The following is a 72,089-nucleotide window of genomic DNA, read 5'->3' on the forward strand; positions in this document are numbered from 1 at the left end:
CCTGCATGTTCTGCACACGTATCCCAGAACTTAAAGTATAATAAAAAATAATAACAAAATTTATATTAGACTCAATTTAACTGTTTTGACATCAGGTGGAGAAAATCTTTTTGAAGCAGCCATGTATGCCTCATGCTCCATTTGCCTTTAAATGTGAGAAGTTCACTCTTTCCTAGAATAGTGGTCAGCAAACAACAGCCTATAGTCTAAATTCTGCTTACTTGCTGGCCAGTTTTTTGTTTGCTTTTTGTTTTGTTTTGTTTTTAAAAACAGAGTCTCACTGTGTTGCCCAGGCTGGAGTGCAGTGGTGCAATCTCTGCTCACTGTAGTGTCAACTTCCCGGGCTCAAGAAATCCTCTCACCTCAGTCTCCCAAGTAGCTGGGAACACAGGTGTGCACCACCACACCCAGCTAATTTTATTTGTATTTTTTGTAGAGATAGAGTTTTACCCTGTCACCCAGGCTGGTCTCAAACACCTGGGCTCAAGCAATCCTTCCGCCTCAGCCTCCCAAAGTGCTGGAATTCCAGGCATGAGCCACCAAACCTGGCTTGCTTCTTTTGTAAATAAAGTTTTATTGGAACTCGTTGTGCCCATCTGCTTACACATTGTCTGTGGCTGCTTCTGTGCTACAACATAGCTGAGTCGTTCTGACAGAGTCCATGTGGCCCACAAAGCCTAAATAATTTACTGTCTCTCTTTTTACAGAGTGTGCCCACCTTTGTGAAATTGAAATCCAAACTCCTCAGCAAAGTATCTGAGGCCCTCCATGACCTTGCCGTGCCTCTGATTCAGGCTTTCAGCTTCATCTCTCCACAAACACCCACTTTGAACACTTTTCTCATTCCAAGCACCTGCCAACATTTTAAACAGTTCTTTGCATCCCCTTCTCCCTTTACTTAGAGTGCTCAGATTCCCACCTACTCCTTCTGAAGAGCTCTCTTCCAGGCTGTGGTGAGGTAAGTATTGTGAAGATTGAGTACTTAGAAAGATGTCTGACACACAGGAAGCACTCAGTCAGTGTTAAATACTATCATTATTACTGTCGTTACTGTTATTGTTATGTTACATGCAATATAAACAAGCTAGTCACCCACTTTTCCCATTTTTCATGTTATCATCCATGAAACAATAAAGATAAATCTAATATTGCATCATACAGAAAGACTGTGTTAGTAAACATTAACACTAACTCAACACATAAAGTACCGAACACGTGAAGTTTTAATATTAAAAGATTTAGCTGTGCAAGATCTTCCCTCATTGTTGGTTCACCCAACCCAAGCCCTAACTACCCATATAAAAGAAGATAAATCAGCTGAAACCAGTGTGAAGACCAATTTGGGATCATTTCTGATGGTGGTATTGACAGTCTGAAATAGAGTACAGCTGAGTGCAATAGTAGCATAAAAGATGGTACCTTGAAACACCAGAGCAAGCTTTATAAACTGTTGCAGGATCTTCATTGTTTATTGAATCTATAGATTTATGAATGATTTTTTACCATCTTGTTTTACACCAATTTCAACTTTTCCTTCTATATTTGTACCATTGAACAGAATATTAGTCGTGGAGTTTACTGATAGCAGGGGAAGAAAACACATGTTAAAAATACACACACCATGCACACCAAACGGATCTTTAATTTTAGGCTGTCATTTCTTTCAGTGAGTTCGTCCCAGGGTTTCCTGCAGTGTGAATAATAACAGAGTGCCTGGCCTGCTTTTTTCTTATAGATGCACTGACACTGCAAACATTCATCAGAGGGAAAGTTTCTCCCAAAGGTCTCACTGAGTAAAGAGCTATGAAAATCTGCACAGGAAGTCATATCACACAAATGTTTATGCCAAACTTGTCTTAGGCATCAAACACCTAATGCTTAATTTTGTAATTGATGACACTAAGACCTAATTATAAACAGATATTTGTTCAAAACCAGAATCAAAATTTGATGCTGAGATTAGTTGTTCAATTGCAAATCCGACTCTGCTGATCAATACGTGTTTTGGAGTTGATAGGGAAGGAAACACCTTCTCACTCCCCAAATTCCAGAATGTTGGAAAAAGTGTTTTAAAAGAAAATAAATTTTATGAGATATTGTGGAACTGAAAATGAGGAAAAGGAAATCCCCTAGTGCCAGAAGGAAGGAAGGAATTGCAAGACAAATGGAAAACTAATGCACAGATGCCTCTCTGGGGCATCAAATGAGGTATAGTGCCTAACAGCCTGAGTTGGGGTTCTAATATCTCTACCAGGAGGAACTGGCTGCCAAGATCACAAATTCTACTGGAGTGAAAGTACCAGTAGTAATAATATCTCTGAAACAAGATCCAGAAAAACAGTCCCTAACAGCCCACAACAGGCAGGGAAGTTGCTACATATATACTTATTATTGTTATTCCTATTTTGCAAATGAAGGAAGTAAATTTTTCCCTAAAAGATTAACTGTGCAACACAGCTCAGGAATTGAGAAAGCACTGGGTCTTCATCAAAGAAGCAAATAAAGAATATATCTCAAGAAATAAGAGAAGCCTCTGCAATGGACAGAGAGAGGACTGCTAATGCAAAACGGAGCAAATAGCCTAAGAAGGAAAGGTAACAATAATAGAAGTGGTAATAATAGCTAGTATCTGTGCTTACCAAGAACCAATTTCTACATTAGATGTTTAGATACATTATCAGATCATCCTTTTAAAAGCTCTGTGAAGTTATGTTCCTATTTAAAGGTTTGACAAATCAAAATATAGAGGCTTAGAGACGTTAACTGGTTACAAATTTCTATGGTTAGGAAGTGGTAGAGTCAAGATTAGAATCCAGATGAGTCTGGTTCCAGAGCTTGAGCATGTAACTATCATGCAATACTGCCACAAACAGTAACAAACTCTCATGTCACCAGAGAACCATCAAGGGACATTCCTATGTTCCAGAGTTAAGCAGAAAGAGAGATGTATCAGAATATATAATATGCTTGTCTTCACTAGTTTTGAAGTCAGGCTGATTAACCATTCCTGTTTGTTAAATGCATTGATTGGAGTACTCACAGTCAAGCCTTACTTGGGCTGATTCAAAGCAACTCTGCTATTTGAGAGGGTCAAAATTCCAGGGATTGCTTTCGCTTATGACAGTTTCAATCTTATGGTCACTGGATGGGGCATTATTGTCTTTTTATAGCTGACAATACAGAGATTCAGAGAAATTGGATAATTCATTCAAAATTACAAAGTTGACCGGTATTTAAACTCAGGTCTTTTATAAGATATATGTATTCTGGATTAGCAAGCACCCACCCAGAGGTACATGACCACCATGAAAGGTCAAAACAAGCAACCCTTACCTTGCTTAACTTCAAAAATACAACATAAACTTGTCACTTATCTGTTTAAAAACGGAATTCTTTTTTGTTATCTTGACATGATGAACTGGTTGTTGACCAAATTAACATAAAGCCAAATTAAAACCAAAAGCAGTTAAATTAAATGTCTGGAGATCATACCAGCAAACCAGGCTTTCTAACTCAAGCCCAGTATTCTCCCACCCAGATCACACACCCTCGTGTTGTAGCATCTATTCTTCTTGGCATTCAGAGACAGAGATAAGTAGATGGTCTCATTTGTTTAATTGTACTGGTTTCATCTTGTATTTTCCAGCTTAGTATATTTCAAGAATTAGAGCCTCTAGGATTACATAAATCTCAGCAGGGAGAGGAAGGTCATCTTGCTGATGAGTAGTTATGATTTCTCCCCTTTTTTTTATAATGTGCCTCATGATCTTTTGCAAAAGCCACAGTTTGAATCACATTTATAAAAATACCACTGAATTACACCCTCTAGGCAGGAAAATTGGTTTAGTGATTCATGATCTCAGTCTCTCTTTTCAGTATCCCGTTAATTCTATAATTTCATCATTTTTTCTTTTCCCTGCATTAGGAGGAGATAAGGAAAGAAACAAGCAGAGAAAGAAAACACAAACCATATCATGATTTCCTGAGTGAATCAAACAAAAGCGATGTCACAAAACTGGGTTATATTCCATTCAAGAGACTATCCAGAACAATAGCATAGCCCATGAAGAAGCTTAACAGCTACTCCATCGTTGGCAAAGGAGAAAAAAAAATGGTGTTGAGCCTAATGGGATTTTATCTCTGTAGTGGATGCACAGCTACAAGCAGCCAAAGAGTGGCGGAACAATGTAAGTGCTGATTCTTGAGATGCGGAAAACATAAGACCATCCTTCCATTTCTGAGTGGCAAGCTTTATATCTATAGTCCAGACCTCTCGCACACACACATGTGCACACACACGTGCCCACACACACAAGCAAACCCAAATGGAAATGTTACATCATCAACTTCCAGAGTCATCTGGTTACTATTTTGTTGATTGCTTTACAATATTGAAAAGTATGTAGAAATCAGTTTGGAGTATCATATTTACCACTCTTGATGAATGACTGGAAAAGGAACCTGGAAGGTAACAACACAAGCCCTATCATTCTTTTTGTACTCTGGGTTTACTCCATCCCCCAAATCAATTTGCTTTAGTCAAAAATTGAAGACAATTTGTGCTCACCCTTATTATAAATAGCACACAATATAATGAATTTTGCTGAACATTACTGGGCTATATCACACTTCTCTAGCTTAGGAAAGGGAATCATGAGTAGGAAAGTGAGAAAGAGAGGAATTGTGAGCCTCTTTTAATCAACAACTAAAAGTGGATACACAGGGGAAAAGCCTCCACTACAGAAATACCAGAGTTTTTTCTCAAATTGTGTTCTGCCAATAGGGTTTTTACATTTCTAAGCTAATGGACTACCCCCACAACCGACCACCTCTACAATTTACTCACGTTTATTCTGAATCCTCTGTCTATTAGCCATATATAAAATCTCTTCACAGCAGGACTACTCTGGAAGGTCTCAGGTGATTATCAGTCTGTTGTAATCCACTCATTAATTTATTTAACAAGTATTTCTTGACCATGTGCTTTATTCCAGGAACTCTAAGATGCACTGGAAATACAAAAACCTGTAAATATTCTATTTTAGGAACACATGCAGTTAACTAGACAAAATTCCATATGGTTCAATATTTTAAAATTAGACGTTATCCTACTTTGGAGAGATTGAAATTTGCATTTTCAGGAATATTCTTAACATCTAATAAAATTGAAGCAAGTGATATTTATATAGACTAAATTAGAAAAACAATCTCAAACACAATGTAACTGTTTCCTCCTCTTTGGCAGGGTCTGGTCTGTTCTGTTTAAAACATAAACCTCAAGTTTTATGTTTTGGGGTATATAGCAAGCATCAAAAATTAGCATCCTCTTTGAATAAGGTCATCATTTAAAAATTAACAAACCTACCTTTATTCCTTTCTTCCCAAAATGTTTCCTAAAATGAAAGGAACACACACTTTATATATTTTTTCTATTGTTTTTCAGATTATTTCACAGCTTGAACAATGGGCCATTATTTTAATTATGCCTAGTATAGAAAAATGCTAAGAAAAACAGACAAGAGATGTCTGTTCTCTACTCCTTCTGGCCTCTCTTCCCCTTTCTTATAAAATCAAGTGTCCCATCTTAATGTAGGGAATGAGATTAGAAGGTGGTCCTTGACACCTATCCTGTGCCCATTTTGTTATCTATTAATTAGCCCTAAATCACAATGGTTGATAAGGTTTGACAACTCTTAGGAGTGTAAACATTTTAGCTGGAGGTGAAGAAATATTGCCCCACCCAAATAAACCACCAGACACTCTAATGTATGAGCACTGAAAAACTAAGTGAAAATCTCCAATGGGTTGAGTTCTTTCTCTTTTCCTTTCCTTCTTTCCTTCTTTTCTCTCTCTCTTTTGCTTATCTTTCTTTTTATCTTTCTCACTTTCTTTCAGCATGTATTTATTAATCTTTTAGTGCCTACACACTGCTGGGCATTGAGTATATAAAGTTGAAGAAATCAACATTGAAGAACTTCTGGAAGGCATCACTGGAGGATTTTTGTTTAAGTGAGATAGCTCCCCTACTCAAATGGCTAGTCATTCTGATACCCTCAAACTGATATTAAAAATAAACTATTAAGTTTTATCAACCAACTCTTGAAAACAACTGACTAATATCCACTGGCTAGAAAAATTGGCTGCTTGGTTTTGAAAATAAATTTATTTGAAACTCTTCTGTTTTTCCCCTGGAAATTTTGTGTTACAGGTTACAGATTTATCATCCTAACAATATACCATTTTTATCAGCAGGTATCTAATTTTCTTCCTTTTTGTTGGCAAAAAAAAGGCAGTTTGTGGTCCTATTATTCTTTTTGAATGATGTGGCAAGCAAAGCCCTTCAAATATGTCTCCAACTTCCATTCCAGCCTCATCTCTCATCACCTCCTGTTTCCCCAGGCCTCCCCACTTTGCCACTCCACTCTCAATTATGTGTGTTAAAGTCATCAAAGATTAAATGTGCAAACAGTTCAAGCATTTTAATGCCTTCATAATTTTGATCCAGGAAACTTTTGCTTTAAAGGGGTTTCCCTGCCACTTTCTTGTTTACTCTGAAAACACCCAGCTTACCCTAATTTAAGTATGAAGTCAAACGTTACCTTCTGTGTGAGACCCAGGGTTCTCTGATAACCCCACCATGCACACTCACACCCACTAGCAGAGTTTATCACACAGTTAGGGTGGTACAGTGTTCCATACAGCATCAGCCTTAACTGGCATACATAGGTTTCTGGTTATTTCTAATGAACTGGTAGGCAAGATATAGCGAATCTGATTTACCCATGGGTTTCGAACTAGAGAAATTTCTTTAATTATTGTTGTTATCTGCTTTGTTATGCTTTGATTGTAAATTTTGGTGTGATTTCTTTGTCTGAAGATTATAAAGGAAGTGAGTTTGTACATATTTCTGAAAGGAGATGATGGAGAAAGCAAATGCAACATTTAGAATTTCAGTAATCTCTCTAGTTTTATAAACAGAGTTCAAGAAAATTATATCAGAGCCTACAGTAAGAGGAACTACAGGTTAAATCCAAAGGATCAACATTAATGAGGAACATAGTTAAGATTGCTGGCTCTGAAAATCCAAGGTAATCACAGCTGCCTGGATAGAAATCTCACCACGTTCTCCAAAACACTATACAGATCAACAAGTACAAATAAACTCACACAAATAGCATACTTTCAGCCTAAACTACAATTTTTAATTACTTGTATCTGGAAAAGTAAATACTGATTTCCAGCAAAGCTTTCTCTAAAACTCCCACCACAAGTCTATTCAGAAAGCTGGGGTTGGAGAAGTGGGAGAAGGGGAGAAAGGGCAGGGGGTAGGGGATCCAGAAAAATTGTGCAGAAGACAGAAGGGAGGTTAATGAAGCTGAAATCATCCTAAGTGATGAAATGCATACAGAGTCCTGGAAGATCCGAGAACTGACTCCAGGGAAAAGACTTTAAATTGGGTACAATACTTAAGGAGATGGTCATGAAAAGAAAAATCTTGGAGGAAAAAAGGGAAGGAAGGAGACGCCCATTAGAGATTGGTCAAAGAAAAAAGTGAAAAAGGTTACTACAGAATCCTTCCATACAATATTTTTAAAATATGAAAAATGAAAGACAATCGACCCTATGACCAATCGCCCCTCCCTGCCCCACTCCCATGTCGTCTATTAAAGAAATTGCAATCTTCTACTCTGACAGAAGATGACAACCTTGGAGAACAGAGCTGGAAAACCACTGGCGATGGCTTGGCTGTGTCCCCACCCAAATCTTATTTTGAATTGTAGCTCCTATAATTCCCACGTGTTGTGGGAGGGACCCAGTGGGAGATCACTGAATCATGGGGGTGGTTTCCCCCACACTGTTCTCATGGTAGTGAATAAGTCTCACCAGATCTGATGGTTTTATCAGGGGTTTCTGCTTTTGCATCTTCTTATTCTCTCTTTGCTTGCTGCCATCCATGTAAGACAAGAATTGCTCCTGCTTGCGTTCTGCCATGATTGTGAGGCTTCCCAGGCCCATGGAACTATAAGTCCAATTAAACCTCTTTCTTCTGTAAATTGTGCAGTCTCGGGTATGTCTTTATCAGCAGTGTGAAAACCGACTAATAACACCACCCCAATCTGCCAAGCCAGTCAATCAAATATATAGGTATGAGCAACTTTCTTCTATACAAAGCTACTATAAAAAAATGAAAAATTCTCCCAAATGAATAGTTAATAAAACAAATAATTATGAAGTCAATGAAAATTGTAACACAATTGAAACCACTATTTATTGTCAATCTATTGGAGACATAAAAAGACACATAAAAGTAAAACTTCAAAGTTTAAGAACCCAAATGAGGGCTAAAACAAGAATTGATTTAAAAAAAAAGAGTTAGTTGATCTCAAGGAAGAAATATAGGGTGATAGCATATCCTAAAATCCAATTATATGGTGCCTATATCACGTTCAAAATATGAATATTTAATGAGAAGCATTGAAGAAGAGTAGAAAAACAGTAAATATACCCAGCAAGGTGGCTCATGCCTGTAATCCCAGCACTTTGGGAGGCCAAGGCGGGCGGATCACCTGAGGTCAAGAGTTCCAGACCAGCCTGGCCAACATGATGAAACCCTGTCTCTACTAAAAATACAGAAAATTAACCAGGCATGGTGGTGGATGCCTGTAATTCCAGCTACTCAGGAGGCTGAGGCAGGAGAATCGCTTGAACCCCAGAGGCAGAGGTTGCCTCTGTCACTGCACTCCAGCCTGGGTAACAAGAGTGAAACTCCATCTTTAAATAAATAAATAAATAAAACTTAAAGAAGTAAAAAGTATCAGAGAGAAATTGGTTGAAAGGAGAAATAGGCAAAGAACAGTCAACATAGGAATAAGTAGAGTCCCTGAAGAATAAATCAATGCAATAAAATAAAACTAATATTTCAAACTGTAATTCAGGAAAGCTTTCCAGAAATACAAGATAATCTGAATCTACATATTAATATAGCCAACCAAGTACCAGGGAAAATTGATCTGGAAAAGAGAACTTAACTAATATTTCTCAAAAGCAACATGCAAAGTAAGGCAAGAATGAAATAGCATTTCTACAAAAATCAAGAAAAGGTATAAATCAATTTTATATTCAACCATGCTTTAAGTATCACGACTATAGAATTAGAGTTTTAAAAATACAAGAATAGGCTAGGTGTGGTGGCTCATGCCTGCAATCCCAACACTTTGGGAGGCTGAGAAGGACAGATCACTTGAGGTCAGGAGTTCGAGACTGCCTGGTGAAATCCCATCTCTACTGAAAATACAAAAATTAGCCAGGCATGGTGGTGCTTGTAATCCCAGCTACTTGGGAAGCTGAGGTGGGAAGATCGCTTGAACCCAGGAGGCAGAGTTTGCAGTGAGCCGAGATCGCACCACTACACTCCAGCCTGGAGAGAGCAAGACTCTGTCTCAAAATAAATAAATAAATAAAAATACAAGAGATCAGGGGATACCATATCCATGAGCTCCACTTACAGATAAGTTTCATTTAACCAATAAATGACTGACGAGACCTTGCCTGATATTTCTAAATTTCTAAAAATAATAATAATAAATATACTACATATTAGGATCTGACTACATTTAAAGCAGTGATCAAAGGAAAATTAATAGCCTACAATACTTTCAGTAAAAGTGATAGAATGAATATAAGTTAATTATGTTGGTTAATTATGTGGATTTAATAGTAGATGTAATAATAAAGTTAGAAACAAGGATGCAAGAGTCATATATACATAACACATGTTCTGATAAAATAGAAGTAATGCAATTTTTATAAAGTAAAAGTAGAGGGACATGGAAAAGTAAAATAAACTCATTGATCTCATCAATAAGTGGGAGTCAAAGGATACCACTAAAAACTGACACACTGTACAGTAAAAGAGTAAATTAAAAAGTGGACTGGGGCACAGGGGCTGTTTTCAAAAGTATGACTACAAAGATAACCACTAGAGATAGGTACAAAGTTTACTACAAAAAAAAATGTTTTAATGAGTGCAGAAATAGGCCTAAGAACATTAGGAAATTCAGCATATGATATAGATACCATTGCAAATGGACTTTTTAAAATGATGCTAGCATGACTGAACAGCCATTTAGAAAAAGAATAGTAAATTTGTGGCCCCACCATACAAAAGAATAAACTCCAAATGGATCTGAGATATTATTATGAAGATATAAAAAGTAAGTCTAAACTACTAGAAGTCACAGGTGAATTCTTTTACAGCAGGAGGGCAACGAAAGACTTTGTGATTTAAAACATCACATGATAAAATGGAAAGAATCCAGCCTAGAGCTCCCTACCTTGATGGAGAGTTAAGAATGTTCTTCTGTTGTGTCAATGTGAGCTATTTTCTACACAAACATACTAGCATGACTTCATCTATTTCAAGAGAAACTTCAATGTTGTAAATTTTCTTACATGTAAAGTAACTCTTGATCTTATTGAACTTATACAACTACTAATTAGAGACTAATTCATACTCATATAAAGCCTAATAAGTATTCATACGAATATGTAATAAGGGGTTCCCAGAATCCCCAGATTAAAAAGTTATTTTAATTTATAAGGCTTTTAAGAGCATTGGCCCGTTAAGAAAGGGCCTGGTTGGGGAGGAACAGGTGGGATGCTTAATTATGAACCAATTAATAGCATAGTTTGATAACCTACAAGATCAAATAGCTAAGAAATGGAAGCCAATCTCACGCTAGCAAAAAGGAATGAGTAAATACCAAGGGAACGTATGTACTTTTCAAATATGAAAAATTTTAAAGAGTTGCTATATAGACATAATTATAAAATAAAACATCTGATCACATTCTAAATCAAGGTAAATTAACCTTCCTAATCAATGTGAATCTTGAATAAATTAGACTGGTATAATAATTGTGTTTAAAAACAGCCACACATTTTCTCCCTGATTTTATCCCAGTGTGGATAAAACAAATTGTTCAGGCAGTTGTCTCCCCTCTCCCTATTTCCTGCTCCTTCCCTTTCCCTCAGGCTGCTTTTGCCCACTGCTAGCCTGCCTCTCACCCACTCTTTCTTCCTCCCTCTCTCGGGGTTCTTCACTCTCCTGATGGGTCTCTTTTTCCACTCACCCTCAGACACCTTGCACGAGCCTCTCCCAAGATAGCCAGGACTCAGGGAACATGCAGGCTCGTAGGGACCCTTCACTCCCTCCCTGCCTGCTACCTGCTCTTCCTCTGTCCTCTACCTCCTCTGGCCTCCTATTCCTTCTCAGCCCCTCCGGTTCCTCTTCCTGCTGCCACTCAAACAGCTTGGCCCCAGCATGATGCCAAAGAAGAGATCCAGATTCTACTAAAAATAGTGGTAGCAAAATTTTGTCAGAGAGGATCAATCGGTGACCGAATCTCACTTCATCTATTATTAGTATTATAACCCGAGAAAAACTATAAAGTTATGACAAGGATCAAAACCTCTACCTCTAGGACTATTTGAACATTTACAAATGGGTTTCATTCATTTGCTGAAATCACAAAGCTTTAAATATGTTTTAGTAGTAGCTTAAAATAATCTGGTGAGATTAGCTAACATTCCACTGCCAAATGATTATAAATTATGTTTTTATCAACTGGGAAAACTTCCAATATTAACCAGTGATAGAGAAAGTCAACTTATAAGTAAAATACGTAAGAAGTTAAGAAAAGAATATTAAAATAAATTAAATTCCCATATAACTGGAAGGAAAGAATAAACTAATGGTATTTTAAATCAAAATAATCAAAATCAACAGATGTTTAATTTACTTAGCCTAAATTCTACCCATAGCCCTAAAGACATACAATCTATATTTCAAAAATTCTCATAAATTCTCATATGAGTTCTCATAAAATTGTTGCAAGAAGACATATGGGCTTGAATTGACTCCTCCACTGATGGACTGGAGCTTGTCCCATTGTGGTTGTAGCAGGTATTGCCAAAATTAATGTCATATACACAGATACATAATCAGCAGGTACAAATTACATCTCCAAAAAACATAAGTTTAAACGAACATCTACATGATGTACACCTGTTTTGGAAAAGACATCTATAAAGAGAAGTCTTAGCATCATTTAAGAAAAGACCATATAAAGTACTTCTAAACACAAATGCTGCTCTTGAATTCCAGGGCATACACCCACAGAATCATGTTTTCCTGGGTAAATGTGCTCAGAATCCCTCAACCTGGAAATACAAGTATACCTATGTTCTAACACTGTAATTCAATGGGAGGCCAACAGAAACAAATGACTTCTGGTGGTAGACATCTGACCAAAGAACAGAGAGACCTTGAAGATGCTATCAAGTTTAGATTGCTTCCTTCTAACACTTTTGGACCAAGAGCCATGAAAGGACAATGAACATACTTTCTAATATTTGTCTCCTCTTTCTTTCACTCATTGCCATGATTTTTTCATTGGGTTTCTTCAAGGTACCAAACTATTAAAATGGTTAAACCTTTTGCTCGTCCTTAGACAGAATTTTTTTTCTGTAAACTTTTCAAACTCCTTAATTTGCCATTACCAAACAATTGCAATGGCTGACATTTTTTCCAAGTGTTGAGTTTGTCATTTAGTTATAGATCCCACTGTTGGAATGAACCTCAATACATCAATCTGTCTTCATTGGACCTAGGCCTCAACAATTATCTGCTTCTGTTTGTTTGTCAGGGCTTCAAAGAAACACAAAGGACATCAAGAACAGAAAGGGACATGATACAGGACTAATAACACAAACTATAGTCCAATTATTTTATCTTAAAGCTAAATGTACAAAAACAATTGTATTATGTGTTTAATTACACTAGAGTGAAAACAATTAAATTTTAATAGCAATTCCTAACAACATTTGTGTCTGCTCAATGTACGCCCTTATTGACTATTCTTGTATAATCAGAAGGCCTTTCCACACTTACCTATATCAAAATAGGGCCAAGTTTTGATATATTTATCCAGCCTTTCCAACCATTCAAAGTGAATTATTAGAAGTCTGATGTACTCAACTCAGGATCCAAGACACTAAATATTATCAGTTCATATTAGGATTTCTACCCTACACTAAAATATATACTCTGCAATTAATCCCTGACTATGCCCAAATAACAGTTCAAATTTTAGAATCAAAAAATATCCAGTATAAACTCATGAGCTAGAATATTTTTAGATAATAAAATTGCCTTCAACTATGTAGTCATTAACCAAAATAGAGTCTGGAAGATAAATGATACCTGGAAAAACACTTCAGGGGAAGTGGAATCATCAAATAATCAGGTTACTTGTTTGCCCAAATTGAACCATGAGGCTTATTCTTTTAATGAGATGTACCCCATCCTTGGCCTCCAGAGCTCAAAGGATCCTCCTGCCTCAGCCTCATAAGTAGCTAAGATTACAGGCATGCACCACCATGCCTGGCTGTTTTTTTCTTCTTCTTCTTCTTCTTCTTCTTCTTCTTCTTCTTCTTCTTCTTGTTCTTTTTGGAGAGATGGAATCTCAGTTTGTTGCCCAGGGTAGTCTCAAACTCCTGGCCTCAAGCGATCCTCCCACCTTGGTATCCCAAAATGCTGGGATTACAGGCTCAGCCACCACATCAGCCTTTCTTTCCTATCTTACATCTTGGTGTTTATATATCACTACACTGCCATTATCCTAAACCACCCTAGGAGCAAAACTGTGGGGTTGAAATACCAGAAACTCATCCAAAGTGACTTTCCCAGTTTGTTCTCCCACCTGCATTGATGAGCCTGACACTTGCTCCACATTTTTTCCCATATTTGGAAGTCGCAGTATTAAATTTTAGCCATTCTGGTGGCTCCTGCATACCACATAGTGGTATTGCACTGTGGCTTGAATTCACATTCCCTTGATGAAAAACATAGTTCAACACAAATGATTGCTGCCCTTCAGATAGCCTATTTTGTAAAGTGCCTGTTCAAATCCCTAAACATATTTTTCCTTATCTTTTCTTATAGATTTGTAGGAATTCTTGATGTATTCTGATATAAGCCCACTGCAGTTGTTTGTATCATAAATATCTTCTCCAAGTCTATAACTTGCCTTTTCTCTCCCTCCATGATGTCTTTTGGTGAATTGAAGCTCTTAATTTTAATGGATCTTTCTCTTGGCAATTTTGTGTTCCACTTAAGAAATCCTCATCTATCCCAAAGTAATCAAGATGATTTCCTATGCTTTCTTCTAAGTGATTTATCATTTCATATTTTGCATTTAGATATACCTTCTGGGTGGTATTAAATTTTTATAGGATATAAGTGAAAGTCAAGTTTCATTTCTTTTCCTTGTGAATTTTCAAATGGACCCAGCACCATTCATTGAAGAGCTCATCTTCTAGCCACTTCTCTGAAGGGCTGCTTTTAGAATAAATCAAGTGTCCACTATGTATGAGTCTCTCTGTAAAAACACCATACAATAATAAATATTTTAATCTTGTCATACATTTTGCTGTCTGGTAAAAGTGTCCTCCAAAATTTTCCTGGCTACTCATGGCCTTTTCCATTTCCATAAACATTTTAAAACTAGCTTGTCAATTTCCACAAAGAAAACCTCCTAAGATTTAGATTGAATATATCCTACATTTCACTAATCTTGTCTTCTGTGGTTGCCAGTCTGTTCTTATACCCATCAGATGAATTCTTAATTACAAATATTGTATTTTTCATTTCCAGGATATTCATTGGTATCTTTTAAATTATTCCCCATTCTCATTTAAATTCTCCATACTTTTATCTATTTTTTCTATCTTTTTCTCTATTTTTTAAACATGTAACTCACTTGTTTTTAGCTGTGATACCTCCAATAACAAAATCACCCATGTGTCTTTTCTGCTAGCTGAGTTTTTACTTTCTGCTTTTTTTCCCTGTTCCTTTAGCATGCCTCAGAAATTTGCATTGGCTGCCTGGCACTTTGAATAAAATAGTGTGCAGGCTGTGTAAGATGTTATAGATTCCTCCAAAGAGGTTTAAGATTTCGTTTTTGTTTGTTGGGGTTTTGTTCATTAATTTTTTGGTTGTCATTTTGCTTTAGTTGTTTGTTTCATTTTGTTTTACAGGCAGGCAGAGGACCAGCAGATCACTTGATCCTGCCAAGCCTTTGTTTTAGGTTTTATTAGAGCTGGGCTTCTTTAGTTTCCCTTTACAATTGGAGTGTATCACTCACTCCTAAAAGATACCCTTTACTTTTAGAGTGTGGCCATTATTCCTAGAGCCTCTGGGGTCCCAACATAAAGCCCAGAGTATTTACAAAGGTTTTGATCTTGGGAGACATAAACTTGAATTTATTTCTTCCCAGAATCTCATTATTGCTGAAATCTCTACTCAGCTCTTTTGCTTCCCAGCTGCTGTTTTCTGCTGAGTTTCTAAAGACTTAACTTGCGCATGAGCAGCCAAGGAATTGGTCAACAACTTGAGAGGAAGCCATATGTGAATTTTGGAACTCTGAATTAGTCCGTTTTCATACTGCTATAAAGAACTGCCTGAGATTAGGTAATTCATAAAGGAAAGAGTTTTAATTGACTCACGGTTCAGCATGGCTGGGAGTCCTCAGGAAACTTACAATCATGGTGGAAGACAAAGGGGAAGCAAGGCAACTTCTTCATAAGATGGCAGGAAGGAGAAGTGCTGAGCAAAGAGGGAAGAGCCCCTTGTAAAACCATCAGCTCTCATGAGAACTCACTCACTATCATGAGAGCAGCATGGGGGAAACCGCCTCCATGATTCAATTTTCTCCATCAGGTCACTCCCTTGACACGTGGGGATTATGGGGATTACAATTCAAGATGAAACTTGGGTGGGGACACAACACCTAACCATATCTGGCTCCTTTTCTGTAATTCCCTACTCACGGAGATTTTTCCTCTCTCTAGGATATTGTCCAGTTGCTTTGTGGCGGACCTGAACTCTGACCTCTGTGCCAACATAGTAAACCTGCCACACTCTGATTCATTTCCAAAGAGAGGGTTTGCAGATGTAGCAAGTTATCATCCTCAATCATAAAGCCTTAATAAAGAAACACTGACACCCCATGTTATTTTGCGCTTCCAGTCACTTTATTAACTAGAATATTGACCTATGCTAAAATAAAATAACACCTAGAATCACTGAGTGATAAAACTAAAAAGAATCACATATATTTTCCATTTCAACACCTTAATTTCAAATATAAGAAAAATAAACCACATCCTAAGGTTAAATGATGGGTCCAAAATCCCGAGTACATTTTTTTTTTATTTTTTTTTTTTTTGAGACGGAGTCTCGCTCTGTCTCCCAGGCTGGAGTGCAGTGGCGCGATCTCGGCTCACCGCAAGCCCCGCCTCCTGGGTTCACGCCATTCTCCTGCCTCAGCCTCCCGCGTAGCTGGGACTACAGGCGCCCGCCACCATGCCCGGCTAATTTTTTGTATTTTTTAGTAGAGACGGGGTTTCACTGTGTTAGCCAGGATGGTCTCGATCTCCTGACCTCGTGATCCGCCCGCCTCGGCCTCCCAAAGTGCTGGGATTACAGGCGTGAGCCACCACGCCCGGCCCCGAGTACATTATTAAACAAACAGATCTCTACTTCCAAAGCTTTAGATGAATCCTCTTTCATTGTGCTACATCTTACTATTTTCTTCTTTCTTCTCCATCCTAATAAAGCTTTTTAAATTGCTCATGAATTGTTTTAGTTATTACCACAAAGTGGTAATTCTACATTCTTATTGCTCAATGTGGTTATTTTTGAAAAACTTATCTCCATAACTACGATGGTTGCTTCAGCAAATTTTGATAATGTTATCCTCACTGCTCTCCCTACCCTTGAAGTGACAGTAATAAGGATTTCTCCTCCAGCTGAATCCAAGAGAATGTTTGCCTCATTAGCTCAGGAAACACTATCACAAGCTAATTAATTCAATAGTAAAGGCAAGAATAGATAGCATATGGCTTCACTCTGCAAATGTGGTCTCAATCCATTAAAAAAACAAAAGAAACACAGCAACACATTTATCTGTGTGTTTGCCACTGTGGAATTAATGTCCAACAAACAAAATCTATACACGATAAATACCACACAGGGGTAGCTTTCACCTCTTTCTGAAATAGACAGCGTAGCTAACATATTCATTCTCCTCCTCATGAAAACTTAGCTATTGTTAGAATGGGAACCATAATTCTTCTTATAAAGCTAAAGGAAAGTTTCTATTTCTTCTAAACTTAAAGAATAATCATTTTCCCCCTGATATCCACAGTGAATTCATCTCATGAAGAAATTTTAAACAGAAGTTATAGTAAAAACTGCTGTGTGTAGATAAAACCCAATTCCATTTTCTCCTGGCCAAACAACAAGGCAAAATTCACCAGACTGTCTTACAGTTGGGTGTCACTGTGCTCTAGTGGGTGGAATGTGACCAATCCAGGCCTGGCCCATAAATACCTCTCTCCCACTCATGACCCTGCATTCTTTCGTCCCCAGCTGTCAGTTGCACGCTGAGAGAGAAAAGGCCCTGCAAAGTAATGGATCCCTGTGCTGGAAGATGCCGACAACTCAAGGTAATTTGTGGAGAAGAGTTCCCCAGCCTCTGCCATTGCCAACCCCCATGGACTATGCTATTTTAAATGTTTTATGTAATATTTGATTTGTTTGTTATATAGAAATGGAATTGAATTTTACTGTTCTTGAATCTTTAACAACTTGCTAAATTATTAATTCTAATGATTTATCTGTAGAGTAGGGTTTTCTGTTCACAATTATATTTACAAATAATGACAGTTGTATTTCTTTCTAAATCTGGTGACTTTTTTTTCTTGATTCATACACTGGTAATGTTCTCCAGTAAGATGTTCAATAGATGTGGTGATAGCTGGCATCTTTTTTTTTTTTTTTTTTTTTTTTTTTTGAGATGGAGTCTCACTCTGTCTCCAGGCTGCAGTGCAGTGGCGCCATCTCAGCTCACTGCAACCTCTACCTCACCGGTTCAAGCGATTCTCCTGCCTCAGCCTCCCGAGTAGCTGGGACTACAGGCACTCACCACCACGCCCAGATAAGTTTTTGTATTTTTAACGGAGACGGGGTTTCACCATGTTAGCCAGGATGGTCTCCTCCTGACCTCATGATCCGCCCACCTCGGCCTCCCAAAGTGCAGGGAGTACAGGCGTGAGCCATGGTGCCCGGCTGATAGCTGGCATCTTTCTTATGCTCAATATCCAAAGGAAAGTTTTCAACAGCTTGCCACTAAGTATGATGTTTGCTATAGGCCTTTTAAGGAGTGCTTCATTAGATTAAGAAAGTTTCTCTTTATTCATACCTTGATATGAGTTTTTTTAATCAGGAAGAGATGCTGGATTTAGTCATACACTTATCTGTATCTATTTAGTTGACTATTATTTTCTTCATTTTACTAATGTGGTGAATTACATTGACTGAGCTTATAATATTAAATGAGCCTTATATTCCTGAAATAAAACAAGCTTAGTCTAGTGTATTATCATTTTTATTTTGTTATAGTATATTTCTTATTTATATTTTATTTTTAATTGACAAATTAATAAGTGTATATATTTATGGGTGCAATATGTTTTGATAAATGTTTACATTGTGGAATGAATAAATCAAGCTAATTAACAAATATATCACGTCACATATAATTTTTTATGGTGAAAACATTAAAATTTACTCTTTTAGCAATTTTTATGTTAAGTTCACGACTATGCCAATGGCCTGCTTGAGGTCAGGTTCCAGCCCCAGCCAAGGTCCGAGGGGAGTGAGTGGATGGGCGGATAGCTGAAAGAACACTCAGGGCGCTGTAGGCAGGTGAAATGTAGTTTTATTCACCAGCTGTCTCTTACTAGCTCCCTCACACCGTCCGCTATATATATATATATATATATATATATTTTTTTTTTTTTTTTTTTTTTTTTTTTTTGGTGGAGGGGACGGAGTTTCGCTCTTGTTGCCCAGGCTGGAGTGCAATGGCGAGATCTTGGCTCACTGCAACCTCTGCCTCCCGGGTTCAAGCGATTCTCCTGCCTCAGCCTTCCTAAGTAGCTGGGATTACAAGCATCACCGTCCGCCTTTATCTCGGCTGTTTGCTCCGGCTTTGCGGCTCCTCTCAGCAGCCAGCTCCTACGCACAGCTGCGCGGCCAGCCTGCAAGGCCAGCTCTCCCTTACAGTGTTAGCAGCTTAACTGTTTCCCTCTGGGCACAAGCCAGTTCCTGACTTCCCCCTGCCTGCCTTCAAGGAGACCAGATCTTCCTTACAGTGGTCAGTACCATTACTCTCTCTCTGGGCACCAGCACACATACCATGTCAAGCCATGCTGAAGAGCGCCTGTACAGCGTCAGCAGGGCAGTTATACCTTCTACAGACAACGGTGGCGTACAGCCAAGTATGAGCTTACACAAACAGGTTATATAACAAGTGGAGGTGTAAGCACCAATCCCACTGAGTCATGCAGGCCTGGATGTCTGCCTTGGCCTATTCTGGACCAAAGCACATCCATGTACTTTACATTTTAAATATGCAATACATTATTATTTATTATAGTCAACATTCTGTATAACATACCACTAAAACTTATTCTAACTGAAATTTTGTACATTTTGATCAACATCTCTTTTCCCCATCCATTCCCCTCCCCTAGCCTCTGGTAACCACCATTCTACTCTTTACTTCTACAAGTTTGACTTTGATACCACATGTAATTGAGATCCCACAGTGACTGTTTTTCTGTGCCTGCCATATTTCTTTTAGCGTAATGTCCTCCAAGTTTATCCATGTTGTTGCAAATAACAAAATTTCCTTCTTTTTAAAGGCTAAATAGTATTCCATTGTGTATGTATACCACATTTTCTTTATCCATTCATCCAGTGAGGAACACTTCCATATCTTAGCTATTGTGAATAATGCTGCAATGAACATGAGAGTGCAGATATCTCTTTGGCATACCATATGATCCATCAGTCCTACTTCTGATTATATATCCAAAGGAACCGATTTCAATTGATTCCAATTCCTTCGCATATGTATCCAGAAGTAGGATTGCTGGATCATATGGTAATTCTATTTTTAGTTTTCTGAGGACCCACTATACTGTTTTCCATAACAGCTGTATTAATTGACATTTCTATCAACAGTGCACAAAGATTCCCCTTCATCTACACCCTCACCAATACTTGTTCTCTTTCATCTTTTTGATAGAAGCCATCCTAACAGGTGTGAGGTAGTTTATCCTTGTGATTTTAATTTGCATGTCCCTGATGATTAGTAATGATGAACGTTTTTCATGTATCTATTTGTGTGTCTTCTTTTGAATTTGCATGTCTTCATTTGTATGTCTTCTTTTGAAGACATATCTTTCGTATGTTTTCTTTTGAAAAGTATCTATTTAGGTTCTTTGTCCATTTTTTAATTGAGTCCTATGTTTTCTTGAAATGTTTGAGTTCCTTCTATATTTTGGATATTAATCCTTTATTAGGTGTATGACTATAAATATTTTCTTCCTTTCCATGGGTTGTCTCTTCACTCTATTGATTTTCCTTTGCTGTGCAGAAGCTTTTTAGTTCAATCCAATCCCATTTGTTAATTTTTGCTTTTGTTGCCTGTTCTTTTGAAGTCATATCCAGCAAATCTTTGCCCATATCACTATTGTGGAGAATTTTTTAGTTTTATCATTTCAGGTCTTATGTGTAAGTTTTTACTCCATTTCAAGTTGATTTTTGTATATGGCATGAGACAAAAGGTCCAATTTAATTCTTCCGCATGTGGATAACCAGTTTTCTCAACTGTATTTATTAAAAAGATTGTCTTTTTCTCATTCTGTGTTCTTGGCACCTTCATTGAAAGTCAGTTCACCATAAATGCATGAGTTTATTTCTGGGTTCTCTGTCCTATTCCATTGGTCAATTTGTCTGTTTTGATTACTATAGCTTTATATTCAATTTTAAAGTCAGGTAATGTGATATCTTAGCTTTGTTCTTTTTGCTCAACATTGTTTTGGCTATTCAGTGTCTTTTGTGGCTCCATACAAATTTTAGGATTGTTTTTTCTATTTCTGTGAAAAATAATATTGGAGTTTTGATAGCATGTATCCATGCTGTTTTGATTATCATAGCTTTCTGTAAGATTTTGAAGTCAGGTAGTGTGATGCCTCCAGCTTTGTTCTTTTTGCTCAACATTTCTTTGGCTATTCAGTGTGTTTTATGGTTCCATACACATTTTAGGATTACATTTTCTTTATTCACTCATTGCTCATTGGTCGATGGGCATTTAGGCTGGTTCCATATTTTTGCAATTGCAAATTGTGTTGCTGTAAACATGTGTGTGCAAGTGTCTTTTTCATATAATGACTTATTTTCCTTGAGTAGATACCCAGTAGTGGGATTGCTAGATCAAATAATAGTTCTACTTTTTTTTAAGAAATCTCCATATTGTTTTCCATAGCGGTTGTACTAGTTTACATTCCCAGCAGCAGTGTAAAAGTGTTCCCTTTTCACCACATCCATGCCAACATCTATTATTTTTTTGTTTTTAAATTATGGCCATTCTTGCAGGAGTAAGGTGACATCTCATTGTGGTTTTAATTTGCATTTTCCTGATAATTAGCAATGTTGAGTATTTTTTCATGTTTGTTGGCCATTTGTATGTCTTCTTTTGAGAGTTGTCTATTCATGTCCCTTGCCCACTTTTTGAAGGGATTATTTGTTTTTCTCTTGCTGATTTGTTTGAGCTCCTTGTAAATGCTGGCTATCAGTCCTTCGTCAGATGCACAGTTTGTGAGTATTTCCTCTCACTCTGGGGGCTGTCTGTTTACTCTGCTGATTATTTCTTTTGCTGAGCAGAGGATTTTTTGGTTTAATTAGGTCCCATCTATTTATTTTGGGTTTTGTGGCGTTTGCTTTTGGGTTCTTGGACATCAACTCTTTGTCAAAGCGAATGTATAGAAGAGTTTTTTTCATGTTATCTTCTAGAAATTTTATGGGCTCAGGTCTTAGATTTAAGTCTTTAGTCCATCTTGAGTTGATTTCTGTATAAGGTGAGAGAAGAAGATCCAGTTTCATTCTTCTGCAAGTGGCTTGGCAATTATCCAGCACCATTTATTGGATAGGGCATCCTTTCCCTTATTTTATGTTTTAGTTTGCTTTGTCGAAGATCAGTTGGCTGTAAGTATTTGGGTTTATTTCTGTGTTCTCTATTCTGTTCCATTGGTCTACATGTCTATTTTTATACCAATACCATGCTGTTTTGATTACTATAGACTTGTGGTATAGTTTGAAGTCAGGTAATGTGATGCCTCCAGATTTGTTCTTTTTGCTTAGTCTTGCTTTGGCTATGTGGGTTCTTTTTTGGTTTCATATAAATTTTAGGATTGTTTTTTCTAGTTCTGTGAAGAATGATGATGGTACTTTGATGGAAATTGCATTGAATCTGCAAATTGCTTTTGGCAGTATGGTCATTTCCACAATATTGATTCTACCCATCCATGAGAATGGCATATGTTTTCATTTGTTTGTGTCACTGATTATTTCTTTCAGCAGTGATTTGTAGTTTTTCTTGTAGAGATTTTTCACCTCCTTGATTAGGTATATTCTTAAGTATTTTATTTTTTTGTAGCTGTTGTAAAAGGAATTGAGTTCTTGATTTGATTCTCAGCTTGGTTGTTGTTGGTGTATAGCAGTGCACCCTGAAACTTTACTGAATTCATCAATCAGATCTAGGAGATTTTTAGACTAGTCTTTAGGGTTTTCTGGTATACAATCATATTATTGGTGAACAGCCACAGTTTGACACCCTTTTTACCAATTTGGATGCATTTTATTGCTTGCTCTTATCTGATTGCTCTGGCTAGTATTTCCAGTACTATGTTGAATAGAAGTGGTGAAGGTTGGCATCCTTTTCTTGTTCCAGTTCTTAGAGATAATGCTTTCAACTTTTCTCTGTTCAGTATAATGTTAACTGTGGGTTTGTCATAGATAGCTTTTATGACTTTGAGGTATGTTTCTTCTATGTCAATTTTGCTAAGGATTTTAATCATACAGGGATGCTGGATTTGGTCAAATGCTTTTCTGCATCTATTGAGATGATCATATGATTTTTGTTTTTAATTCTGTTTATGTGGCATATCACATTTATTGACTTGCATATGTTAAACCATCCCTACATCCCTGGGATGAAACCCACTTGATCATGGTGAATTATCTTCTTGATATGTTGTTGGATTCAAGGTTAGCTAGCATTTTGATGAGGATTTTTGCATCTGTATTCATCAGGGATATTGGTCTGTAGTTTTCTTTTTTTGTTGTGTCCTTTCTTGGTGTGGGAATTAGGGAAACACTGGTTTCATAGAATAGTTTAGGGAGGAGTCCCTCTTTCTCTATCTTTTGGAATAGTAGTAAGATTCATACCACTACTTATTTGAATGTCTGATAGATGTGAATCCATCCGGTCCTGGACATTTTTGTCGGCGCTTTTTTTATTATTATTATTATTACTTTTTCAATCTCACTATTTGTTGTTGGTCTGTTCAGTTTCTATTTCATCCTGATTTAATCTAGGAGAGTTGCATATTTCCAGGAATTTATCCGTCTCCTCTAGATTTCCTAGTTTATGGACATAAAAATGTTTATAGTAGCCTTGAATGATCTTTTGTATTTCTGTAGTATCAGTTGTAATATCTCTTATTTCATTTATAATTAAGTTTACTTGGATCTTCTCTCTTTTTTTCTTGGTTAAGCTTGCTAATGGTCTATCATTTTTGCTTATTTTTTCAAATAAACAGCTTTTCATTTCATTTATCTTTTGTATTTTTTGTTTGTTTGTTTCAATTCCATTTATTTATACTCTGATATTTCTTATTTCTTTTCTTCTGCTGCGTTTGGGTTTGGTTTGTTCTTAGTTATCTAGTTCCTTGAGGTGTGAGCTTAGATTGTCTATTTGTGCTCTTTCAGACTTTTTGCCGTAGGCATTTAATGCTATGGACTTTCCTCTTAGCACCACTTTCTCTGTATCCCAAAGGATTGATAGGTTATGTCATTACCATTCTTCAGTTCAAAGAATATTTTAATTTCCTTGTTGACTTCATTGTTAACCCAAAGATCATTCAAGAGAAGATTATTTAATTTCCATGTATTTGTATAGTTTTGAGGGTTCCTTTTGGAGTTAATTTTCAGCTTTACTTCACTGGGGCCTGAGAGGATATTTGATATAATTTTGATTTTCTTAAATTTATTGGAACTTGTTTTGTGGCCTATTATATGATCTATCTTGGAGAATGTTCCCTGTGCTGAAAAGAATGTATATTCTGCAGTTGTTGGGTGGAATGTTCTGTAAATATCTGTTAAGTCCATTTGTTCTAGGGTATAGTTTAAGTCCATTGTTTCTTTGTTGACTTTCTGTCTCAATGACCTGTCTAGTGCTGTCAGTAGAGTATTGAAGTCCCCCACTGTTATTGTGTTGCTGTCTATCTCATTTCTTAGGTCTAATAGTAATTGTTTTCTAAATCTGGGAGCTACAGCATTAAAGACATATATATTTAGGATTGTGATATTTTCCTATTGGACTAATCTTTTTATCATTATATAATGTCCCTCTTTGTCTTTTTTTTTTTTTTTTTTTACTGGTGTTGCTTTAAAGTCTAATTTGTCTGCTATAAAAATGGCTACTCCTGCTCACTTTTGGTGTCTATTTGTATGTAATATCTTTTTCCATTCCTTTATCTTAAGTTTATATGAGTCATTAGGTGAGTCTCTTGAAACCAGTAGATACTTGGTTGGTGGATTTTTATGCATTTTGACATTCTGTATCTTTTAAGTGGAGCATTTAGGCCATTTACATTCAACATTAGTATTGGGATGTGAGGTACTGTTCTGTTCATCATGCTAGTTGTTACCCTAATATCCTGGTTTTTTTCATGGTGTTATTGTTTTTTAGGCCCTGTGAAATTCATGCTTTAAGGAGGTTCTATTTTGACATACTTCAAGTTCTTGTTTCAAGATTTAGAACTCCTTTCAGCATTTCTTGTAGTGCTGGCTTGGTAGTGGCAAATTCTCTCAGCATTTGTTTGTCTGAAAAAGACTTTATCTCTCCTTGATTTACGAAGCTCAATTTTGCTGGATACAAAATTCATGGCTGATAATTACTTTGCTTCAGGTGGCTAAAAATAGGACCCCAATCCCTTCTAGCTTGTAGTGTTTCTGCTGAGAAATCTGCTGTTAATCTGACAGGTTTTCCTTTATAGTTACCCAATGCTTTTGCCTTATAGCTTGTAAGATTCTTTCCTTTCTCTTGACTTTACATAACCTGATCACTCTGTGCCTAGGTGATGATCTTTTTGCAATGAAATTCCCAGGTGTTCTTTGAGCTTCTTGTATTTGGATGTCTAGATCTCTACCAGGGTTGGGGAAGTTTTCCTCAATTATTCCCTCAAGTATGTTTTCCAAACTTTTAGCCATTTCTTTCTTGGGAACACAAATTATTCTTAGATTTGGACATTTAATATAGTCCCAAACTTCTCGGAGGCTTTATTCATTTTTTTTTATTCTTTTTTCTTTGTCTTTGTCAGATTGGGTTATTTTGAAAGCCTTGTTTTTGTTCTCTGAAGTTCTTTTTTCTACTTATTCTATCGTTGAAACTTTCCCATGCATTTTGTATTTCTCTAAGTGTGTCTTTCATTTCCAGAAGCTGTAATTGTTTTTTATTTATGATATCTATTTCTCTGGAGAATTATTCATCCATATCCTGTATTTTTTAATTTCTTCAAGCTGGTTTTCACTTTTCTCAGATATTGCCTTGAGTAGTTTAATAATCAACATTCTAAACTCTTTATCTGGCAATTCAGAGATTTATTCTTCGTTTGGATTCATCATTGGGGAGCTATTATGATCTTCTGGGGGTGTTATAGAACCGTGTTTTGTCATATTACCAAAATTACTTTCCTGGTTCCTTCTCATTTGGGTAGATTATTTCAGCGGAAAGGTCTGGAACTCAAGGCCTGCTGTTCAGATTCTTTTGTCCCACAGGGTGATCCCTTGATGTGGTGCTCTCCCACTTCCCCTAAAGATGGGGCTTCCTGAAAGCTGGACTGCAGTGATTGTTGTGAACAATTGTGAAGCTAGCAGGCCTCAGGTTGGTACTGAGGAATGTCTGCAGAGTCCTGTGATGTGATTTGTCTTCAGGTCTCCCAGCTGTGGATACCAGCACCTGCTCTGGTGGTGGTGGAAGGGGAGTGAAGTAGACTCTGTGAGAGTCCTTGGTTGTAGATAGGTTTAGCTTGCTGGCTTTCTTGAATGCTGATTATGCTAGCAGTGAGGTTATCACATGGACAGACTCAGGACCTCTGGTTAGCTAGGATGTTGCAGGCAGTGGAATTAGCTTCTTCCCGGAAGCAGGGTTATTCTGGAAGCAGGGTTATTCTGTCATGAGTTGCTGTAATAGCCTGAGTTAGTTGGTCTCCAGCCAGGAGGTGGTGCATTCAAGAGAGCACCAGCTACAGTAGCAGTAGTGGGATTTGAGTTTGTCCTAAATTGGCCAGGGGAAGTATTCTGATTTCTCAGGTGGCGGGCAGAGCCATAAAGCTCCAAAGGGTTTCCATCTTTTGCAGGAAGAGAAATACCATCAGATTAGGGCAGGGTTCGGTGGGTCTGGGCTCAGACTCTCCTTGGTCAGGGCTTGCTGCAGCCACTGTGGGGGCTGGGAGTTTGGTTCTCAGGCCGATGAGTTATATTCCAGAGGGGATTATGGCTGCCTCTGCTGTGTCATATAGTTCACCAGGAAAATGGGGGGATAGTTGATAGTGAAAGGCTTCATCTAGCTCCCACATACTTGGTGAGGCCATTCTTGGTTAGGCCATTCTTGCTCCCACAGTGCCCTGCTCAGACCTTGCCCCAGGCTGTAAGCTGCCCTGCTGAGAAAGCAAGCATGGCCTTCAGGCCTCACCCCTCCCTATCTGCCCACACTGTTGGCAGTGGTTCCTGTGCTTATATCTGCAGCAGTTACCGTTCACTCCCTAGATTCTATTCAAGCAAATTTGTACCCAGTCAAAATTCTTACAAATTTCAGGTGGGAGCTTCTTTCACCCTGTGACCCCTCTCTAATTCCACTGGCTGCCTTCCCTGAGGGTGAGATATCGTCAGGGATGGCTTCCCTGGGCCTGAGCTGGAGAATGGGAGTGCCTACAAGACTCTACCCACTGCTGCTTCTACTTTTATATTTTGAACAGCTCCCTAATCCATTTCAGCTCTAGGTGAGGTTAAACCCTTCTTCTGTGATCTGTATTTTCATATTCCCCAGTGGGGATGTGTATTTGGAGGCAGCTTTTTCCCCTTCACACTTTGGGAACTCACAATTTTTTCCTGTCTCACAGAGTTTGCAGTGGTATGCCACTTCTTTCAAAGGATCTGTGAATTCTTTCAGTTTTCCTGGTACATTCCTCCAGTGGTTCTTGGACAAAAAGTTCATGGTGTGAATCTCCACACGCTCTTCTGTCCATCCAACTGGGAACTGCACATTAGCCCTATCTCCTATCCGCCATCTTCCTTGACTCCCACCTCACATACTTATTTCTGGAGGGTGGAAAACATTTAAAATCTACTCTTTTCACAATTTAAAGTTATTTTTTGTTTTATAAATGAGTTGAAGAGTGTTCTCCGTTTCTTTTTCTGAAAGATTTTCTGTTAATGTTTGATAGAATTCATATTTAAAGCCATAAGGACCTAGAGTTTTTCTTATAGGAATTTTTTAAATTACAGAGTCAATATCTTTAATAGATAGAAGACTATTCAAATTTTCTATTTCTTCTTGTATCCATTTCATAAACTTAAATCTCCCTAGGTATTTGTCCATTTCATCTAAATTGGCACAAATAATGTGTTTCTCATTATTTTCTTGCATTATCATTTCTGCAAGAGTCATAGTAATGTCTCCTTGCTATTTGTATTATATTTTCAGCCTTCTCTCTTCTTTTTTCAGTCAGTCTCACCAGAAGTTTTTCAATTTTGTTAATGTCATCAAAAAACCGATGTTTGTTTTTGGTGATTGTTATTGTTTGTTCCTTTATATTCTAATGTTACCAATTTTATTTCTTTCCCTCAACTTTTATTGGATTTTTCTATATTTTCTAACTTTTTGAAAAAATGCTTAGCTCACCAATTCTTAGCCCTTTATCTTTTCTCATATATATTTATACTAAAAGTATCTACCTAAAAATTGCCTTAATTTTATCTCACAGGTTTGACATATATTTTCTTAAATGTAAATATGACAATACAAATATTTGCAACATCTCTGTGTCTGCTTCTTTAGTTTTTTGTTTCTGCAAAGGACTTAGAAATAAGACAACTTAATTAAGTTGTCTTATTTCCTTACGGATCTATTTATTTTTTATCGAGTGCTGGTCATTTTGATTTAAAATTTACCTGTAGAAACAACTTTGGCTTGGGGTAATTAGGATGATATAAAATTTTTCCCAAAGAAGCTTTACATCTCTTACCAGATTCCCTTATTCAAATTAGAGCCTATGTTTTTTTCTTATGTCATTTATACAACCCTTAGTTTGCAAAACTCAAAGAGCAGAAGGTGCAAAGGCTGTTTACCTCTGTGTGTGTTTGTTTAATCCTAGGAACAGCCCATCAGGCTTCCAGTCTATGGGAACTTTATTAAGGTGACATTTGTGAGCCCTAATCTACAACTTAGGTTGTAGTAGCACCATGAAACTGTGAAAGCCTTTCTCAGCCTTTCAGCTGAGTCTTCTAATTTAATAAATATCCCCGAAGTAAAAAAAAAAAAAAAAAAAGCCTCAAATGTTAGGATCCCTTCTCTAAATTTCTGTCTTCTGCAAGACATTGCCTTGATATCTCTCTGCCTCTGTTCATCCTTTTCAGCAGACATTGTTTTACATCTTACCCAGCTTTTCTAATTGTTGCCAATAAAAGCATTATTCTTATTTACCTGGCCTACTCCAGCTAACATTATTTACCTTCCTGATCAAAAAAACCGTACATTTAAAATTAAGGAGTTACTCACATGTATACAAATTTAAGACTTCTCAAATAAGTTCTATTTTCCCCCCAACTAAACAGTATACTAAGTTGAAGAATACAGTAATTTGAAGAGATCTTCAAAATCAATGTAAAGAAATCAAATAGCAAATGGCAGTAGATTAGGTTTTTGGGGTATCTCTTGTTTCTCAAGCTAGATGATAAAAATAGTCTAAGTAAGAAAATAAAGCCTGGTGGTTCTGCATCCCAATGTTCCATTTATCCTTTTGGTAAGAACATTCTACATGCTTGTTGCTTTTAGCATTTAAGCTGTATTATGGATAACTTAGGATCTTGAATGTCTTATTCTCTTTGTATAGTTAAAATACATGTTCTTCTATGGGCAGCCAGTAAGTTCATCTGACCCTTTGCAGGAGTAGAGACAAAGGGTTACTCAGCTGGTGGCTGTAGTTTACGCTTCTAATAGCTATCAGCTCTCCACGTGTCACCCTCAGTCATCCTAAAGATGACTGCAAAAGATCTCAGTGCAAAAATATTATGCTTTCTATGTAAATGTAACTTTAAAACAAGTCCCCTAGCCCTCAATTTTACCACATTATTATTCCAAATTCTCTTAATGATAAAATTCCAGAGTCATAGCTATTATGTGGGAACATTTCTGTTGTCCATTTATACTAAATGCATTCAGAACAGATATCTCCTGTCATTAAATTTATGTCTGACTGAAGTGGAACTTTTCATGAGAAAAACAAAATTTCTGCAAATCTTGTGAAACACCTAAACCTGGTCTGGATATAGTAAAGGGAATAGCATAAGAAATGTGTTGACTACAGTACTCCAAGATCCTATCATCTACTCCTGGCCCCAATGTCAAGGGATATTTTCATGTAACTTTCTTTTTTAAATTGCATCATAAAAATAAACATATAAGTCATCTACAACCCTGTAGATAAAAATTTACAGACAAGGTCATCTTTATCCAACTAGTTTGTGTCCAAGGAGAAATAAAGGAAAAAGAGTTTGTAGCAATAGCTGATATTAGCACTGTGCTAAACATCTCATATATGCTATCTCTATCCTGGAAACAACCTCTCAAAGTAACCATCATCATCCTCAGATATGGAAGCTGGGGTTCAAAAGTTCAAAGCAATGTCAAGGTAAAATTCACACCAGGTCTGTGATGGAACTACCTTCTCTAAAGTCTGTGAGGTCAGAAAAGTGCTCCTTTCAGAACACAGCTCCTATTCTTTCTAAATTCTTGATTTCATTCATTTAAAAAAAAATAGTTTTTAGTCCTCTACTATGTATCCGATATATTTTATTTTATTTTTGGGTAGAAGTTTTCTGTTTTATTATATTTTATTATAAAACATTTCAAATACACAAATAAACAGCATACAATGACAAATACCCATATACTCCTTATCAAGGCTGACCAATTGTCATATTTACCTTATTTTCTTCTTAAAGCATTTGAAAGTGAATTCCATGTTTATTCACCCTTACATTCTTTAGTATACATCTAGAATATAAGGATTTTTTTCTTAACTAAGTACAATACTTTTGTCATTAACACATCTGAAAAATTAATAATAATTCTCTGATAGTTTCTAATATCCAGTATACATTTAGATGCCCTCAGCTGCCCCCAACGAGTGTCTTCCAGCTAAGTTGCTCAAAGCAGAATCTAATCAATGACCTGCATGAGAGTCTAGCATATTTTAAGCACTGGAAAAACCTTCAGTAAATGAGACAGACAAGGTTCCTGTATTCACAAAGCTTACATAATAGCATAGAAGGAAGACAGTGGTCAAGTAAACAAATAAGATTATTTTAGAGGTAAATGCCACGAAGAAAATAAAATAGGAAGTGAGAGCTAATCGAGATAAAACTTTTCTAAAGAAGTAATTTTTAAGCTGGGTCTAAAATAATGAACAACAACACAAGCAAGCAAAGATTTCAGGGAAACATATTCCCAGCAGATGGAACAACTGCCAAGGCCCTGAGGCAATAGGTCTTCTGCCTCAGATGTCCAGCTCCTTCCCAATTTCTCTCTCTTTTAAAAACTTCAGGTAAAAATAACTAAAACAACCTGAAAATATCACCCTTTAGAGAGGTCCTTATTGTTTACCAGGATAAAATAATTTAATACAAAAGGGAAAACTCCAAAAGTAAAATTCCTCCAGGGGACACATTCAAGAAGTAGTGGGCATCTCTCTGTGTCCAAGAAGAACATTCTGATGTAGGCAATGGCTAGCCAGTTCCACCCAGTCCTCCTCAAGATTCTCAGTGAAAGATGTACTTTGGTGCCAGTTTTTCACATTGAAGTAGGAACTGAAGAACTGAGTAAGACACCATATCTTTTTCCAGCACAAAAATTTCCCATTGCACCAATTTGCCATTCTCCAATGTTTTGAGAGTTGGATTTTTGGAACTGAGACTACATTTCCCTGTGGTAACAATAATATAATTGTAAAGTAGAGCCCTAAGCGAGTCTACAAAAGCCTACCGACTTAAAATGCTGCTCATCTTCTGTAAATTAGCAATGGAAAATAGAATTTTGTCACACTACTGGGAAATCAATAAAAAAAATTGAGTGAAGAAGAATTTATCTTGAATGGCATTGCATAAAGAAAGTCGGATTTAAGAAGAATTCTTAAGAAGGAAGATTTTGAAGAGAGTTTTTTCACAACTTCTTAAAATTCTGATGTATGACAGGATTTGTTGATGGGTTATGCCTAATTTTACTTCATAAACTTTGGCTTGCTTTATTCTTGGTATAGTTGCAATACTGGGTTTTTTTCTGATGCATAATCACCTATGATTAGAGACAAATGACTTAAGTCTCTTCTTAAGGTTGTGATCATATTAAGAACTCATGCAAGGTGGAGAGAGAGTGGGGATGAGAGAAATGAGGAAGCTCTAAGTCAGTAGTCTTCAAAGTTTTGCATGCATCAGAATCACCTGAAGGACTTGTTGAAACAGAATGCTGAGCTTCATGCCACGCCATCTCATCAATGAGGCTGGGGTGAGGCAGATAATTTGCATTTCTAACAAATTCTCAGGTAATGGTGATGCTGTTAATCCAGGGATGGCACTGTGAAAACCACTGTTTTAAACACAAACAAAGCCAGAAACAAAATTGAAATCTTGCAGCAGGCACTGCTGTTGTCCCTGCAAGGTTGCACATTGCCCTGATGTTTAGGGATGCTGTGTTATTGACTGATCACTAATAACAATTGTGGTTGTGTTGGGAAGGACCAATTTGTCAGAAAGCAGACTTTTCCAATGTTTTGAGGTGTCAGAAAGCAGGTGCAAGGATTAATAATTCTTCCTGGTTTTGTAAGATTCTTCTTCTTCTAGTATAAAAAATAATTTCTGGGACCACCTGAAGAAATGTTAGAAGCTGAGACCACAAACACACTGCCTGAACGGTGTTGTTTTGTAGCTTACTCAGCAAATAATATTCAGTGTCTACTAGTTGCAAAACACTGAGATAAATAGGACATATGGGAGGAAAGAAAATGATTTAATCTAAAGGGACACACAGTCATGCACCTGAATAGCTAATATAAAAGTATCCTAAACATATCCTAAGAGTATTACAAATAAAATGCAATGAGAGTTTGAAGGTGGGAAGGATACTACTACCTGGAGAAACAGGTCAAGATTTGGGCATGACCTTGAGCAATAGATAAGATTAGGGGTTTGGGAAATTGTGGGTAATAACATAAGGAAGGAATGACAGAAGGAAAACAAATGTCCAGGAAGAGAGAACTATGTGAATAAAAGTTATACAGATGAAGGTGGGACTTGGATCTGGGGGCAATGAGAAATTCAGAAAGCTGGAGCACAGACCACAAGAAAATGGGCAAGGAAGACAGGAGAGACAGGCCAGCACTAGATCATAGTGGTCCTCAAATAGCAGGCAAAAACGATTGGACATTGACCAGGTATTGGGGAACTTTGAATGCTTTTGACAAGACTGATCATTTGGAGCTATAGATTAGGATATTTGATTGGGCAGCAGAAAATTGGGATGCTACTCTTGTAGCCCTGGTCTAAGGAAAGACGCCAGGGTAGGGGAGCAATGAGAAAAAGGAGGAGAGAGTTGATGGATAAAGTAAGGAAAAATCATCATTACCCCATAACACAGGGGTCCTGCGAAGGACTGGTACTGGTCTGTGGCCATGAAGAACCCAGCCACACAGCAGGAGGTAAGCAGCAGGTGAGTGAGCAAAGCTTCATCTGTATTTACAGCCGCTCCCCATCACACATTACTGCCCAAGCTCTGCCTCCTGTCGGATCAGCTGCGGCATTAGATTCTCATAGGAGCATGAATCCTATTGTGAGCTGCACATAAAAGGGATCTAGGTTGTATGCTCCTTATGAGAATCTAACGCCTGATAGATCTGTCACTGTCTCCCATCATCCGCATATGGGACCGTCTAGTTGCAGGAAAATGAGCTCAGGGCTCCACTGATTCTACATTATGGTGGGTTATATAATTATTTCATTATATATTACAATGTAATAATAATAGAAATAAAGTGCACAGTAAATGTAATGTTCTTGAATGATCCTGAAACCATCCCCACCTACCTCCACCCCTTCCATGGAAAAACTGTCTTCCACGAAACTAGTCCCTGGTGCCAAAGATGTTGGGGACCACTGCTGTAACATATTTGAGGTCAAGAATAAAAATGAAAGAGAGCCAGGCGCGGTGGCTCACGCCTGTAATCCCAGCACTTTGGGAGGCTGAGGCGGGTGGATCACGAGGTCAGGAGATCAAGACCATCCTGGCCAACATGGTGAAACCCCATCTCTACTAAAAAATACAAAAAATTAGCCAGGCATGGTGGCAGGCACCTGTAGTCCCAGCTACTTGGGAGGCTGAGGCAGGAAAATGGCGTGAACCCAGGAGGTGCAGCTTGCAGTGAGCCGAGACTGCGCCACTGCACTCCAGCCTGGGTGACAGAGCCAGACTCCATCTCAATTAAAAAAAAAAATGAAAGAGAAAGAAGATAAAGATAACTCTGAACCTTAGTGACTGGACAAACAGTAGCGTCTCTAAGGGATGTGGAAAGTTCTAAGGAATAATCTAATATTAAGAGAATGACTATACTTTATAGGTATCACAGATTCTTACACCATGAGTAAGGTGGAAACTTTGTTATAAAATCCCAACTTTGCCTAGCCTCATTAATAAGTCCCCTTTGCCTTTGGCCAACAACCCTTGGCATTAATGGTCACCATTTTTGTAAGCACAATTCTTAAATACACATGTGAAAGTGTAAACATAAAGCTGAAGCAGTGTCAAGAAGCGGTACTTAGCCTTACGACGTATAACACAATCTGATATTTCGTATTCTATTCTGTTTCACTTTTTAAAAATACTCATTACAACCACCAAATTGATTTCATGGCCCACAGATAGGTTGTATCCCAAAGTCCAAAAAACACTCTCCTAACCTAAACTATAAGACTTAGCAATTATGTAGGCGATATAGAAAAGGGAAGAGCTACTTTTAACAGATGTAAGGGGCAAAAATGTGGAACCAATACATTCTTCTTATTCTCAAGGATATTTTAGACTACTTTTCCAAAAATGCAAGATATCTATAAACATAAAGCTTTAAAATAATGGCTAACTACTCCATTGAAGAGAAAGAGAGTGCTTCTGTATCTATTTTAACAAGATACTTAAAGTATTGGACACAGTTCATTTGTGGACATTATGAAAATTTAGTTCTATATATGAAAACCCATATTTATAACCTAATAAATTAAGGTGGAGGAGGCTAAGGATTCACATTTCAAAGGCAACCTTAACTCTATGAAAGGATCTTTTCAATAAGTTTAAATATAAATAATTCTCTTAATGCACTTAAGTCACTAATCAAATTAACTAGCCACTAGACAGAACCAGCTAAAGAAGAACTAGGTTAAATACCACTGCCATTTCTTTTCATCAGAAATAGAGAGCATTGAAACAGGAAAGACGTTCAAAGGAAAGATGTGTCAATTTGTAGAACTGTTATTTATACCCAACTTTTGAAAGTATCTCTTGTCTATCAGAGTAAGGGAAGCAGATGGCAGCCAGCAAAGATAGGATGTGCCTTGTCCTTCAATTAAGCCTGACTTGAGGGGCAAGTGCTGCCATGGACGAGCTGGAGGTACTGCTTTTCCACTCACCAGCTTTTGTTAGCCATAATTCATCACTTTAATGAAACAGACTCTACATGTGCATTTCCCTGGAGGAGGACAGAAAAACACAGTGGACTGGCTTGTCACAACCAACTCATACGCTATTTATAAGAAAGAATAAAAACTGACCTAAAGTGGGCATTACTATGCATCCTACAGTGCTAAGTACTTTCACAAATGTGATCCTCTAACAACCCAAACAGGCGATCATATTATCCCCAGGCGGATAAATTGGAACTCCAAGAAGTTAAATAACGTCCCCAAAGCCAAACAGCTGGGAAATACAGAGCTGAGATTTGAGGTAAGATTCCTGTTGAGCAAGTGACACCTGTTGTCTACTATCGGAAGCAGCAATCCTAGGATGTCAATCTACTGCATGGTTTCCAGGTGTCAGGGTTACCAAAAAAAAAAACATGACTTACACAGGCACTGGATAGAACGACTTTATCCACAGAGAAAAGAGATAGAGCTAGATCAGCTTCAATAATGAGCCTGTCTCTCCCACGGCCAGTGGGTCTTGCCCGGCAACCAACACAGGGAGGTGGTCTATATGCATCCCTCCTGTACTGCAGCAAAAGACCCCCTTCCCTCCCCACCAGAACAGATCTGGCCATGGGGTTGGCCAGATGCCATATGACACACACGCTTAAGCAGAACAAAGAAGTATTCACTGAGCATGAACAGGGAAAAATATTTCCAAGCAAAAAGATATGCGTAGCACAGGCTGTGAGGCCTCTTTATCTCTGCAGGGAAATGCTGTAGGCCCACAGCTACTGTCATGCAGCCATGCTAGGGGCCACAAGCTGTGCACGACTGCTTTCCGTAACAGTAACAAACTTTCTTAACTTGCCCCAATAAGAAATAAGAGGAAACTCGCAAAAGAGCAGGACAATCGGTCTCCAGTGTAGTTCTTTTATGTAGCTTTATTCAAACAGGTAATCAGCTTCAGAGTGTATGTTTGAATATACAATATATACAGCAGGAGAGGCAATCAAGACTTTCAACAATAAATCATCCCAGATGCTGGGCTATTGAGATTGTTTTCCCCATTTCTTCCACCCCTGAATCTGTCTACCTCCCTGCACCTTTTGGTTTTCATTTCTTTCCATCAGTAGCCATGGTAACACCCAAAGATAAAACACAAGCAGGAGATTCTTGCAAGTATCTTGAAACGTGGAATCTTGCCTGCGTTTTTCATCAGGATAATATTGTGTACCACACAAACAAAGCAGCTCCCTTCTCATCCTTTCTCATTCATTTCCCACCCACTCAGTGGCAGCCAAGACCATTCATGAAGCTTATGAGATGACTGTCTGGTACATTTGTATTCATAAACTTGCAGATCAGTCTTTCAATGTGCAAAAAATGGTTGAGCTGGAAGCTGTTGGTTTTATCTCACCACTCCCAATTAACCTTTACCTAAGAACTAGGCATTAGCCAGAAATGAACTTTTCTGTGAGATATTCTATTTATTATTCATCTTAATCAGAGGTGACTTTTTAAATTGTGACACTCCCTCTGGCTTCCCATAGACGTTGAATATTCAATGAAATTTCACCACAATGGGGCTCTTCTGAATTTCTCTGCTAGATTGTGAGTACTGAGGGATATAAGAGTGGAATCTAAAAACGGGCTTGGTTTTTTACCTAAAATCAGTCTTGATTAGATTCACAAATACCTGGGTTCACCCAGCCAGAGTACCTAATTATTGATTGCACGGATATAAATCAGAGGCAATTACAAAACAATGATCATCTGTCTGGAGCGCATTAAAACATGAAAGGTTTGCAGAGACGAATACAGTGTGGATGGGTGTATATATATATATATATATATATATATATATATATATATATATTTGAGAATGTGCATAAAAACGGCACAGTCTTTTAAAACTTTTATTATATTTTAAATTGCCTGATTGGGTGCTGATGGTTATTATTTAAAATTATTGATTTTTTCTTGCTTTTTCTTTAAAAATACTAGTGACTTTCTAGTGGACTGTAAACCCTAAGCAGAATTTACATCATCAAGACCTGAAAACACACTGAACTTATAGCTCCTTGACCTCCTCAATTTTAACAACAGATATTTTGTGAGTGCCTATTATGTTACAGCCCACAGATGCTTTCCATGTAATATCTCCTTCATTCTTCCCACAATCTTCTGTGTTGTGGATTTTTAGTCCCATTTTATGATAGCAGAAATTGAGGGTCAGAGAAATTAAATAACTTACCTGAAGTCACACAGCTTATAGGTAGCAAAGCAGGAGGGTGCCCAGGCTTGTGACTGCCCCACACCGCCTCCTTGTGACTTCGTGTCAATTACTCAGAGCTTCAATCACCTGTCAACCCATGAGCATTGGAAGACATTCTACTACGAGCCTGCCTTCTGACCACCACTCTTATCTTTGCATTTCTTCTATTAAGTCTTCTGGCTCCTTATCTCCTCTTTTTTATAATCCATCATCATCTTTAGCATAAATTCCTTCCTAGCTCAGCCATTTCAGCCTTTTGCTCAGGCCACACTTTGATTCCTGCAAATTTGCTTTCAATTCTTCATCTCTACCCATCTTGTGACTCATCTAAACCCTATACATAGAGTCATTAACGAGCCACGAAGAAAGCCAAGAACGCAAGTGGATTATTTGTCCACAGGGCAATGCTAATCAACCTCAGTTAAGTTTTCATTATTTCTTGGTGAGCCTTTAATACATCCCAATTTGATTCTCTATCACATTCCTGAAGCTCTATTCCAAACCTTTGACCCTCAAACTCCTAAACACAGTCTGTCGAATCTTTATCTCAAAATTTTCTCACATTCCTTTGTTCTAGAGGGACTGAGGCCCTTTAGCATCAAACCCACAGCTCGCTCTTCTTCCATCCCAATCATTTCTTTCTCTTGCTTTCATCTTAGGGGGAGAGAATCCCTTCATCTCAGAATCTGTACCATCATGCGTCACTTTTGGTCAAAAGGAAATAATTATTTTGATCCTGATTCAAACAAACTATATGTAAAAAGACATCTGGAGATAACTGAGGAAAATTAAACGATGTCTGGATACTGTATTACAGTGAGAAATGGACGTTAACTTGTTAGGTCTGATAATAGCATTGTGGTTATGAAAACCAAGGATCTTATTAGTTAAGAGGTGCATACCAAATTATTACCAGTGAAAAGGCACACAGCATCTGGAATTTGTTCCAAATGCTTTGGTGACTTTTTGTTCCAATGTAGGGAATAGATGAAACAAGCTTTAGGAAATGTTGGTAATTGTCAGAACTGTGTGATGGGTAGCTAGAAAATAATAGATTCTCTCTAATCTTGTGTATATTGGAAAATATCATTCTAAAAATTTGAAAAGCCAAAGCAATTGAAAGTCTTTTTAAAATCATTATTAAAAAATTATTCTTTCTCTAAAATCTTAAATCACCTTCTATTGGATTATTACCCCTCCTGCTGCTTTGAAACAAGCTCTGGCCTCTTCTGTCCTAACCTTCCCTGAATAGCACTGTTTCTGGAAACTATAACTATCTTTTTATCTTTTCCAAAATCCTGAAATGCCAAGAAAATAGTTCAGATCATTCTGCCTTTCCAGAATTACATCCAATCCTTATCTCCTCCTGCTCTCACCCCCAGCAATCTGGCTTCAACTGTCGTCACCACCTAGCCAGTTTCAAAATTCTCAGGTGCCATACCACTCATCTCTACATGAACAAGGCTGTTTCTCTGATCTCTCTTTTTTGCAGCCAACCATCTCTCTTCTTATGGATAATTCAAAACTATTTACATTTATTAACTCACATAATCATCCCAACAATGCTATGAGGTAGGTACTACTGTTGTCCCCATTTTAGGTAAGGGGAATATTGATGCAGAGAAAGGTCAAATAATTTGTTCGTGGTCACACGGCTAATGACTGGCAGAGCTGGGAACCTAGGCAGCCCAGCTCCTTTGTCCATGCTCTTAACTATTGTGATGGTTAATTGTAGGTGTCAACTTAACTGGATTAAGGAATACCTAGAGAACTGGTAAAGCCTGGGCGTGTCTGTGAGAGTGCTGTTCTTCCAGAGGACATTGGTGTGTGCATTGGTTGGCTGAGTGGGAATGATCCACCCTCAGTGGGCATCATCCAATCAGCTTGAGGTCCAGAAAGAACAAAAACACAGAAAGAAGGAAAGAAAGAAAGAAAGAAAGAAGGAAAGAAGGAAAGAAAGGAGGGAGGGAGGAAGGAAGGAAGGAAGGGACAGTTTATTATTTTTTTTCTCTCTCTCTCACTCCCCTGGAGATGAGATACTCTTCTCCTCTTGGATATCAGAACTCCAGGCTCTTTGGCCTTTGGTCTCCAGGACTTACATCACCAGCCCCTGGGCTCTCAGGCCTTCAGCATTTGACTGAGAGTTATACCGTCTGCTTCCTGGTTCTGAGGCTTCTGAACTTGAACTGAGCCATCGCACCAACATGCCAGGGTGTCCAGCTTATAGACAGTCTGTCATGGGACTACTCAGCCTCCATAATTGCATGAGCAAATTCCCCTAACAAATGCCCTCATATACCAATCTATTCATCTATTTCCTATTCATTCTGTCTCTCTGGAAAACTTTAATGTAACAATCATACCAAACTGCCTTATTGACATCCAGTGTAGGACTGCTCCTTCTGTTCCATGAGTACAGCCATTGTACAGCCCCTGTGAGTGTACAACGCCACAAGGAGGTGAGCACATTTGGGATTTTAAAGTTCTGTCATAATGTTCTGCTTGCCCAGAAGAATAACCTTTTCACCGTGTTAATGAGACCATCTAATATTCAGCATAGTCAGTGAAATCATTACAACGTGAATTTTATTTTTAATCAATTAGTTGGCAAAATAATCCAAACATGACTAGCTAAGAAACTAAATAGACAAAACAGCTAGTGAATGGACAGGGACTTTATTTCCTGGTGTTTCCTAAAGTCTGGATAAATAGTATCTTTTAGAAATCCTTTGGGAGGCCAAGGCAGGCAGATGGCCTGAGGTCAGGAGTCCGAGACCAGCCTGGCTAACATGGTGAAACCCCATCTCTACTAAAAATACAAAAATTAGCCGGGCAAGGTGGCAGGCACCTGTAATCCCAGCTACTTGGAAGGCTGAGGCAGGAGAATCACTTGAACCTGGGAGGCGGAGGTTGCAGCGAGCCGAGATCACGCCATTGCACTCCAGCCTGGGCAACAAGAGCAAGACTTTGTCTCAAAAAAAAAAAAAAGGAAAGTAAAAGAAAAAGAAATACAGGACAAGTGAAGTATTTTAGGTAATGCTAATGTAGACTATATGAATAATATGTTTGTAAATCTTGTCAATGAAAATATAAATAGATTTTCAATCATCACTTTCATCTAACAATCAGTTTTTCTTTTATTTTCAGCAGCTACTCATGGGCATAAAGTCCAAATTCATTAAGATGGTATAAAAAGCCTTTCATCCTCAAGCCCCACCTACCTGTCCCCACTCAGCCTCTGTCACTGCCAATTCCCAATGTATTCTACACTCTATTTGTGATTTCCTAATGAGCTTTGTAGTTTAAGTCCCTAGGTATTTGCATAGGCTATATATATATATTTTTTTAGAATACATTACCTCCTCCCTATAGACATCTAGAATGCCCCACTGGCCCCAAGTCAGACCAACCCCTTACCCTGGCTCCAGTAGCTCAATCTGCTCTACAGGGATGATTTTACCAAAGCCAGGTGAAACACATTGCCCATTCCTTCTGAATATTTGCAGCCCAGCCTTGGAAAGGCTGGGTATGTGTATGTATATGGTGTATAATCTTTTAGAACTCTCTGTTGTCTCCATCCTCTGGACTCCTAAAGCTCCTCAATATACCCTCATTTGTCCCTATCTCACTTTTCTTGCAATTATTTATGTACACATGCATCTATCTGCCCTACTGTATTTAAAACTTTATGAAGGCATCTGTTATGACTTATTTTTGTTTCTTCATACAAAGTAGACACTCAACTACTCACAAGATCTTGTTGATTGAATTAATAAATCTGTTTCACCTGAGGATTTTCACTCAGCTTCAGTGGGAAAACCGTAGGAATACGATATTCTTTGCCTGTGGTGGTCTTATCTATCAAATCATTAAGAGACCAAATTTAATAAACTGTAACAATGTCATACCAAGATCCACTTGATTCAAATCTGTTTAAAATGTCAATTACAACATACCTTTTGCCAATTCGAAAAAACATTGTCTGGTTTAGTAGATCCAAAAATAAACACAAAAATTTGCTACTTACATTATCAAGTTTATATGGTGTTGATTAATTCAGGTGCTTCTGAAAAGGGTTTCAAAAGTAGATGAATACATCTGATTCAGACTCAGAATGATAAACGTTATGATGAGCATTGTTCTTTAACTTCCCTTCATTCATTTTTAATATCAGTTCATCTCAGGAATATCTGATTTTGTTTATTCTTGCTGTTTGATAATTCTTAAAATTTTATATTTCGAATGCTTGTAACTTCAGTACCATGCCCTCAAGATATTTTTCCAGGCAATCTAAAGGAAAGCGGTTTGTCTCAATATACCTAGAGGGAGACCTGCATCTTATGCCTCTTTATACACCCAGTATACGCCATAGATCCTGGCATCTACTAAGTCCTCAATATGCATTTGTCAAATTGAATTGACCTACACTTCATCTGGAAAGTCCGATGTTTAAATCATTGTCAGTGTTGCTTGGTTTTATTTGGAAGGGGATGGGCTTATGTTTAGGGAACATAATCTCTAGGTCATAACTTTTTAATTTCTCTATTTATTCACATATATTATTACATTAATAGGGTTTCAGCAAACCACAAGAACTTTTCAGATTTTATCATCTAATGCCATCAGTCTTTCTTTTGACAAAGTTAGACATTCACTTCTGATCACACATATTTAGAGAATATTAAATTTCAATAAAGTTGGAGACAAATACTATCAGGTTTTATTAATCATTTCCAAGCTGATACCCCAGGTACTCTGAAAAGACTGTTATTTCTGCCTCCTTTGCTTATTAACTTTAAATCATAGTTTCTTCATTTACATCTGTCTCTTTTTCATTTGTACATGCTGCCAAGTATTAATTATCATTTTTAAAGATTGGAAAAAGAGGAAGTTTTCTTGCACAGAATGATGACCCACGCTTGAAAAGTCATATAGATACAAACACACGGCACAAGCAATAAAAAACTATACCTTATGAAAGTCCTCAGCCAAACCATAAGCATAGAAAGAAGACATTTAATACCAAGTATACTATGAAAAAGAGCCAATGCACAGCTTTCAGAACTTTAATTATGGCCTGTGTCAGGAAAAAATAACTGTTTCCAGGACATTGTGTACCTACTAAAGATTCTAGATGAAATCAGATATATAGGCATTTCTCTGGTAGTTAAAAGAGGTTAGTAACCAAGTACTATGTAATGACATTAATTAAATCCCAATTTCAATCTGCACTAAAACACTGTTCTCCTGAAGCTGTAAATAATGAGAATTGTTCTAAATAGATTAAGTGCACTACACTCCAAGGAAAAACAGAAGTTTGGGCATGTAGTTAGATGCATTGTAAATTAGCTCTTTCAGGAGAAAGAAAAAAGGGAAAAACAAAATAAAGTATTATTAACATCACTAAAATTCACAGATGACAGTACTAATTTCAGTGGATCTCTCATTCATAAATATTTATTAAGCCCTTACTATTTGTATAATGTGGAAACATACAATGCCCAAAGGCCTCAAAGACCTCAGAATCCAATAAAGAAAAAAACACATATATTCAAAAAAGCCATTGTCATGATTATCTACATAGAAAACTTCAAGAAATCTACAAAATAAAAAACTCCAGAACTAATAAGTGAATTTAGCAAGGTCACAAGATATAAGATTCATGCACAAAGCAATTGCATTTCTATACTTATTACAGCCATGGAGAAATCAAAATTTAAAAACACAATACCATTTAAAGTCTCTTCAAAGAAGATGAAATACTCAGGTATAAACCTAACAAGACAAACACAGGATATGTTTGAAGAAAATTACAAAATGCTGATGAAAGAAGTCAAAGAACACCTACATAAATGGAACACATACTGTTCATCGATTGGAAGATTCAACACAGTACTGATGTCAGTTTTTCCTAAATTGATCTGCAATTAATGCCATTTCTATCTAAATTCTAGTAAGATCTTTTGTAGATACAGACAAGCTTATCTGAAACATACACGGGAAGACATAGGCCCTAGAAGAGCTAAAAGAATCTTGAGAAAGAATAAAGCAGGAGGTATCACTTCACCTGATGTGAAGACTTAATATATGGCTACAGTAATCAAGAGAGTTCATATTGGCAAAAGGATACACACATAAATCAATGGAATAGAGAACCCAGAATGAGACCCACGCATATATGAATTACTTTTCTAGGAATCAGTCTCATCCTGTATTTTGGAACTTTCACCTTTTAGAAGTCTTTCCTTATTGTTCATTTTAAATTCCTGATTTTATAAGGTAATGCTTTTACTTCATATTCCAACCTCAATAGAAATCTTAAAAGCTGATTCTTCTACTGTGATATCCCTACTTTGCTTTGAATGTTTTCACTATAATGGGGCCTTATCTAGTTCAACCTCCTCTTCTGAAAGAAAAGAAACCGGAACGTTGACAGGCAATGGGACTTTCCTGAGACCACACAGCTGGACAGAGAAACTGACAGCAGGTCAGAAATGACTGACTGACTGACTGACTGACTGACTGGTGGGTGAAATGGAAGGATTCTAACTTAGAGAGAAACCACTCATATCACATTTGAGTCACTGGTGTGCAGAGGGGAATTCTTTTTTTACATATGATTTTAATTGACACCTAATAATTATACACATTTATGGGATGCAGTGTAATATTCTGATACATGCATATAGTGTGTAATGATCAAATCAGGGTCATTAGCATATCCAGCAGCTCAAATATTTGTCATTTCTTCACATTGGAAACATTCAAAATCCTCTCTTCTAGCTATTTGAACATATACAATAAATTATTGCTAACTATAGTCATCCTACTGTGCTATCACACTAAAACCGTCCTCTTATCTGTGATTTTGTAACTATTAACCAAACCCTCTCTCTGTACTCTCCCTTTACTCCCCTTCCTGGCCTCTAGTAACCACTATTCTACTCCTTACTTCTAAGAGATCAACATTTTTAGCTTCCACATATGAATGAAAACATGTGGTATTTATTTTTCTGTGCCTAACTCATTTAACAACATAATGCCCTCCAGGCTCATCTGTGTTGTTGCAAATGGCAGAATTGTATTCTTTTTAACAGCTGAATAGTATTCCCTCATGTATCTATACCACATTTTCTTTTTCCATTCATCTATTGATAGATACAGGTTGATTCTCTATCTTAACTATTGTGAATAGTGCCATAGTAAACATGGGAGGGCAGATGCTCTTCAACATAACTGATTTTATTTTCTTTGGATATATACCTAGCAGTGGGGTTGCTAAATCATATGGTAGTTCTACTTCTAGTTTTTTTTGAGGAACCTCCATACTGTTTTCCATAATGGCTGTACTAATTTATGTTCCCACTCACAGTATATAAAACTTCCTCTTTCAGAGAGGAGACTTTTGAGCCATGTTGAGGTGGTCTTAAGATTTTAGAAAAGTTGGCGAAAGACACCAGAGGTGCTCTCCAAATGAAAAGCCGTTCAATGTTGCTGAAAGGAAGAAAAGGACAATATTGGGTTGGGATGGTTACATAGATTTCTGGAGGAATTTTTTTTAAACTACATGTAGTGAGAAAGACTTCATCAATATTAAATGCCAAATGAATTGCGTAAGACCTATAAAGTAAAAAAAAGCCAGAAGGACTGAACCCCAGAACCAACTACGGCTTGCAAAAAAAAAAAAAAAAAAAAAAAAAGCAATAACTTTTTCTTTTTTTCTTTTTTTATTTATTTTTCATTTTACTTTAAGTTCTGGGATACATGTGCAGAACATGCAGGTTCGTTACATAGGTATACATGTGCCATGGTGGTTTGCTGCACCTATCAGCCCATCTAGGTTTTAAGCCCCACACGCGTTAGGTATTCGTCCTAATGTTCTCCCTCTCCTTGACTCCCACCCACCAACAGGCCCCGGTGTGCGATGTTCCCCTCCCTGTGTCCGTGTGTTCTCATTATTCAACTTCCACTTATGAGGGAAAACATGCAGTGTTTGTTTTTCTGTTCCTGTGTTAGTTTGCTGAGAATGATGGCTTCCAGCTGCATCCGTGTCCCTACAGAGGACATTAACTCATTCTTTTTTATGGCTGCATAGTGTTCCATGGTGTGTATGTGCCACATTTTCTTTATCCAGTCTATCATTCATGGGCATTTGGGTTGGTTCCAAGTCTTTGCTGTTGTAAATAGTGCTGCAGTAAACATACATGCGCATGTATCTTTATACTAGAATGATTTATAATCCTTTGGGTATATACCGAGTAATGGGATTGCTGGGTCAAATGGTATTTCTGGTTCTAGATCCTTGAGGAATTGCCACACTGTCTTCCACAATGGTTGAACTAATTTACACTCCCACCAACAGTGTAAAAGCGTTCTTATTTCTCCACATCCTCTCCAGCATCTGTTGTTTCCTGACTTTTTAATAATCGCCATTCTAACTGGCACGAGATGGTATCTCATTGTAGTTTTGATTTGTATTTCTCTTTTAAAAAAAACAGCAATAACAATACTTTTTAAAATAAGACATACCTAATAAAAGAAATGGTTTTTTTGAATTATGGGAAAAAAGAATGATAGTTTTATCCATTTCTAAATGCAGATGGTTTTATATTAATTTGACCAGAGGAAGCAAAATCAGCTAGGGCTTCATTTCTGTAGTCTCTGTTGGAGAAATCCATCTTTAGTCTTAAAAGGATAGACAAATATTTTACCAGAAAATAGGACCCAATATGCGCCCATTCTTTCACCCATTCATCCAAAAAAAAAAAATTAGGCTCATACAACACACTAGGTACTTGGCAGGGGTTAGGAAAGTGACATGAACATGGCATGGAAGATTAAAAAATGTGCCAAGGATCTAAAGTTGAACAAAATCAAGTGGCATCTGTTTCCTCAAGAAGGTCAGTTATTTAGCATAAGAGACACATTAATTCAATTGTCACTCAAACAAATGTAAAATTATATTTGTCATGTGTTGCAAAGAAGTATGTGGTGCTATGACAGCATAGATTAGGGAGATTTGATTTAGGGGAGCAAAGGAATGTGAGAAAGTGGTTGGGAAAGACACCCTTGGAGAGGGATGGTTGAGCTGAGACCTGGAATGAGAAGGAGTTAAATTAGGATACAAGCATGGCAGAGAAGAACCTGCCTGGCAGACAGAATTATGAGTGTAGGAGCCTCGTGACAGTGTGAGCAAGGTGTGCCCAAGTACTGAAGGAAGGCCAGCATGGCTGGGCACACAGACGAAGGCAGTGAGATATAACTGCAAAGGAAGGCAAGATAGTTTAGGCAGGGCTTTCTAAGCCATGATCAAGATTTAACTTTTTTCCAGGAACAAAGAGAATTTATCGAAGGAATAGCAGAATCAGATTTGTATCTCAAAAGACCAATATGCCTACCTGACATAGGCTTGGGATACCCACTGAGGAAGTTTTCATTAGTCCAGGTGAGACAGCTGTACCTTAAACTGGTGCAGGAGAGTGGACCTAACAAGAAGGGGAAAATGTGAAGGTATTTTTAGGAAGCATAATCCATTGAACTTTTTGATGAATTGGATAAGAGGGAAGAAGGTGAGTGACTATTTTCTATGGTTCCGGTTTGCAGAAGTGACCAGATGGTGGTGCCCTTTACCAAGCTAAGATACAGCAAAGGTGACCACAGTTGGGGTTGAAAACCATGAGTTCAAGAAAATCATGAATTATGTTTGAGACATCCAAGTGGAGTTGTCAAATTGGCAGTTGGATATGTAATTCTGGCATCCAGAAGCAAGGTTTCAATCAAGGAAGAGATTCTAAGAAAGATTTTGCTGATGATAAGATGTTAATATACACATATGTATATATTCTACACTGGAGACAATTGCATATGTTGTTTTTTCTGTATCCTCAAGTGCAAAAAGAAATTACAAGTATAATCATGTATCTATTGTTTTTTGTATTATAGAAATCAGGCATTAAAGGCCGGGCGCGGTGGCTCACGCCTGTAATCCCAACACTTTGGGAGGCCAAGGTGGGCAGATCACGAGGTCAAGAGATCGAGATCATTATGGTCAACATGGTGAAACCCCGTCTCTACTAAAAATACAAAAATTAGCCGGGTGTGGTGGCGCGACTGTAGTCCCAGCTTCTCAGGAGGCTGAGGCACGAGAATCACTTGAACCGGGGAGGCAGAGTTTGCAGTGAGCAGAAATTGAGCCACTGCACTCCAGCCTGGCAACAGAGCAAGACTCTGTCTAAAAAAAAAAAAAATAAAAAAAAAAAGAAGAAAGAAAGAAATCAGGCATTAAAAAATAAGTACTAAAAGAATGAGAATGGAGAAATATTTTGAAGGGAAAAAGGCTGATCCCACAAACATATGCTGGTGAGGTCAACATTAATCACCAAAAGACTCTAGAACAGATGTGGAATAGTATGATTTGTGAGCTCTTCAAAAAGGAAAACATAATTACTGGGCCAAAATTCAGTTAAACTCATTCTATCCCTTTTTTAAAGAATTATTATTAAAAAGTGGTAGACTTAGGATCTAGACTTCAGCCAGGCATTTGATAAACATTCTAAAATACTGTTATGAACAATATAATAAGCTAGATGATAATATTGTTAGGTGGGTTGACAGCTGGCTCCAAAAAACATGTTTATGGTCCAAGAGGAAGAAAGTAATGGTGATCTGTAGCATTTGTCTACAGTCCTGTCCTTTTTGGCAACACCTGGAGACATTTTTTGTTGTCATGGCTGAGAGTGGGGTTTGAGGGGTGGGAGGAAGAGCAGTACTACTGACATCTACTGGGTAAAAGCCAGAGATCCTGATAAACAGTCCACAGTGCAGAGGACAGGCCACTACTTTGTCCCTCACTGACCAAGAAAGAATTATTCAATTCAAATGTCATTAGGGCCACTGTTCAGAAAACATATTCTAAGTGTTTAAGCGAAGAGATTAGAATAAAGGGTCAAATATAGCATAACTTAATAAAGATAATTATAATATCCTATATTTACTTCCCTCCAGTTACCAACTGTGTAGTAACGGGCAAGGAGCTAGAGGACCTCACTTCTGGTCACTTCCTTCCACTACAGTAAGTGCTGGAAACAATCTTCTTGCTCCAGCTATTCATTCTAAGAATGCAAACTCGTTCCCAGAGACTCACTTACCTTCTTTAAGCTTCTGTTTCTTTCTTTGTGTAAAAAGGAGATTGAACATGATGATATTTATGGAAGGCTGAAAATGACTCCCCAAAAGATACTCACATTCTAATTTCCGGAATCTTATTTGGAAAAAGAGTCATTGCAGATGTGATTGTGATGAATATTGGTGTAGAGATCACCCTAGATCATCTGTATGAGTCTTAAATGTCATCTCACATATCCTATTAAGAGAGAGGCAGAGAGCAATTACACACAGGGAGAAGAGAAGGCAATGTAAACATACAGGCAGAGATTGGAGTGACTTGCTCTCACAAGTCAAAGAATGCTAACAGCCACCAGAAGCAAGAAACAGATTCTTCCCTGGAACCTCTGGAAGGATCGCAGTTATGTCGATGCCTTGCTTTCAGCCCAGTAATATTAAATTCAGACTTCTGGCCTTCAGAACTGTGAGGAAAAACATTTATGTTATTTTAATCCTCCAAGTCTGTGGTAATTTGTTGTAGCAGCCATAGAAGACTAACACAGATTTTGGTGCCAGAAGTGGGATGTTGCTATAACAAATACCTAAAAATAAGGAAATGGTTTTGGAATTAGATACTGCATAGTAACTGGAAGCATTCTGAGGCATGTAATAAGCTGAAGAAAATGGCCTTCCAAAAATATATTCACTTTCAAATTTTTAGGACATGCAAATATTACCTTACATGAAAATCATTGTGATTAAATTAAATATCTGGAAAGGAAGTGTTATTTAGGATTACCTGGGTGGATTGTAAATGCAATCACATGTATCCTTATAAGAGAGAGACAGAGTTTTAGGTCAGACAAACACACAAGAAAGCAATGTAAGGACAGAATAGAGAGATAGATAGCACCAGCCAAGTTTACAGCCACTAGAAGCTGGAAGAGGCAAACAATAAATTCTTCACTGGAGCTTCTGGAGGGAGTGTGGCCCTGCCTACCACCTTGATTTTTGATTTCTGACATATGGAACTGTGAAAGAATAAATTTCTGTTGTTTTAAGTTACCAAATTTATAGTAGTTTTTAGTACAGCCACAGGAAACTAACACTGATTTTGGTACAAGGAGTGAGATGCTGTTACAACAAACACCTAGAAATGTGAAAGTGGCTTTGGGACTGAATAACGGGTGAAGACTGGAAAATTCTTGAGTTGCATGATAGCCAAAGCCTAGATTGCCTTGAACAGACTATTGGTAGAAATACAGATAGAGATATTCCTGGTGAGGGCTCAGAAGGAAATAAGCACAGTATAGAAAGCATTTATCATCTTAGAAAATACATGTGTTATCATAAACAAAGTGTTTGTGGAAATATGAATTTAAAGGTGATTCTGATGAGGGCTCAGAAAGAATGAGAAATATATCCTTGGAAATGGGAAGGGGGTGATCCTTGTTGTATAGGGGCACACGTTTGGCTGTATTGTGTGCTACAGTTATGTAGAAAGCAGAACACGTAGGTGATGAACTTCTCTATTTAGCAGACTAGATTTCCAAAGTGTTAAAGGTGTGGCCTGATATTTTTTTCTTGCTGCCTATAGCAAAATTCAAGAGAAAAGAGATAAATCAAGGACCTGTTATTCAAAACAGAGTCAAGATTCAGTGATTTGGGAAATTCTCAGTCTATCCAGATTGCAAAGGATGCAATAATTAGTAGATTGGCTGTTAGGAAAGCATGCTCTGGCGATAAGGCCAAGGGTGAGAGTGGACAACACGTAATAAAGAGATTCAGCAAGTGATTCATACATCTACTCAACCATCTCAGCAGAAGTCAAGAATAGAGATAGAATTATCCAGGAAAGATCTGCAGGAAACCCTCTGGTCTAATAGTGGGACTCCACATGGCATATATGGGAGAAGGTTTTGGAAATGTTACACCAGCAGAAGCACTGTTAGCATGAACTGAAGGAGACAGAGACAAGATAAAATGAAAGAAGGTTATCAGACTCCCAGAATTTTACAGGCAGGAAATAAGCAGATAAAACCACTGCAAACATGTGCTCTCAGTTAATAAAAAGGAATGATTTCCCCCAAGGACAGAGCTAGACCTGGAGCTTCAGAGCCAGAGGCTGGAGCCACAGGCACAAAGGCAGAGGATGGAGCCGTGGTCCTACAGGGCAGAGCCTCAAGTTGCAGAGGATTGTTCTCATGCCTTATTTTGAATTATCTTGGGATGGTGGTCCCTTTATTCCTTCTATTTTCTCCATTTTGGAATGGAAATATCTGTAACTGTTATCCTATACCTGTCTCATCTTCATATTTTGGAAGCAGATAACTTACTTTCTAATTTCACAGGTAGGTCCACAAACGGAGAGGAAATTTTTCCTGGAATCTTGAGAGGAGAAACTTACCCTAAATTATCCAGGTGGCCTCTAAATGCAATTACGTGTATCCTTATAAGAGAGAGGCAGAGGAAGATTGGGGACAGACCCACACACACAGAGGTGAAAGCCATGTGAAGATGCAGCAGAAAGAGATGCAGCCACAAGCCAGGAAACGCCAACAGCCACCAGAAGCTAGAAGAGGCCAGGAACAGATTCTCCTCTAGAGCCTGGAGAGGGAGTACGTCCCTGAGATTGTTGGCCTCCAGAACTGTAATGGAATAAATTTCTATTCTTTTAAGTCACTGAGTTTGTGTCAGTTTGTTACAGCAGCTACAGGAAACTAATATGGTATTCTACAATTCTAAAAATAAATTCAGGAGCTGTGATGTAATGACAGCAGGCACATAAATAACCTAGGTCTTCAAGTGATGGCAAATTCAGAGTAATATGGCTGTAACACGTACAATGTCACCTTAGACTTCCTTAATAGAAGATGAGAGTACAGAATAAGGAAGCCAGTGTCCTGTTTTTCTCTACAGTGTTCAGACAATATTATGCCCAGCTCTCTGTACTACAGCTTTAAAAGGCATTGACATATTGAAATATGTTTAAAGAAAGGAAAGTATCACAAGGAGAGTGAAATCATGCATATGACAAAGAATTGAAGAAAAGAAGTAGAGGGGTCTAGTGCTTATTCTGAAAAAAGTCCTTGAAGCACAGAATATGGCAGCTGCCCTCAAACTACTCAGAAACCCGTCTTGTGGAAGAGGGAAAAGATGATCTCATTCTCTTTGGCTCTAAGATCAGGACCTAAATTTAAGGAGAAGTTATAAGGAGGCCAATTTAGACTCCAAAGCCTCAAATTTTGATAGATCTGCTTCAGTGGTGCTAGATTATCCGGAATCTGAGGGGTCCACAAGCTGAAATGATTGCCTACTGGGGGATATTGTCTGAAAGATTCACGCATAAGTTGGACGAGGATGCCCCAGGGGTCCATTCAAATATGATTCTGTAATTCTACTGTTATTGGTAGGAGAGGAGTAGGTCAAGTTTCTATCCCACAACATTTGAAGATGTGTTCCTTTATTGCTTAGCCTCTTCTTTTCCAGAACCACAACCCCTCCCCAAAAAAATACACAGCTTCTTTTACCCTTACTGATAGTGTTATTATCCAACATTAAAGCACTCTTGACTTTCTGTGAACCGTGAAAATTCTTCATGACTTCCCCTGTTGCAGTCTAGTATAAAAAACAAGCCCTGAATCTAGGCTTGACTAATTATAAGCAGAACTACATAATGGCAGCCTACATTCTCTTCCTACTGAAGTATCCACTGACACAAACCCACACTCCCTTTTCTAAAATGGTGAACTGCTCAACCTATCCGTCTTTCCTAAGTATTTTTGAACTTCATTTTGTAAGGCTTGCTGATCCTCTCCATATGAATAAGATAAAGTTGGCAGGAATTGAACTTAGTCCTATTTGTTTCTAAGCTCTAATTAAATGCTAATCCTACCCTCCAGAGAGTGGTGTCCTCAGCCAACTTACAGTGTACTTTCTCTTCCCTTTCTCATGTTCTCTAACCAACTAGATAAACAAGACAGGACCCGGGGGAGAACTCCAAACCCTCCTCTTTGGCTGTGCTTATCAAAGAGGAAAGCAACGTGGAATTCAAAGAATCAATTATTTGAGAGCTGCAATATCAAACTACTATTTTTTTCTAACATTGTAACTGCTTCTGAAATTGCAGAGTGGTCCTTATCTCCTCTCAAAGGCATGCTTTCAAAGGCATGCGTTTAAAAGCATGACCAGCCAGACATGGTGGCTCACACCTGTAATCCCAACACTTCGGAAGGTGGATGTGAGCAGACCCCTTGAGCCCAGGAGTTCAAGACCAGCCAGGGCAACATGGCAAAACTCTGTCTCTATAATAAATACAAAAAAAGCAGGAAGTGCTTCATCAATTACCATCTTCTGGGCATGATACATTATGCCCAAGGCTCTAAACCATGATAGGATAAATCAAATCAAATCAAATCTTGTCAGTGGTTTGTAAGTATTCCACAGGAGGCCCCAATTCTAAGATGGGTTCCCCTTTTTAGAAAGAGAGCCTTGGAAGGTATCATTAATATGTATCATCATTACCTTTTGGGTGTTTTGGTGAAATGATGGTACATTATCATTATTAATATGTATCAAATTAGCATGTTGGTTAAAACTGGCTTTTGTGACATTTTTTCCAGGACAATTGAAGTCAAAATTGGTGTTTTGGTACCCAAAGGGTAGGGGCTAAAAGACACACTACCAGAAAATTATATCCATGGTTCCATAGACTGGCATCCATTGACTCTAAAAACCTTGTCTGAGCTATTTGTGTATGCAATTTTGACTTCAATTGTCCTGGAAAAAAAGGTCACAAAATCCAATTTTAACCAGCGTGCTAATTTTATTACTGAACATGCAAACAAATCAGCAAAGGTTTATTTGAGTCCATTCATAGTAATATGCAAGTGAATTCTGAAGTCAGGGCCAGATGCAGTGGCTCATGCCTGTAATCCCAGCACTTTGAGAGGCCAAGATGGATGGATCACTTAAGGTCATGAGTTTGAGACCAACCTGGCCAACATGATGAAACCCATCTCTACTAAAAATGCAAAAAAAATTAGCTGGGTGTGGTGGTGTGCACCTGTAGTCCCAGCTACTAACGAGGTTGAGGCATGAAAATTGCTTGAACCCAGGAGGCGGAGGTTGCAGTGAGCCGAGATCACATCACTGCACTCCAGTCTGGCAACAGAGTGAGACTCTATCTAAAAAAAAAAAAAAAAGAAGAAGTCAGGATCTTCAAGTTAAATCTAAGCTTGCATCTAAAAATTGGAAAATAGAATTTTGTATTCTAAGGTTGTTTCTGGTTATTTTTTAATGCAGAAAAAGCAATCCACTCATTAACCAACACAAATTTACTGAAATCCCCAAAGGTACGCGATCATCACTAATAAAAATAATTGAGATGCATTTTATTCATATAAAAATACCATGTAAATGCTGAATAATTACAAGTCATCATTTCAAATCTGATTTGAGAGACAAAGCATTTATATTTGGCAAGAGTTGTTCCTCTGCTCCTGATCACTGAGCAAGCATGAAATTGACTACAAACAATAACTGACACCTAATTTACAAAAGACTTCAGGTTTTCATGTTATAAAGTTTTATGCTAGCATCAACAGTTCTTATTTTGTCCACTGCATAGAGGAGCCACAAGAGGAGACATGAATCCACATAGAGGAGACATGGACAGTGAATGGCAAAAATATGGAAACAGAAAAACCAACTTGATATCCATCTGCATGATAAATGGCATGCTTTTAAAAGCATGACCAGCCAGGCACGGTGGCACACACCTGTAATCCCAACACTTTGGAAGGTGGAGGTGGGCAGACCCCTTGAGCCCAGGAGTTCAAGACCAGCCAGGGCAACATGGCGAAACTCTGTCTCTATAAAAAATACAAGAATTAGCCAGGCGTGGTGGTGTGCACCTGTAGTCCCAGCTACTCAGGAAGCAGAGGAGGGAGGATTGCTTGAGCCTGGGAGGTCAAAGCTGCAGTGAGCCATGCGCACACCACTGCACACCAGCCTGGGTGACACAGCGAGACACTGCCTCTCAAAAAAAAGAAAAAGAATAAAAAGATGACCAACCAGTGTATTAAAGTGAGTTTACTATGCTAATGAGGTATAAACTATTTATTAGCACAGACTTTATTAAACTCCAGTCTCCCTAACAGCCAAATGACTACATCTTTCCTTCAGAAAGCAATCCTACATTTTATCAAGCATTATGATAGTTTTCAAACTATTCTCAAAGAATCTTGAGGAGTCAGACTCAAGGCTAGAATCCTGTGTGTGTTCTTTCAGGCTCAACTACAGGCAATCACAAAGACTGCCTGGCAGGCCTCATGTGGAGAAAGCTGTGGTCCCCACATCACACTTGGTGCAGAGCCAGTGCGTGACAGTCTCTGGAGGGAGTTGCAGCCTTAGCTCACCCACCCCACCCACACTGGCCCTGCTCATACACACATTTGCACACCCAGCCTGGGCCCCTCCATTCAAAGCTTCCCTATATGTGTATGAGCAGGGTGGGGTGTAGCAGGTGGGAAGGGAGGGACTTGGTTGAGACACTGTCCAGGTGCCTCTCCTTCCCCAGAGCCCCACATTCATAAAATGGCAGGAGCCTTGGTTTGGGGGTCCCTCAGCAGTGAGACAAACCCCCTTCCCAATCTGTGCTGATCCATCTGACCCTTTCCCAGTGCCATGCCAAGGAGAAAAATGGAACACTGAGGAAGCTGGCACCCTCTTTCTCTTTCTGGCCTTGTGATAACACCATTGAAGCAAGTGAATAATGGCTTAGTTGTTACTTTCAGTTTGACTCCTTGTCCTAATTGACTGCCACAACACATGGCAGCTCTCTAACAGGTCTGAGAGTTCAGTGGAGGGACCTTAAGGATGTCATGAGGGAAGACAAAGAGGCTAGATGACAGTAGCCTTCCCACTCCCACTGAACAAACCTAATGGTTTCAACCAGAGTAGCTCTGCTTCTGTTTCATATGTTGAGGTTATGAGCAAGATTTCAACTGAGATAGGCTGTTCAAGGCTTACCATATTTCCTAGCACATAGTAAATGCATGTTATGACGATTATCGCAAATTTGAAAACCACTACACTAGTAGTTCTGATTTCTAGATTCTAAATAATTGTGCCATTTTGGAAAGTAAAGATCAGCATAAATAGGTAGGTTGCTATTCATTGTAGATTCCTCACTCTCAAAGCAGGGTGGGCTCAACCATCACCATGCAGGGGGATATTGATAAGGGAGTCATAAAGAACATGTAGAAGCTAGAGCCTATCTTTACCAAAATCTTCTACTCAGAGAGAGAGACAAGAGAGGAAAACATGCCCTACATGGAGCCACTGATGAAGAGAGACAAGAATTCTCACTATCGTCATGGTTGTCATCACACCCTAGTAATACGCAAGTGAACCTATATTATAAATACACATCATATGTTGTCGAGGTTAATCTTTAAAAAGACAGTCCTAAAGTATAATCCTCATTTTACAGATTAAGAAATTGAAACTTGGAGGAATCGAATAATATTTCCAAGGTCACACAGAAGGTGAATTCCAACTCCATTTAACCAATTTGATTACAATGCTCATGTTTTTAACCCCTCCTCAATAATACCCCTCCAGTAATGTTTCTGTTTGCATAGAGTGGAATAAAATTTGTTCTATTACTTACCTTTGTACTAGATACCTTAAAAACAAGCAAATTATTTTGCCAAAGACATTATTTCATTCTTTTTATGGCTGAGTAGTATTCCATGCTATGTGTGTGTGTGTGTGTGTGTGTGTATATATATATATGTATAATTTATGCACTCGTTGGTTGATGGGAATTTAGGTTGATTCCATACCTTTGCAACTGTGAATTGTGCCATGATAAACATATGTGTGCAGGTGTCTTTTTGATATAATTAGTTATTTTCCTTTGGATAGATGCCCAGTAGTGGCATTGCTGGATTAAATGGTAGATCTACTTTTAGTTCTTTGAGAAATCTCCATACTGTTCTCCATAGAGGTTGTGCTAATTTAAATTCCCACCAGCAGCAGAGTATAAGCATTCTCTTTTCACCACATCTGTGCCAATGTCTTTTATTTTTTGACTTTTTGATAATGGCCATTCTGGCTGGGGTAAGGTGTTGTCTCATTGTGGTTTTAATTTGCATTTCCTTGATGATTAGTGATGAGCATTTTCTCATATGTTTGTTGGCCATCTGTATATCTTCTTTTGACAAATGTATGTTCATGTCCTTTGCCTACTTTTTAATGGGATTATTTGTTTGTTTTTTTCTTGCTGATTTGTTTGAGCTCCTTGTGGATTCCAGATGCTAGTCTTTTGTCAGATGCATAATTAGCAAATATTTTCTCCCATTCTGTAGGTTGTCTGTTTATTCTGTTGATAGTTTCTTTTGGTGTGAAGAAGCTCATTAGTTTAATTCAGTGCCATTTGTCAATTTTTAGTTTTGTTTTATTTGCTTGTAGGGTCTTAGTTATAAATTCTTTGCATAGGCCAATGTCTACAAGAATTTTTTCTAGGCTTTCTTCTAGAAATTTTCAGGTATTGATTTAAGTCTCTGATCTATGTTTAGTTTATTTTTGTATATGGTAAGATATAGGGATCCAGTTTAATTCCCCTACATGTAGTATCCAGTTTTGCCAACACTATTTATTGAATAGGGAGTCCTTTCCCCTCACTGTAAGTTTTTGTCCACTTTGTTGAAGATCAGATGGTTGTAAGTATTTGGCTTTATTTCTGGGTTTTATTTTCTGTTCCATTGGTCTATGTATCTACTTTTATACCACTACTATGCTATTTTGGTTACTACAGGCTTGTGTTAGGTTGGTGCAAAAATAATTGAGGTTTTTGCCATTACTTTTGCAACAACCTAATAGTACAATTTGAAGTGTAATGTCTTCAGATTTGTTCTTTTTGCTTAGGATTGTTTTGGCTATTGGGGTTCTTTTTTGGTTCCATATAAGTTTTAAGATTGTTTTTTCTTCTAATTCTGTGAAAAATGATGTTGGTATTTTTATAGGAATTGCATTGAATCTATAAATTGCTTTGGGCAGTTACGGTCATTTTCATGATATTGATTTTTCCAATCCATGAGCATGGGATGTATTTCCATTTGTTTGTGTCATCTATGATTTCTTTCAGCATTGTTTTGTAACTCTCCTTGTAGACATCTTTCACCTCCTTGGCTAAGTATATTCCTAGGTATTTTATTTATTTATTTTTTTTTGCAGCTATTGTAAAAGGGATTGAGGTCTTGATTTGATTCTCAGCTTGGTCATTTTGGATCTATATCAGTGCTGCTGATTTGTGTGCATTGACTTTGTAACCTGAGACTTTACTGAATTCATTTGTCAAATCTGGGAGTCTTTTGGAGAAATCTTTAGGGTTTTCTAGGTACACAATAATATCATTGGCAAACAGAGATAGTTTGACTTCCTGTTTTCCAATTTGGATACACTTTATTTATTTCTTTTGACTGATTGCTCTGCCTAGGACTTCCAGTGCTATATTGAACAGGAGCGGTGAAAGAGGACATCCTTGACTTGCTCCAGTTCTTAGGGGGGATGTTCTCAAACTTTACCATTCAGTAGATGTTGGCCGTGGGTTTGTCATAGATGGCTTTTATTATTTTGAGTTATATTCCTTCTATGCCTCATTTGTTGAGGGTTTTTTTTGTTTGTTTTTTGTTTTTGTTTTTTTTTTTTTGAGATGGAGTCTCGCTCTGTCGCCCAGGCTGGAGTGCAGTGGTGCGATCTTGGCTCATTGCAAGCTCCACCTCCCGTGTTCATGCCATTCTCCCACCTCAGCCTTCCGAGTAGCTGGGACTACAGGTGCCCACCACCACGCCTGGCTAATTTTTTGTATTTTTAGTAGAGTTGGGGTTTCGTCATGTTAGCCAGGATGGTCTCGATCTCCTGACCTCGTGATCCACCTGCCTCAGCCTCCCAAAGTGCTGGGTTTACAGGCATGGGCCACCGCACCCCGCCTTGTTGAGGGTTTTTATCATACAGCGATGCTGGATTTTTTTGAATGTTTTTCCTGTGTCTAATGAGATGATCATATGGTTTTAGGTTTTTATTCTGTTTATGTGATGTATCATATTTATTGACTTGCATATGTTAAACCATCCCTAGGACGAAACCCACTTGATCATGGTGAATTATCTTTTTGATGTGCTGTTGGATTTGTTTTGCTAGTATTTTGTTGAAGATTTTTGCATCTATGTTCATCAAGTATATTGGTCTGTAATTTTCTTTTTTATGTCCTTTCCTGGTTGTGCTTTCAGAGTGACCCTGGCCTATAGAATGAGTTATAGAGGATTCCTTCTTTCTCAATCTTTTGGAATAGTTTCAGTAGGATTAGTACCAATTCTTATTTGAATATCTGGTAGAATTCCACTGAGAATCCATCTGGCCCTGGGCTTTTACTGTTGTTTGGCAACTTTTTTTTATTACAGATCAGCAGCAGTGCTATACACAAGATTTTTTATTACAATATCACTGCTTGTTATTGGTCTGTTCAAGGTTTCTATTTCTTCCTGATTCAAGCTAGGAGGGTTTTATGTTTCCAGGAATTTCTCCATTTCCTCTAGATTTTCTAGTTTGTGTGCACAGAAGCGTTCGTAGTAGTCTCAAATTATCTTTTGTATTTCTGTGGTTTGGTTGTAACGTCTCCATTTTCATTCCTAATTAAGCTTATCAGAATCTTCTCTCTTCTTTTCTTGGTTAATCTGCCTAATGGTCTGTTGATTTGGTTTACCTTTTCAAAGAACCAATATTTTGTTCCATTCATCTTTTGTATTGTTTTTTGCTGTTTTAATTTCATTTAGTTCTGATCTGATGTTTGTTATTTCTTTTCTTCTGTTAGCTTTGGGCTTGGTTTGTTCTTACTTCTCTAGTTCCTTGAGGCGCAATGTTAGGTTGTCAATTTGTGATCTTTCAGACTTTTTGATGTAGGCATTTAGTACTATAAACTTTCCTCTTAGCACTGCTTTTGCTGTATCCAAGATTTTGTTAACTTGTGTCACTACTACTCATTCTGAATAATTTTTCAATTTCCATCTTGATTTCATTGATAACCCCAAAATCATTCAGGAACATATTGTTTAACTTCCATGTATTTATATAGTTTTGAGGGTCCTTTTGGAGTTGATTTCTAGTTTTATTCCACTGTGGTTGAAAAGATGTTTGATATTATTTCGATTTTTCTAATGTATTGAGACTTGTTTTGTGACTTGTCACATGGTCTATCCTGGAGAATGTTCCATGTGCTGATGAAAAGAATGTATATTCTGCAGTTCTTGAGTAGAATGTTCTATAAATAACTATAGGTCCATTTGCTCTAGAGTGTAGTTTAAGTCAAGTGTTTCTTTGTTGACTTTCTGCCTTGGTAATCTGTCAAGTACTTTCAGAGGAGTTGAAGTCCCCCACTATTATTGTGTTACTGCTTATCTCTTTACTTAGGTCTAGTAGCAATTGTTTATGAATCTGGGAGCTCCAGAGTTAGGGGTAAATATTTAGGATTGTAGTATCTTCTTATTGGATTAATCCATTTATTATTATATAATTACCATCTTTGCCTTTTTCAACTGTTGTTGCTTTAAAGTCTGCGTTATCCAATATAAGAATAGCTACTGCTGCTCACTTTTGGAAACTGCCAACAAAGGAATATTCCCAAACAGTCAAAGCAAATTAGCCATCATTTGCTCAGATACACACACACACACAAAAAAAAAAAAAAAAAAAAAAAAAACAAAAAAAAAAACCCTAAGAACCTAACAAAATTTTCAACTTTTCACTGGCCTAATTCATACTTAATTTCTTTTTAACTCTTCCATCTAACAGTCTTCTCTCCTAGAGTGAAAAATTAAGATGAATGCAAATATCATCAGCAAACAGTAGAAGGATTGATTTGAATTTTTCCTTAATTCCTGTGATTGCTTTCAATTGAGCTATCCACCCTCTTCCCTGTTCTGTAATCAAAAATCAAGTCTCCTAGTTGTGACAATAAAATACCTAGTTGTTAAACTGACCCGTGTGGGATTTCAACACTTTACGATTTTTCTTTACCTATGTTTTAATTCACAGTTAAGATTAAAATCTCATAATGTGTTGCACATGACTTCACCCATTCTGGTCCCAACAGCACCCCCACAACCTTCAAACCTCCACTCTCACGCCCAGCTATTACATGCAAGGCATATGTTTGAGATGGGAATGTAAACCTGAAACGGCAAAACACCTTAGAATTAACCCAGTGCCCAGCCCTTTCTCACTTGAGTTAATTTGCATCCATGAACAATTAAGCCAACAAGGTATATTTCTTTGTTTACATGAGCATCCTGGCTATTTCAAGTAAGTTCTGCATCATAGTTAACCACTTCCCGGAAAGTAAATTTCTCCCTCAACTTCTCTGTGACTTTCACGGCCAGTTACAAGAACCCTAACTAGTTGATAATCCATTCACCAAAAGTCAGTGAATTGTCACTGCAAGTGGTATAAATGGCAAGTTTGCAATCTACTAGGACAGGTGTCATGCAGTCTCCACACTTAACCAAAATATAGATGCTCCGTGCTAGTCAGGGGCATGGCTGACTCACTGCGTGGAGGATGCAGATGACTCACTTGTGAAATCCAAAATATCACCAATGCAAATGACTCTGTCTAGTGATGTTTTTCCAATCTGCCAACTCAGTTATAACACTGGGAGTATTGCCGATTTCCTGTGTGGCTCTTTTTTCCTGCCTGAAAACAATAAAAATATCCAAGTCATTTCTAGGCAGACTGACTTGGGTCTTTTTTAATGTTACTCCAAGACCATAAAGGGAAAGAACTTTAAGAAAAGGGGTGCTACTCTAGTTGTAAGGACTATCAAAGTTGTTGTCTCTCATGATCTTTACATAAGCATATGACTTCCTAAAGAGTTTAATCAAAAAAAAAAGAAAAAAGAAAAAAAAAGGCCGGGTGCGGTGGCTGATACCTGTAATCCCAGCACTTTGGGAGGCCGAGATGGGTGGATCACGAGGTCAGGAGATTGAGACCATCCTGGCTAACACGGTGAAACCCCATCTCCACTAAAAATACAAAAAATTAGCCGGGCGTGTTGGCGGGCACCTGTAGTCCCACCTACTCTGGAGGCTGAGGCAGGAGAATGGCGTGAACCCAGGAGGCAGAGCTTGCAGTGAGCCGAGATCGCGCCACTGCACTCCAGCCTGGGCGACAGAGCAAGACTCCATCTTAAAAAAAAAAAAAAATCTAAATGGGCAATTTGCTTTCTTATATTTTTAAAACAGTCAAAATAATATTTCTGTATCCTAAAGATTCTAAACAAGCCAGGCAGACTCTCCAGGGTCCTTTATTTTAAAGGAGGACATAGTGGACTAGGGTTCATCTTGACAATAAGTTCTAGTTAACAGTCCTCTTGCCTACCTTCGGAATAAACTTGTTCTTCTGACTTAACTTTGCCAAAATGAACACAGACATATGGAACTCATTCCTGATGCTTTATTGGCAGGCTACCATGTTTCCCTCCTTAGAGAAAGTCAGGGCAGGGATAGGTGTCCTCAACCTTCATCGTCTAAGAAAAGCGTAAGAGTGAGGCAGTTCAGTTACAAGAGTGTAATTAATGTCATTAAACCACTGTTGGGAAAATGATTATGCCTTGAATTTAGAGGTGACCTCCCTGTAGGGATTTGCAAAGGAAAAATCCTCACCCTCACATTGTCTTACTCATCCTGACAGCACCTCCTGTGAGACAGGGAGACAATCTGCTTTGCTCTATGTGGCCTCTCCAGGAAAGCACACACATTTAATTTCCCATGCTCAGATGCTTCTCCTAGAGGTCCTGTCTTCTTCCTCCCTCCCTGGGATGTACACAGGGCCAGTTTTATGACCATATGACCTGTATAGTTACACACAGTTCCACATTTAGAAAGGCCCCATGCTTGGTTTCATTCTCTGATGTCACTCCCTTGAAACTCTTCATAATTTTTGAACAAGCAGCCATGCATTTTTATTTTACACTGTACCCTACAAACTGTATAACCAACCAGCCCTAGATACAGATTTATTGAGCTGAACGTGGAATGTGAATGAGGAAGCATTATACCAAGCAGACTGTACCTTGTCATCTCTGCAGGAATTGGGTACCCCAGAGGTGTGGTAGTCATTAGAGCTGTTCACCAAATATTTTGGCTTCTCCTTCCAGACACAGGTAAGTTTGAACTAAAACTTGTTTTAGTCTCTAAAATGAAGAAGAAATGATTATGTCACCTCTGAGCAAAAAGTTTCAAAGCCAGTACTCCATTTGCCACATTCTCTTTCTCCTGCCTTGGCAGTCAAAAGACAGAGCCCCCAGACAACCTGTAATCAAAATGTTCTGTGAACAAGAAATAGACCCTGGTGATTTTAAGCCACTGAGATTGTAGGGCTCTTCTGTCCTCTAACTTAGCCCATCCTGATGGGTACACAGGGTTATAAACTCAGATTCCAGAGCATTCTTTGAGATGGTTAGACACTCATGCAAGAAGCTGTGAAGAAGCAGCAAAGCAAATGGCAATATCAGCTCTTGGAATGGGGAAGAAGGCTTCTACACAAAGATATGAGGGCGTTAGAAGAAGCCTAGTGACTATTGTATAACTTGTTTAGTCTAATTATTCACCACCAAACCACAGAAAATATGGCATTAGCACAGTGCATTTGCAATGGTCTCAACAGCAAATAAATCTATATCAGAGAAAAAACATTGATTAAATTTGTATATCCTTCCATCCCTGCCATTTTGTTTCTCAAATACTCAGCAAGCACAAATTGCTTCTTTTTAGAGATAAAAAGGGGGGCAAGATAAAAATGACAGTAAAGACCCCAAGAAACATTATCAGTTCTCTGGAGGTTGACTAGTGAAGTTCAGCAGACATGCAATATTTTAATAAAATGTTTGGTAAGCTTGGGAGATGTAACAGCTTAAAATAAAAATTCAACCTATCTTATAATTGTCTCTCTCATAAGCAAGAAATCAAGGTCAATGTGAATTTACAGTAGCCCCTGGAACAGCTCTGTTAAGAAGGATCTCATCCTGCCTGCAAGTTGGAACAGCTGCTGTGTTCTTTTATTCATGACCAAATGTTTCCAGAATGATTAAACTGGCATTGTAAATGTGTGATCTATATCAGCTGAGTGACAAGGATTAAGTGAGATTCAGATTAAAATGCTAAGTGAGTTTGTACCAAGATCAAGCCAGATATATAGTTAACGCTAAGAAAATACATGCCGAAGAAAAAGTATAAAACAAACACCTAGAGGAAACCTCAGAATAACAAATTGTAACAGAGAATGTCTTGAATGGCAAGTAAGTCAGTAGGGGCTGAATTACACTTTTGAAAGCAAAATCGCTGGGCAATATTTTGGAAAAACACAAAGCCAAACAAACAGCTTGGCCATCATATATATTCAGAGGAGGTTTTGTTCAAAAAGAAGGTTGCAATTATAATGTCCATTTTATTGATACAATAAATGTTGATAGAGAAATTTCAGGACAAAATATAAGTTGGAAACCAAAAATTACCATAAGAACTGCTAGATTTATGACTGAAAAAAATAGGAAAATGCTTTGAGTCATGTAGAGCTTTTCTCCCCCGCAAAGAAATCCACAATTGAAAGCCAAAATGAACGAAAATGTATTATTTATGAAACAATAGTTTAGACAAATAGTTACATTTGTTGCAACAAGTAGAATTTTTAAAAGCACCATTAGAAAAGAAATCTGAGCCGGGCTCAGTAGCTCATGCCTGTAATCCCAGCACTTTGGGAGGCCAAGGCAGATGGATCACCTGAGGTCAGGAGTTCGAGACCAGCCTGGCCAACGTGGTAAAACCCTGTTTTTACTAAAAATACAAAAATTAGCCAGGCATGGTGGAGGGCACCTGTAATCCCAGCTACTTGGGAGGCTAAGGCAGGAGAATCACTTGAACCTGGGAGGCAGAGTTTGCAGTGAGCCTAGATCGTGCCACTGCACTCCAGCCTGGGCAACAGAGTGAGACTCCCTCTCAAAAAAGAAAAGAAAAGAAATCTGTAATCACTACATACGAGTAATGTATTAAAATCTTGTGGAGTAATTAAATAGAAATAAAATCGCATAGCGTTTGATGATGACAGTGATCTGAGACACTGATTAATAAACACAATATTTGAATTGACACCTTCAAGCCTCCCTGTCGATGGTCTTCCAATCCTCTATAAATCAGCTCACGTTCCATAGGACTTAACCCCATTGATCTGCCATTCTTTGCTGAAACATGTGTTTTTGGATTTGCAAAGGGAACAGAAAGGGAACATAGTTTTACATCCTTAGAATTCCCAGTAGTGGTCTTTTGCCTGGTAAATTTCCCAGTTGGCTTCATGAAAACACTCCTTTCCAGACCCATTAGACACTCCAAGTTTGTCCTCCTGTAGGGAGGACTTAATACCATCACTCCTAAAGCTCTCATTGAGGTCAATAGAATGATGATAACATTTTTATTTTCAGTGCCAAATAAGTATGAGGAAGTACCCAGGCTAAAGTGAGTGAGAGGCCATAGTACAGCACAGTGATTAAGAACACAGGCTCAAAGGCCAGGCACGGTGGTTCAGGCCTGTAAGCCCAGAACTTTGGGAAGCCAAGGCGGGCAGATCACCTAAGGTTGGGAGTTCGAGACCAGCCTGACCAACATGAAGAAACAGCACCTCTACTAAAAATACAAAATTAGCTAGGCGTGGTGGTGCATGCCTGAACTCCCAGCCACTCGGGAGGCTGAGGCGGGAGAATCGCTTGAACCTGGGAGGAGGAGGTTGTAGTGAGCCAAGATTGCACTCCAGCCTGGGCAACAAGAGAAAAACTCTGTCTCAAAAAACAAACAAACAAACAAACAAACAAACATGGGCTCTGAATCCATCCAGCCAGCAATCTCAAATCTGCCTACAGCTCTCATTTTCACATATGTAGCTTGTGGACGGTAATACTACATGACACATCATGAACCAAATAATCCTTGTTCACCACTTACAAAGTATCTTGCACATAGAAAGTTAGGAATAGGAGCCAAGATGGCCGAACAGGAACAGCTCCGGTCTACAGCTCCCAGCATGAGCAACGCAGAAGACGGGTGATTTCTGCATTTCCATCTGAGGTACCGGGTTCATCTCACTAGGGAGTGCCAGACAGTGGGCACAGGACAGTGGGTGCAGCGCACCGCGCACGAGCCGAAGCAGGGCGGGGCATTGCCTCACTTGGGAAGTGCAAGGGGTCAGGGAGTTCCCTTTCCTAGTCAAAGAAAGGGGTGACAGACAGCACCTGGATAATCGGGTCACTCCCACCCCAATACTGCGCTTTTCTGACGGGCTTAAAAAACGGCACAGCAGGAGATTATATCCCGCACCTGGCTCAGAGGGTCCTAGGTGCACGGAGTCTCGCTGATTGCTAGCACAGCAGTCTGAGATCAAACTGCAAGGTGGCAGCGAGGCTGGGGGAGGGGTGCCTGCCATTGCCCAGGCTTGCTTAGGTAAACAAAGCAGCCAGGAAGCTCAAACTGGGTGGAGCCCACCACAGCTCAAGGAGGCCTGCCTGCCTCTGTAGGCTCCACCTCTGGGGGCAGGGCACAGACAAACAAAAAGACAGCAGTAACCTCTGCAGACTTAAATGTCCCTGTCTGACAGCTTTGAAGAGAGCAGTGGTTCTCCCAGCACACAGCTGGAGATCTGAGAACGGGCAGACTGCCTACTCAAGTGGGTGCCTGACCCCTGACCCTGGAGCAGCCTAACTGGGAGGCACCCCGTAGTAGGGGCAGACTGATACCTCACACGGCCGGGTACTCCTCTGAGACAAAACTTCCAGAGGAACGATCAGACAGCAGTATTTGCAGTTCATGAAAATCCGCTGTTCTGCAGCCACCGCTGCTGGTACCCAGGCAAACAGGGTCTGGAGTGGACCTCTAGCAAACTCCAACAGACCTGCAGCTGAGGGTCCTGTCTGTTAGAAGGAAAACTAACAAACAGAAAGGACAGCCACACCAAAAACCCATCTGTACATCACCATCATCAAAGACCAAAAGTAGATAAAACCACAAAGATGGGGAAAAAACAGAGCAGAAAAACTGGAAACTCTAAAAAGCAGAGTGCCTCTCCTCCTCCAAAGGAATGCAGCTCTTCACCAGCAACGGAACAAAGCTGGATGGAGAATGACTTTGGCAAGTTGAGAGAAGAAGGCTTCAGATGATCAAACTACTCTGAGCTACAGGAGGAAATTCAAACCAAAGGCAAAGAAGTTGAAAACTTTGAAAAAAATTCAGACGAATGTATAACTAGAATAACCAATACAGAGAAGTGCTTAAAGGAGCTGATGGAGCTGAAAGCCAAGGCTCGAGAACTACGTGAAGAATGCAGAAGCCTCAGGAGCCGATGCAATCAACTGGAAGAAAGGGTATCAGTGATGGAAGATGAAATGAATGAAATGAAGCGAGAAGGGAAGTTTAGAGAAAAAAGAATAAAAAGAAATGAACAAAGCCTCCAAGAAATATGGGACTATGTGAAAAGACCAAATCTGTGTCTGATTGGTGTACCTGAAAGTGACGGGGAGAATGGAACCAAGTTGGAAAACACTCTGCAGGATATTATCCAGGAGAACTTCCCCAATCTAGCAAGGCAGGCCAACATTCAGATTCAGGAAATACAGAGAACGCCACAAAGATACTCCTCAAGAAGAGCAACTCCAAGACACATAATTGTCAGATTCACCAAAGTTGAAATGAAGGAAAAAATGTTAAGGGCAGCCAGAGAGAAAGGTCGGGTTCCCCACAAAGGGAAGCCCATCAGACTAACAGCAGATCTCTCAGCAGAAACTCTACAAGCCAGAAGAGAGTGGGGGCCAATATTCAACATTCTTAAAGAAAAGAATTTTCAACCCAGAATTTCATATCCAGCCAAACTAAGCTTCATAAGTGAAGGAGAAATAAAATCCTTTACAGACAAGCAAATGCTGAGACATTTTGTTACCATCAGGCCTGCCCTAAAAGAGCTCCTGAAGGAAGCACTAAATGTGGAAAGGAACAACCGATACCAGCCACTGAAAAATCATGCCAAATGGTAAAGACCATCGATGCCAGGAAGAAACTGCATCAACTAATGAGCAAAATAACCAGCTAACATGATAATGACAGGATCAAAGTCACACATAACAATATTAACTTTAAATGTAAATGGACTAAATGCTCCAATTAAAAGACACAGACTGGCAAATTGGATAAAGAGTCAAGACCCATCAGTGTGCTGTATTCAGGAGACCCATCTCACATGCAGAGACACACATAGGCTCAAAATAAAGGGATGGAGGAAGATCTACCAAGCAAACGGAAAACAAAAAAAGGCAGGGGTTGCAATCCTAGTCTCTGATAAAACAGACTTTAAACCAACAAAGATCAAAAGAGACAAAGAAGGCCATTACATAATGGTAAAGGGATCAATTCAACAAGAAGAGCTAACTATCCTAAATATATATGCGCCCAATACAGGAGCACCCAGATTCATAAAGCAAGTCCTGAGTGACCTACAAAGAGACTTACACTCCCACACATTAATAATGGGAGACTTTAACACCCCACTGTCAACATTAGACAGATCAACGAGACAGAAAGTCAACAAGGATACCCAGGAATTGAACTCAGCTCTGCACCAAGCGGACCTAATAGACATCTACAGAACTCTCCACCCCAAATCAACAGAATATACATTTTTTTCAGCACCACACCACACCTATTCCAAAATTGACCACATAGTTGGAAGTAAAGCTCTCCTCAGCAAATGTAAAAGATCAGAAATTATAACAAACTGTCTCTCAGACCACAGTGCAATCAAACTAGAACTCAGGATTAAGCAACTCACTCAAAACCACTCAGCTACATGGAAACTGAACAACCTGCTCCTGAATGACTACTGGGTACATAACAAAATGAAGGCAGAAATGAAGATGTTCTTTGAAACCAACGAGAACAAAGACACAACATATCAGAATCTCTGGGACACATTCAAAGCAGTGTGTAGAGGGAAATGTATAGCACTAAATGCCCACAAAAGAAAGCAGGAAAGATCCAAAATTGACACCCTAACATCACAATTAAAAGAACTAGAAAAGCAAGAGCAAACACATTCAAAAGCTGACAGAAGGCAAGAAATAACTAAAATCAGAGCAGAACTGAAGGAAATAGAGACACAAAAAACCCTTCAAAAAATTAATGAATCCAGGAGCTGTTTTTTTGAAAGGATCAACAAAATTGATAGACTGCTAGCAAGACTAATAAAGAAGAAAAGAGAGGAGAATCAAATAGACACAATAAAAAATGATAAAGGGGATATCACCACCAATCCCACAGAAATACAAACTACCATCAGAGAATACTACAAACAACTCTATGCAAATAAACTAGAAAACCTAGAAGAAATGGATAAATTCATGGACACATACACCCTCCCAGGACTAAACCAGGAAGAAGTTGAATCTCTGAATAGACCAATAACAGGCTCTGAAATTGTGGCAATAATCAATAGCTTACCAACCAAAAAGAGTCCAGGACCAGATGGATTCACAGCCGAATTCTACCAGAGGTACAAGGAGGAACTGGTACCATTCCTTCTGAAACTATTCCCATCAATAGAAAAAGAGGGAATCCTCCCTAACTCATTTTATGAGGCCAGCATCATCCTAATACCAAAGCCGGGCAGAGACACAACCAAAAAAGAGAATTTTAGACCAATATCCTTGATGAACATTGATGCAAAAATCCTCAATAAAATACTGGCAAACCGAATCCAGCAGCACATCAAAAAGCTTATCCACCATGATCAAGTGGGCTTCACCTCTGGGTTGCAAGGCTGGTTCAATATATGCAAATCAATAAATGTAATCCAGCATATAAACAGAACCAAAGACAAAAACCACATGATTATCTCAATAGATGCAGAAAAGGCCTTTGACAAAATTCAACAACGCTTCATGCTAAAAACTCTCAATAAATTAGGTATTGATGGGACGTATCTCAAAATAATAAGAGCTATCTATGACAAACCCACAGCCAATATCATACTGAATGGGCAAAAACTGGAAGCATTCCCTTTGAAAACTGGCACAAGACAGGGATGCCCTCTCTCACCACTCCTATTCAACATAGTGTTGGAAGTTCTGGCCAGGGAAATCAGGCAGGAGAAGGAAATAAAGGGTATTCAGTTAGGAAAAGAGGAAGTCAAATTGTCCCTGTTTGCAGATGACATGATTGTATATCTAGAAAACCCTATTGTCTCAGCCCAAAATCTCCTTAAGCTGATAAGCAACTTCAGCAAAGTCTCAGGATACAAAATCAATGTACAAAAATCACAAGCATTCTTATACACCAATAACAGACAAACAGAGAGTCAAATCATGAGTGAACTCCTATTCACAATTACTTCAAAAGAATAAAATACCTAGGAATCCAACTTACAAGGTACGTGAAGGACGTCTTCAAGGAGAAGTACAAACCACTGCTCAATGAAATAAAAGAGGACAAAAACAAATGGAAGAACATTCCATGCTCATGGGTAGGAAGAATCAATATCATGAAAATGGCCATACTGCCCAAGGTAATTTACAGATTCAATGCCATCCCCATCAAGCTACCAATGACTTTCTTCACAGAATTGGAAAAAACTACTTTAAAGTTCGTATGGAACCAAAAAAGAGCCCGCATCGCCAAGTCAATCCTAAGCCAAAAGAGCAAAGCTGGAGGCATCACACTACCTGACTTCAAACTATACTACAAGGCTACAGTAACCAAAACAGCATGGTACTGGTACCAAAACAGAGATATAGATCAATGGAACAGAACAGAGCCCTCAGAAATAACGCCACATATCTACAACTATCTGATCTTTGACAAACCTGACAAAAACAAGCAATGGGGAAAGGATTCCCTATTTAATAAATGGTGCTGGGAAAACTGGCTAGCCATATGTAGAAAGCTGAAAGTGAATCCCTTCCTTACACCTTATACAAAAATTAATTCAAGATGGATTAAACACTTAAACGTTAGACCTAAAACCATAAAAACCCTAAAAGAAAACCTAGGCATTACCATTCAGGACATAGGCATGGGCAAGGACTTCATGTCTAAAACACCAAAAGCAATGGCAACAAAAGCCAAAATTGACAAATGGGATCTAATTAAACTAAAGAGCTTCTGCACAGCAAAAGAAACTACCATCAGAATGAACAGGCAACCTACAAAATGGGAGAAAATTTTTGCAACCTACTCATCTGACAAAGGGCTAATATCCAGAATCTACAATGAACTCAAACAAATTTACAAGAAACAAACAAACAACCCCATCAAAAAGTGGGTGAAGGACATGAACAGACACTTCTCAAAAGAAGACATTTATGCAGCCAAAAAACACATGAAAAAATGCTCACCATCACTGGCCATCAGAGAAATGCAAATCAAAACCACAATGAGATACCATCTCACACCAGTTAGAATGGCAATCATTAAAAAGTCAGGAAACAACAGGTGCTGGAGAGGATGTGGAGAAATAGGAACACTTTTACACTGTTGGTGGGACTGTAAACTAGTTCAACCACTGTGGAAGTCAGTGTGGCGATTCCTCAGGGATCTAGAACTAGAAATACCATTTGACCCAGCCATCCCATTACTGGGTATATACCCAAAGGACTATAAATCATGCTGCTATAAAGACACATGCACACGTATGTTTATTGCGGCACTATTCACAATAGCAAAGACTTGGAACCAACCCAAATGTCCAACAATGATAGACTGGATTAAGAAAATGTGGCACATATACACCATGGAATATATGCAGCCATAAAAAATGATGAGTTCATGTCCTTTGTAGGGACATGGATGAAACTGGAAATCATCATTGTCAGTAAACTATCGCAAGAACAAAAAACCAAACACCGCATATTCTCACTCATAGGTGGGAATTGAACAATGAGAACACATGGACACAAGAAGGGGAATATCACACTCTGGGGACTGTTGTGGGGTGGGGGGAGGGGGGGAGGGATAGCTTTAGGAGATATACCTAATGCCAAATGACGAGTTACTGGGTGCAGCACACCAGCATGGCACATGTATACGTATGTAACAAACCTGCACATTGTGCACATGTACCCTAAAACTTAAAGTATAATAATAATAAAATAAAAAATAAAAAATAAAAAACCAACACAATTATCTTAATAAAACCTCCAAACCCACTGTAGATTAATAAGAGCACCACCAATTCATTTGACTAACTTCATTAAATTATAAGTTGTACATGTCATTCTTGGCTTGTTAAAGACTCAAAAATAATTATGCAAGTAACTTTTAGTATGCCATTAGTAATATCATGCTTGCATGAAACATTAAATATTGATTAAATGCTGCTGAGGCAAGAGGTTGAAAAAAGTAACAGCAAACAAATGCATTTTTATAA

The 72,089-nt window shown here is 38.3% G+C and overlaps 1 long non-coding RNA gene across 1 annotated transcript; it reads left to right on the forward strand.

Moving 5' to 3' along the window:
- The first annotated feature begins 17,516 nt into the window (after positions 1–17,516).
- LOC134758717 (uncharacterized) lies at positions 17,517–51,139 on the forward strand. Its single transcript, XR_010134190.1, has 3 exons — positions 17,517–17,571; positions 48,480–48,546; positions 50,930–51,139. It is a non-coding gene; the product is annotated as an uncharacterized lncRNA (long non-coding RNA).
- The last annotated feature ends 20,950 nt before the right edge of the window (positions 51,140–72,089 follow it).

Source organism: Gorilla gorilla, chromosome 5 (genome assembly GCF_029281585.2).
Source record: "Gorilla gorilla gorilla isolate KB3781 chromosome 5, NHGRI_mGorGor1-v2.1_pri, whole genome shotgun sequence".
Classification (NCBI taxonomy): Eukaryota; Metazoa; Chordata; class Mammalia; order Primates; family Hominidae; genus Gorilla; species Gorilla gorilla.